Below are 60948 nucleotides of genomic sequence, written 5' to 3' on the forward strand. Positions count from 1 at the left end.
TTTATATCAATCTCCCACCCTACCCCTAGACTAGATAAAGACCTTCCAAGTTAGAGAGAAGAAAAAGTAGAGAAATGAGTATGAACAAGAGAACTACAGGCAGAGAAGAAATAAGAAAGGTCTTTCTCTGTGACTCTGACCTTGGGGTTAGCTCCAGGATGGGGAGAAATGCTGCAGACTCATGATAATGTCAAGGAATTTATCATATCTGGATTCCTGAGAGCAAATGTGTCCTAGGATATCATATTGTAACTTCTTCATGACAAATGTATTCTACTCTTGCTCACAACCTTGCATTCATCCCTAATGTCTCCCTCACCTCACTCCCTGTTTCCAATGATGAGCAAAAAAATTAAAATTACACATAAACATAGGCTGTGTACTCTGGACTAGGTCCCACACCATTTACTTTTCTATGTTATCTCATTTCAGCCTTCCAGAAACCTGAGGCACATGTATTGTGTCTGACCATTTGTACAGATGAGGAGGCTACAAGATGCCATGAATTACCTAAGAACTGCTGGTCAGCAGTGAGTGAGCAGGTTCTAACAACAGATCTGCCCATTGCTCACCACTGCTCACCATATGCCACTATCCAACCCTGCCCATTCTATCTCCCTGGCATCACTCAGAATGGCCACCTTCCTTCCCTTCCAAAGGAGGAGCTGTTCTAATTCAAGCCCTCATTAGCACAAGTGCAGACCTTAATGGAATAATGGAACCTGTCCCTTGCTCTGTTAATCCATCAGAACTTTCACTCTAGCCACAAGTCTCTTCGCAACCATTTTGTACTTTAAAACTTCAGTGTTTCCCTACAAAAAAAAGTCCAAATCCCCCATGTGACATGGCATCTACTGCCACCCTCTCCCAAAACTTTCTTGTCCCCTAATTCTTTGCGTTCTCTTACTAACTACACTGCTTGTGTGTGCCTTGTTCTTTCATATTTCTGCTGCCTCCTCTTGCTGTTCCCTCTGCCCACCATCACCTCCTTCCGTTTTCTCAACCAGTGAACTTCTATTCATCATCCAAGAGACTGCTGCAGTGTCACGCCTCCTTTAGAAAGCATCTTTAAGTCTCTCCAGATAAAAGCAATTGCCCCCTTTCTGAACTACCACTGCACTTTGTCCATCAGGCTAATACAGCAGTCATGACGTTGTAAATGTTGAGAGAGACATACGTGAGGAGCAAGAAATTTTCCCAGGCTATGGTGTATCTTGGTGTATTACTCTATTTTGTGCTGTCACGCAATATTAAATGCTGGATTTTTATAAAGAAAAGTTTATTTAGTTGATAGTTTGAAGACTGAAAGTCCAGGTTTGAGTGACCCCATCTTTTGGCCTCTAGTGAGCATCCTGGCTGGTTACAACATGGCAGGAAAGCAGAAAGGAAAATGGGCATGTGCAGAAGATGCCACATGCACAGGCGGCCTGACCTTATACCAACCTCTCCAATGAGACCAGCATTAGTTCTTTCTAAGGTGGTGCCCCATGACCTAATTACCTTCTGCTAGGTCCTGCCTCTTAAAGTTCCCACCACTTCTCAACATCACTAACTGGCGACCATGCTTTTAGCACACAAACCTTGAGGCACTCAAGCCATAGTCAAGCCATAGTGCCTGCTCCTCAATTCCCTTTTTAAGCTCTGTGGTCTAGAAATATCAACCTCCTCAATTCTTTTTCTAAGGTGAAAGTTCATTCACTTGGAATTATGTGCGTTTTTTTTTTGCTGTGAGTTTCTCATGGCCTGGAGCAGACTTCTGGGAGGAAATAATTCATCAGATGAATATTGGAAAGTGGTGAATAAGTTAGGTGAAGAAAAAGGAGGAATAGCATAAACTGTCTTGGCATGAAAGACAGAAAAAGAATGTTGGATGCTGGCCCAGGAACCATTAAAAAATAGGTAATTGAAAGCCTAGAGTTGGAGGTCACGTTAGGAGGTAAGGTTGGAGATCAGATAATGGAGGACTTTCATCATATATAAAAAAGGGCTTGATGATGGGAAGGCACAGATAGAGATTCAAGAGACTAAGATCATCTGATTTTCAGCATTGTGCATAATTCCTTTCAGGGTTTTATTCTGGCTATTTAGAGCTCCTAACAAAACAGTGACTTATTTTAATAAGTGACAACCTTCTAATGTATCTTACAATTTTTGAGTTGGGAATTTTGGCAGGGTTTAGCTAGATAATTCTGTTCTGTGTGCCATTGATCGAGGTCACTTAGTAGTATTCATGTCTTGGCTAATCTGGTCTGGAAGTTCAAAGATGGCTTTACGCACATGTCTGGTGCCATTCTCCCTCACCAGGGAGTCTCAGTCCTCTGCAGGTCATCTAACAAGTTAGTTGGACTTCTTACATGGTGGTTTAGAATTTCCAGAGATGAAGGTGAAAGCTCTTCTTAAAGGCTAGGTCTGAACTGGCACAGTTACTTTTTCTATACTCCTTTGATTAATGCCATACTCAAATGCCCAAATTCAAGAAGAAAGGAAATGGAGTTCACTTCTCCATACAGTGTTGAATTTGTGGTCATTTTTAATCTACCACAGGATGTGAGGGTATATGAATGGAGGTAGAGAGAAGCAACGGAGTCCTTATAATGCACAGTTCCTGGGGCTGGAGGAGTGGCTTAAGTGGTAGAGTGCCTACTTAGTAAGTATGGAGCCCTGAGTTCAAATTCCAGTACTGTCAAAAAATAAAATAATATAACCCACAGCTCCTCAAGTATTCATGCATGAGTATTCCCAGAATACTCTTAATACCTTCCCCATTACACAACAAATTACCACAAACAACACACACTGTGGGCCAGGAATCTAGGCCCAGCTAAGCTGGGTTCTCTGTTTCATGTCTCCCAAGGCTGCATTCAAGTTGTTGGCCAGGGATGTGGTCTCATCTGAGGCTCGACTGGGGAAGCATGTGAATGTAGTTCCTTGAAGCCAAAGGACTGAGAAATTCAGTTTCTTGCTAGTTGTTGGCAGACAGAGGCTGTTCTCAGTTTAATACAAAGTGCTTTCCATATAGAAGCTCACAATATAGCAGTTTGCTTTATCAAAATCAGCAAGGGAGATACAGTCTCCTCATAAAAGAGAAGCATCATAACCTTATGCCCACAGCATGATAGTTTGATTTTTCAAAGCAGTAAGATGAGCTTTGTTTTCACTTTCATTTGATTGTGACACTAAATTTATTATTTAGTGGCCATACCCTAAAATCCTAAGAAAAATCAGAGACGATTTTCAGTAGATCTGATCCTCTTGGAAACATATTCACTTAATTTTTCCCTTTTCAGTAGGCACTGCCATCTTCCCTTAAGGAGACCAACACACATTTGCCTAATCATTAATATAATCAGTAGTGTCTCTTTATCCAAATCTTACACAAGGGACTGGGAATTCTTAGCTACACAATCCCATGAAATAGCTTCTTTTTAAGTTAGTGTTTATATTTTTCACCTATTTGGTTTTAGCATAAGTGTGAGACTTGGAGCCAAGAAACCTAGAATATTCTTTCCAAGAAGAATGGTGAAATGAAAGTCAACAACGGAAAGCCCTTGCTTCTTAAACTCCTCAGGATAGTACTCTGAAGCAAGCCTGGGCTACTCCAAAGCTACAGCCCTACTTTCTGAATCCCTTATCCTATACATATGTCTAGGAATAGATCACACCTAACTGCTGCTTGTGCTTCTACACTGGCCTTTTCTTCTCTGAAGCCAGGTCTCTTTGTGAAATATAGTAACATTATATCATTGATCTGGACATTTAATGGGGTTTCCCAGAGAGACAGACTATGAGGAACTAGACCTTCCCCTTGAATCTGCATTTAACTTTGTACAGAGAGCAGTACTTAGTTTCCAACTCTCTTGGTCAAGTATAGTAGTGCATTAAAATGAGTGAAATAAACAAGTACTAATGATACTAAAAAGTTTCTGCTAACTTTTCAATATTAAAATGATAGCCATGAAGCTACGGTGTTGGAAGTCAGAATAGTGATCACCTGTGGCCTTCTAGGAACTGGAAGGGAGGAGAAGGGGCATTTTGAATCACTAGTCACGCTCTTGTTCCTTGACATACATACTAGTTATGTGGGTGTGCTGGTTTGTGAGAATTTTTCAAATTGTACTTACATTATTTTCATTTTCTTTTTTGTATGTTTTTGTTTGCTTGTTTCTGAGGCAAGGTCTTACTATATACCCCAGGCTACCCCTGAACTTGAGATCCTCCTGCCTTAGCCCTCCTGGTACCAGGATTATAGGAGTGCTGTACTTCCATTCCCAGCTCATTTTCTTATTACAAGTTACTCTTCAGGTAAATGTTTGAAATGATAGTCAGAATTTTTCTTAGTTGCTATAAAATGGATTTTGCCTGTTTTGGTTTTTGTGGTAGGGGAGGGGGTTGAAACAAGGCCTAACTATGGAGCCTAGGTTGGTTTCAAACTCAAGATCCTCCTGCTTTACACTGCTGCACTAGCCTTAAGGGCCAGTCACCATCCCCAGCTCAATATTGCCTGTTTTCTAGTTTGGAAATTTAGTTGCAACTTGATTTAAATTCACAGTTCATTCCAAAATCATTTTATCAAATGATTACAATGTATTTAACATGCTTCATTCTGAGATTTATATTTAACTACTTTTAATTTCGTGTGGTGAGTTAGTTGCCATTAGCTTATAAAGGTTTTGAGACTACAAAGAACTGTCTCTAACTCACCATTGAGTAAATATTTAATTTAAAAAAAATCTCTAAGGTATTTAATGCCAATAATGAAAAATACCAAACTAGGAGACTGAACTTAGTCAGAGCAGGAACAAGAACACAGAAGGAAGATAACCTTTTTAAAAATGGAGGCTTTGCTCCTCTGCAGCAGAAGGAAAAAAAGAAGGATAAATATATACAGTAGTTGAATCCTAACTTGGAGAGAAGTCAAGGATGCTCACAAATGATAGTCTCGATTTTTCCAGGGAACAATGAAAACGTTTCTGTACTAAGAATAAATGTTGGGTTAGAGCTAATATTTCAAGGAAAGGGGAAAATGTTAGGAAACAGATTGATAAGGTAAACATGGCTGAAGTTCAAGGGAACTGATGGTACTAGTAAGAGTATAGTTAAAATGGCTGATAAAAGGCTCCTCATTGCTTAGAAAGATAAGGTTGGAAACAACTGATAAACTATGAGAACAACAACTGGAGGTTATGCTAAAGACAAATTGCATAGTCAATGGAAGTGAGCACAAAGGGGAAGTAAAGGGGGAGTGACGGTACAGAAAAGGAAACACAAACCCAGATTTTGGAGGTGGAGTAATTTCATTCAATGACTAGGTTGAAGGTGTGGCTTCATCTATGTGTTGTTTCTATAGAGTGAACTTGATGATCACTAGAAAAGGAAAGGATGAGGCGTCATGAGGTCAGGGTGCTGAGTCATCAATATAGATGCTGAAATCATTACATTGATGCTGGACATGTGGTTAGTTCAGGACTAATCGTAGGCAAGGAAGAAATAGATATCCTGGTCAGGGCCAGATTTAGGTAAATAGAAAGGCCAAGTTTGCCTTTGACATTTATCAGCTTTTCTCTATAGCATTTTTCCTTAACTGTGTTCACCTGCTCCCAAGTCACAGAAGTGTCTTTGTGTTGCACTGTCACTGAACAGGTTCCCACTCTCTGCTCTTAACATAGCTAAAGTTCCAAAATAGTTCCAGGACAAAAATAGAGAAAATTCACTTTATGCCATTTTCTCTACTTATCTCCATATTTTGACAGTTCCTTCCTTCCTTTCTTCTTTTCTTCCTTCCTTCCTTTCTTCCTTCCTTCTTTCCCTCCTTCTTCTCTCCTTCCCTCCCTCCTTCCCATTCCTGCTTTCTTCCCAGGACTGGGAAATATTATCATTGATCATATTTGGAGTCAACAAGATGCCACAACTACAAAAACCAAAACAAAAACCATACGTATCACAATCTTTGACAGGACTTACTAATGACAATTTCTTAACCAGAAAGTGGTCATCCCACTGCAAGTCAAGTAATTTCAGCACAGCAGATATTTCTTGTTGTCTTGATGTTCTGATAACTCTGTCAAAATTGATCTAATATTGATTTATCAGTTTAGCCTAGGATTTAACCAAACCCACAAAATGTGAGTTTTTTAGGGGCAGGGACTAAGCTGAGCCAATACAAAGACACTCACAAATAGGCTGATAAACTAAACCTGGCTGACGGTGAGGGAATTGAAGATACTAGTGGAGGATTAACTTAGACTTTTGCTTTCCTGACCAGTGTGCCAAGGCAGGCTAGTGTGTTGTAAGAAATTGATCTCCTTTTGCCTATCTCCAGCCCCTGAGAAATATCATTTTAAATGTACGATATGAAGCAAAAAAGCTTGAGAAACATTGACATAGGAGACATTCAATACTGATATTCAATATTGAGGAGCTGATATTTATTGGGCTCTTCTTATGTGCCAAACCTGTCCTGTATTTCAAATCATTTAATCCTTACAACGGTCCTATTAGGTAGGTGTCATTGTTTTCATTTTGCAGATGAAGAAACTGAGAAAACTTTCCCAGGGTCACAAAGATGGGAAGTAGAAGTACCAGGATCCAAATTTAAGCAATATGAAAAAAGAAGGTACACTATATATTGCCCCTCAACATGTGTTTGCTGGATCTATATAAAATTTTCATAGAAGTTTGTTTTAGTCTTTTTTTTTTTTTTGGTGTTACTGGGGTTTGAACTCAGGACCGGCGTACAAGGATTGAGCCACTCCACCAGCTCTTAAAAGTTTGTTTTAAAGTAAACACCTGATACAATCTGGTCACACCCTGCATGTCAGATACTGGATGACAGGGAGCAACAAGAGGTGAACACTTATCTGTAGCACACAAGTTTGTCTTAGACTCCTTCAATAGGTCCGCTTTGCTGTGTCTTTTCAAAATCATGTGATCAACAACTAAAGGAGCATAATTTACGGCTGGGGGTGTAGCTCAGTAGAAGGTTTGCCTAGCATGTATGGGGTCTGGGTTCCATCCCAGCACTGAGAGAAAAGCAAAGAACAAAACCACACCAGCTGTTAGGGGGGCGAGGCGGGAAGTAGGGGGGAGAAAAGGATAGAATGTGATCAGTTTTATTCCATCTGAACCTTCAATAGTACAAATAACTTTATAATTGTCTCAATTTATGGGCATAATTTGTTCATGAAATCATTATTGGCCTCCTACAGCGTGCCATTCTTCCAAAAGTCCCTGGCCTTGAGTGTATTTCTCTTACAGTCACACACCCCTTACATTTTGAGCGTCTCATCTTGCTTTGGAAAAAATACATGGGTATCAACATTAGATTCATTTTCCAGGCGAGGGAGGGGGAGTGGGGGTGAATTACAATGAAATTGGTTTCTACTAGGTATTTGCATCACAGATTGGGAGGTACAAACCGCAAGAAACACTAGTTTCTTGGCAGATCACCAGTTTCTGGGATTCACCGATCACAAACTCATTTACTAATTAAAAAAAAAAAAATCGCACCGCGGCAAGGTTCTTTTACATAAGACTTGGACCGAAGCCGCCACCACAACCTGCGGCAATCTGGTGTGCAGCCACAGCCACTGAGCCCTTCACTGTCCCCTTGGGAGATCCCACGCCTCCCGTGTCCCCAAGGGAGCCCGGCCGTCGCTGGAGGCTCCGGATCCCTTGGGGAAGGCTGCGAAGGATTCGGCCTCTCTGGCGAGAAGGGCAGGCGGGCGGGAGGGGCGGGCAGCACCCGGGCTTCAGTTCACGACCCCGTTATTCCACGGAAAAATGGAACATTCCGCTCCTTCCGCCCGCAGAGGGGAGGTGGGGGGAACCCTTCGATCTCGACTGGGAGAGGCGACGCGATCTCAGCCACCGGAATCCGGGATGCCGGGAACCGCGTTACGGGAATCGCAGTCTCCTGGAGTCCCGCCCCCTCGTTATCGGCGTCCGCTGGGCCAATGACCGGGTGTGCTGGGGCTCCCCGAAGCCAATCAGCGCAAGGGTCCCCAGTCGGGGGGCGGGGTCCCGCGGGGCGCCGCGGGGCGGGGCTAAGAAGTGCAGCGCCCAGCCCGCAGCAGTGCCGCGCGCAGTGTCCGTGGGGAAGGCGCAGCTAGTCCGGCGAGCAGCGAGGCCATACGCGGAGCTGTGAGGGGGCCACCCGGGAGCAACTGAGCTGAGGGCCGCGCCCGCCTCGCCGACGGGTCCCGCCTGTCGTCGAGGGGGACGTACGCGTGGCGCCGCGGGGGATCGGGCGCCGCGGCCTGAGGTGAGGAGGCCCGGGGACGGGTGAAGGAAGGGCAGCGTAGCGGGAGGGTGTGGGTGCCGTCGGCGCGGACCGGCCACCTGGCACTTGAAGGCCTCTCTGCCCGAGAGAGCAGTCCCGGCCGCGCGCACGCCCCGAGCTTGGCAGTCCCGGTCTGGAAATCCCTACATTCCTTCTTGTCCCTGCTCCCACATCCGAGTTCGACTTTGCCAAGTTTGTCACCTTGGTTTCTCGACTCTAGGTATGGGTCTTGCGGACCCCGCACGCACGCACGCGCGGCCACGCACCCTTAAGCAGCCCCCGCCCCTGGCTCGCTGCGCGATGGTCCGTGTCGGGTTACCGATCCCACTTTTCCAGGTCCCTGCCATCTACCCTTAAATGCCATTGGCCTCGTACTTGACTGGCTATCTCTTCCCCAGAGCCACCTTTTCCAGCGTTTCAGCGTTGTTGAAAGTTCACAGTGCTAATACGTGCTATTAACGTGTCTTCTTTTGGTCTCTTCTACGTACCGTTCCTAATAAATCCCACACATCACTGGATCCTAAGGAGAACCAGTCGTCTGTCTGTTTACAATTTCACCTCCTCCCCCAAGCTTAAAGATTTCCCAAGTAGGGTTCTTATTCATAACCCCAAACAAAACAATATCACAGATTAAAAGATAAGACTTGCCACTTTCATCATTTTTTTTAAGCCTTCAAAAGGAAGCTCCCAATTTTGGCTTAATTTGTTTACTATTGGACACTTCGGTAATTATACTGTTTTAAGATAATTATTATTGGAATGCCAGGACGGATCTGCTAAAAGATTGGGGTATTTGGTTTAGTCAGTGAAGTAAACAAACCCTTTAGACTGTGTGTGACTGCCAGTTTGAAGTTGGAACAAGTCTTAATTTGAAATTACTGAGTCAGAATGTCATATGAGCTGTTCACCATTATCTTAATTTTTAAAATTTATGTTAATAGGTATTTGGAAGTATTTTTGAACTGTGAACTGCATTTAGTAGGACCAATCTGGAATTAAAGTGTGCTTTCCAAATTTTTCTTTTTGGAATAATTTTGAGCATTTTTTAAAATAACAAGAAAAGAAAAAGATTGCAAACAGGAAGTGTCAAAAGAAAAAGATAAATTTTGTAGTAAAATTTTTTCCTCTTCTCATGTCTGTATTATTGACATTACACTTTTCTAAGTTTCTCATAGGTAATTTGCAGTATTATAAATAGCACTGTCATTATTTAGTACAATATATTATGTATTTAAGCATGTTGGTCTCATTTTTATTTATGACTTGCAGTGTTTTGGGTTTATTTAAATTTTTTTCCTAAAGGAATTTGCCATTTCAGTTAAATACTAGGGTGCATGTTGATTATTATGTACCTATGAAGTAAATATTAAGATACCCACTTTGTAAAGAAGGAAACAGACTGAGGGTTCCCTGTACCCTAGATCTGGTGACTTCAAATCCTGTACTCCACATTGGATATGTATCTTATAGAGCTATCCAGTGCTGCAGTTTGGTTGGGAAAGTTAAAACACTGCCCACAGCTCCTGTGCAGTGGCAGAAAGGGGGTTTTCCCCTAAACCTTCTCTCTCTCTTTTTTTTTTTTTTTTTGGTTAAGCAGACACTCTGCCACTTGAGCCACTCCACCAGCCCTGTTGTTTTGTGTTGGATTGTGTCGAGATAGTCTCCCGAACTATTTGCCCGAGGCTGGCTTGGAACTGCAATCCTCCTGATTTCTGCCTCTGGAGTAGCCAGGATTACAGACGTGAGCCACCAGCACCTGTCCCATTTTAATGGGTGTCAGAATTCCTTGGCCCTAATATTTGCAGCTTGACTCCTGTAGGAGCATGGAGTGTTCTCACAGCTTTCCCTTATCTTTCCCTGCAAAGGCAGTGTGATCAGTGTTGAAGTTTCTATTTAGATTATGCAACAAAACACTAAGCACTTCCTACTCTAGGACCTCACAGAGATGCCTGAGATATCATTAAGACCTTCAACGTGTTTACAAAAATTGAGTTGAGAAACTTATGTGTAAAAAATTACTAGATACAAAGCAGTTTTAATTAAATAGATTGATACAGAAAATGCTAACAATATTTAAGTTAGTGATCATTTGAGGATTGAAATGATGAAAGGAATTACCAGAAATAAACTTGAAACTTGGGTAAGCTTTGGATAAAGGGGAAAATGGAGAGACCCCATTCATAATATAGGAGGGCAAAATGAGGTCTATTGAACATAAAAGGACTAGCATGTGGAAAGAGGAATAATCAAGGTATATTAATTATATTAGCCAATACATATTTAATGGGCTTTTTTTTTTTTTGCCTGTCAATTTTGAGTGTTTTGCTTATAAAGCATTTAATCCATAACGTTATGATGTAGGTCCTATTATACTCTTTTTTTTTTTTAAACTGGGACTGTGGTTTGATATCAAGGTGAACTATTTGCCCAGGCTGGCCTGGAACTATGTATGATTCCCTCAGTCTCAGCCTCCCCAAGTAGCTAGGCTATTACCCTCTTTTACACAAAGGGAAACCCAAGATAACTTGCCCAGCTAATAAATATTAGATCCCAAATTTGTGCTAAGCCTGACTTCAGAGTCTGAGCTCTTAACCATAATAATACTGCTTTGTCATACAGTTTACTTAAGTGACAATGAGTAGAATAATAAGGTTTTGCCATTAGGTCTTGTCAAACCCACTCTTGGGCTGGGGATGCAGCCAGTGGTAGATTGTTTGCCTAGCATGCTGCCAGTCCCTGGGTTCAGTTGCCAGCCCCACAAGTAAATAAAATAAAACCCACTCTTTGTGTGTGTATATGGGGAGACTGAAGTTTGAACTCAGGACTTCACATTTGCAAAACAAGCACTTTACCACTTGAGCCATACCTCCAGTCCATTTTGCCCTGGTTATTTTGGAGATGGGGGTCTTACAAACTATTTGCCTAGGTTGACCTTGAACCATAATTCCCTAAGCCACTCTTGTTTATGTTGGTGTTTTTGTTTTGTTTGTTTGTTTGATGGTACTGGAGTTTGAACTCAGGTCTTCATGCCTGCTAGGCAGGAACTTTATCACTTAAGCCACTCCACCAGTCCTTTTTTGTGTTGGGTGTTTTCAATATAGGGTCTTGTGAGCCATTTACTCAGGCTGGCTTTATACTGTGATCCTCCTGATCTCTGCTTCCCAAGTAGCTAGGATTGCATATGTGAGCCACCAGCTCAAACTTTACTCCTAATTGTCCACTAGGTGCCTTAAAGTGTATTAGTTTCTGAGCATATCAAGACATGTAAAGTAATTACTATGCAATGTTATGAATTCTTTTAGGGAACTATATACAAGTGCACTGGGAACAAAGAAGTTTGTAAAGGTGGGGGGAAATTCCACACATGTTTCATCTGGGCTATAAACAGTAGAGCCAGTCAGGAAGGCATTGTGGAAACAGGTTATAGCATTTTGTAAAAGCACAAACTCTGAAAGAGCAAGGTGTGTTAGAGGAAGTCTAGTAGTTTGCTGTGCTTGAGTTCTAGTGATGGCTAGGAGGGAAACGATGAATGGTAAGACCAAATCGTGAATGGCATGCTGAGGTCAAGCAAAATGAGGAGCTTAAATATTTGCTTTGTAGTTGGAAAAGAACAAAAATAATTTCAGCATGATTGGAGTAAAGCCAGATTGCTTGTGATTCTCTCTGGAACCATAGTGGTAGGATTAACTTGAGAGAAGTATAAGGAAAGGAATTTTATTTATTTATTTTGTGATTCTGGGGAGTGAACCCAGAATGTACTGGGTAGTAAGCAAGTACTCAACTATTGAGCTATTCCTCCCCTCACTCCCCCCCCCCTTTTTTAAAGAATAAAGAGGCTTGAATATTGGAAAAGATCAGTTGAATGGGGATGGCACACTAAAGCCAAATTTTTAGATTCTTTAATTGCTAAAATATTTGGCATTATTCACCATTTAAAAATTGGGGGGGGGGTAGTGATGGCTTTAAAATAGTGTTTTAGGAAGATTCATCTACCAGTAATGTTCAGAATGCTTAGGAGGGAGGAAGGAGACTTAAGCAGGCAGGCTGCTACAAGTATTGTGATCAGTGCCCAAATTATATTGGTCATTGTAGAGGATAAAAGATACAGGTGGAGAAGGCATTGTTAAAGAAGTCTAGATAGGATTTGTAAATAAGAAAAGCAAAATGATGAGTAGGTAAGACAACAATGCACTCTCTTACTTAAGCAATTGAAGAGGGTAAGGAGTTTGTAGTTAAGGAAAAAAGTCCCGGTGATTTAAAAAAAAACCAAGTAATGTGCATTTATGCATATGGGGGCAAGAGCATGTACATATGTAGATACTGCTTTTAGAACTCTTAAGTTGATTTGAGTCAGAGGCAGAATATCTTATGATCTAAACTAGAATTAAAGATCCAAGCCAGAATTCTTGAAATTATTTTGTTTGAAGGTGAAAGTTGAAGTCATATATCTTCAAAGAAGTATTTTAAAAGAAAAGTAGATAGCAAATGCTTTATCTTTGAGTACATTTATAGGCAATAGCCAAAAGCTAGTAGAGAATTCAGTAAAGAATCCAGGAAAGTGGATAAAGGAAAGAACCAGCTACATTATCTGGTTACATAGAAACCTGGAGATGTGAGAAATTTAAGGAAGGATGGCTTCAGAAACACTGGTGATTGTTGTCACAAGGCTGCACTACAGACTTGACTTCATTTTTTTTATTCTGTGACCATTTAGTATATTTTAGAGAAATTTTATGAGAAGTAAGTTAGCTGCTCATGAATCAGAGAGCTATATCTTTTAATACATGATTATAGTTTATTGTTTACAGCTGCGTGTATACATATCCAGAGCAGGGACTTCATTCCTTTCAGACAATAAATGTGTTGCCCTGTTAAAATTTGAATGTTCTGCCTCCAAATTTTCATACTTTCTTCAGTAATCAGTTTCATCCTTTGCTAGAAAGGAGATTGGTTTAATCATTACTTTTGAATAGTGTGCATTTTAACTGGTGTCTTCTATACAATCTTTTTGCTGGATGTTCTGTTTTATATATAATTCTACCTGCTTGTACAAAGAAAACTCATCAGAAATGTATTTCAGATAGCCCAGCTCTGGTTGGTAGACTACCATGCTGGGACTTTGCCTTTGGTAATTTTTAGTTACAATTATCTTCACTTGACAGAGTCAAAGATGATTCGCAGCTCATATACTGTTCTCTCTGTTTGGCAACCCAGTACCCATATTTGATGCTGTGTACTTTAAGGTTCTGTTTGAATTGGATATGCTGGGTTCTTGTAGCACTTTATACATATTTTACCTCTATAAACTTTGAACTTTTTAAGGGCAAGAACTGTTTATTTGGTTTGAATTATATCTGTAATGTTTTGTTTCTGAAGTGATAGTGAGAACATTGATGTTTATGAAAGTACTCTTGAAACCTTTCCATTTGACTAAAATAGTCAAAGATAGTTTATAAAAGTTTTCTACTCTAGGGTCATAAATACATTACATATTTTCTTCCAGTATGCTTATCATTGTACTTTTGCACTGAGTTCCATAATAAATCTGCAGTGTTTATGTGTGTAATGAAAAGGGGCTCTTTATTTTTATGCTCATGGAACCAGTTGTCCTGATAGTATATTTAATAGTTCTTTATTTCTGCGATACTGAGGTTTAAACTCAGGGCCTCACGCTTACTAGGCAGATGCTCAACTGCTTAAGCCATACTCCAGCCTCAGATGATTTTTTTTTTTAATTTTTAACATACCACATATTCTTTTTGTTGTGTTTGTTTGGTTGTTTGTTTTGAAATGTAGGCTGCTTCCTAGGCTGGCCTCCCAACTCCTGGCTCCAGCAATCTTCATTTCTCAGTTCTCACGTAGTTTGGGACTACAGGTGTGTACCACCTTCCCAGCTTATAAATTTTCTCTTTCTCTGTGTCTCTGTCTCCCCTCCCCCCATACACACATTTACACTTTTACTAGCATATATTAGTTGTATAGAGGGGGTTCATTGTGACATTTACATATGTGCTTGCAACATATCTTAATTAGATTCACCCCCTCCATTATTCTCTGATCCCCCTCCACCCACTCTTGGTGACCCGGCAAGTACTCTGCCACTCAGCTACACCCCAACCCTATAAATTCTAGTATACACTCAAGTCTGTTTATTTTGTACCACTGACTTCCTTAATTGTCTGTTCTTCTGGACCAATGCCTTTCTTTAATTACCTTTGTAGTGTATCTTAATGGTACAGTAAATATTCTATTTATGTTTTTTGAAAGTTGCCTCTGGGTATTCTTTAATTTCTTATATGAAGTTTTGAGTTGTTTATAAAGTTCTATAATAAATGTTTTTGCTGTCCAGATTAAAATGGTATTGCATTTTTATATAATTTTATGAAGAATCGATTTTCTTCTCATATATATATATATATATACATACACATATGTATAAATATTTTCCAGAGCTGGTACTTTATGCATGCTAGGGAAGCGCTCCCACTGAGCTACATGCCCAGCGTCCTCCCCAACTTTATTCTTAGGTCTTAGTAATGCACCTTTTACTAAGGTTTTATTATTTTCTCCATAGAGTTCCTACATAGTTCTGATTAGGGTTTTGCCTAAGTATAGTATATTTTTGGTGCTATTATGAATAGGATTTTTTTCTTTTATATTTTCTTTGGTTTTTACTGATGATTAGGACAGCTGTTATTTTTTATAATCTTTTCAACTGCTATGATGTTATGCTTTTAATAATCATAGTAGTTTGTCATTTGGTTCTCACTTTTGGTAGATGATCATATCTACAAAATTTTTTGCTTCCATTTTTATCTTATTTTACCCTTTCTAGAACAGTGTTGAATAAATGATGGCTTCCAGCATTTTATCTGAATCCTGACTGTAATAGGGATGCTTCTGATTTTACCTTTAGCCCTGTAAATGCCTTGTGCCAGCAGCAGCAAAAGCTGCACTAGTACAACAGCTGTTACATTTTATCAAGTAGCTATTAAGAACCAAATAGATTCTGAGCTCTTTATGTGTGTTGATGTATTTAGTCTTCATAGCATTCTTAGGTGGTAGGTAGGTATGGTTTTATGCCAGTTTTTACAGATAAGGGAAATAAAAGTGAGGGAATCTAAATTAATTTTCCTTAAAATAAAGACCTGGGATTTGGATACAGGCAGTCTGATTCCAGAGAACCAGACTCTTATCTTATTATTTTTCATCGTAATAGGAACAGTTTCTTTTAGTCTCTGTGTTCAGACACTTTGTTATTACTTTTAAGTGAACATACTGCCATATGCTTTTTAATGCGTCTATTGAAATGATCATGTTTTTCTGCTTTAATTTATTAATATAGTGAGTAATACTAATATCTTTTCTCATTTTGAACTACAGTAATCTACCTTTATCTGCATGGGCTACCTTCCAAGGTGTTTGAAGGATGTATAAAACTGGGTAGTACTGAGCCGTATATACACTAAGTTTCTTTTTCCTATATATTCATATGTATAAATTTTAATTTATAAATTAGGCACAGTAAGACATAAACAACTAATGATAAATTATATCATTTATAATATACTGTACTAAAAGTAATTTCAAACTTATGAATTTCTATTTCTGGAATTTTCCATTTAATGTTTTTAAACCTTGGTTAACTGTAGTTAACTGAAACCATGAAAAGCAAAACCATGTTTAAAGGTATCTGTATCCTTGCATTTTTAGGCTAACCAGTTGATTTATTATTCACATTTTAGTTTTGTTTTTAAATCTGTTTAGGCTTTATCAGACAAATAATCATAATAGTTTGACAATAGTTTCGTTTGACAGTAGTTTTGTTATGTAAGCGAGAAGGAAGGAAAGGGGAAGGAGAAGGGAAAGGAAAAAGTTGAGAGCCAAGGAAAGAACCTCCTGAAAGGAAAATTAGAGGTAACAGAGCCTGGCATTCCCACAGAGTGAGGAATGGTATTTATTCTTAGCAGCATCCTGATTCATGGGATAGAAGGAGGAGTATACAGAAGGGTCTTACTTCAGTAGAGGGGACTATAACACAGTCTTTTTAAGGCAAAAACTATAAACCAACAGTTCTAAGAAGCTATGCAGACTCCACAAGAAACATAATACAAACTAAGGGGCATTATAATAAAATTTCTCAGTTGCTCAGACAAATTGATAAAAAGGCATCTAATATTCATGGGGGAGGGGAAGAGATCTTTCATACAAAAGAATAGAGAAAAGGATGATAGCCAGTTTTTTAAAGTGCACACAAAACATTGATCTCAAGACTTTAAAAGCTCCAGTCATCAAGATGGTGTAGTGGTTGCATAAAGTTAAGCAAATAGATCAATGGAACAAACAGAACAGGAGTTGGCAAACTGCAGCCCACCTTCTGTTTTACTAAAGTATGATTAGAACATACTAATACTAATGGCTAAGTATGTTTATGTGTTATCTATCTGTGACTGTTTTGTGCTTCAACTGTAGATTGGTAGTTCCAACAGAGACCTTAAGGCCCACAAAACTAAAAATACTTGCATTCTAGCCCTTTACATAAGAAATCACACAGCCCTGGAATTGAGAATTCACAAATAAACTCACTACATGTGAACAACTGATCTTTGACAAAGTACAAAGGCATTTCACTCACTTTGGAATAGTGTTGCCGACAAATGATTCTGAAACAATTGGCTACTCATATGTACAAAATGATTTAATTCCTGCTTTATACCATATATAAACACTAACTTGAAATGATTCAGAGAGCTAAATATTAAACCCAAAACTATAAAACTTATAGGGGAAAACCTTTGTGACTTTAGGCAAAGATTTCTTGGATATAACACCAGAAGCACAATGTTAGACTTCATTAAAATTAAAATTACAGGTCCACAAAATACAATTTTAAGAAAGTGAAAGACAAGCCACAGATTGGGAGAAAATGATGTACAAATCAATTTTCTAATAAAGGCCTAGTTTCTACATTATAGTAATACAGCAAAGAACAAAATTTCTGCTTCATTTGCGTATATTCTGGTTGTTTTTTTTTTTTTTAACCTCCATCCAGAATGGAACTTATATTCTCCTTTGGCAATATAGTCAGTGTATTCATTTCCTAGGGCTCTTGTAGCAAACTACCACAAACTGGGTGGTTTAAAATGAGAAATTTATTCTGTTAAGGTTCTAGGACCAAGAAGTCCTTCTAAAACAATAAAGAATACTTCCTTGCCTCTTCCTAGCTTCTGGTAGTAGCCAGCAGTCTTTGGCATTCTTTAGCTTGTAGCTATATCACTCCAATCTCTGCCTCGTTTGCCACATGACATCCTTCTGTGTCTCTTTTTCTTACAAATACACCAGTCATGATGTACTAAGAGCCCATCCTATTCCACTATGACATCTTTGCTAATTATATCAGCAATGGTCTTATTTCCAAAAAAGGTCATATTTTGAGGTGCTGGGAGCAAAGACATCAATGTATCTTTGGGCATCGTGTGGGGGGCGGGACACACAAGTCAAGCCATGGCAAACAGTAAGCAACATAAGTAAATTATGTAATATTTTAGAATAAGTGTTAGCAGACTGTGACCTGCAGACCAAATCCAGGTTGCAATTGCAACAGTAAAGTTGTATTGGAACACAGTCATCATGATTTGTTTGTATGTTGTCAGTGGTTGCTTTTGCACTCCAGTAGCACATTTGACTAGTTGGTGGGATATAGGGACTTTCAAATGGTATTTTTTTCTTCTTTTCATTTGAAAATTTAAAAATATTTAACTCTTTGCCTAAGTTTTAAGTTATTATAGTTCAGAAAAAGAGCCACCATTACTCATGCTAGAATTTAACCTAGTACTGAGCAAGTTTTTTTTATCATTCCTTCTTTTGAATATGGACTTTTTTTTATTTTACTGGGATTTCAACTCAGGGCTTCATGCTTGCTAGGCAGACTCTGTACCACTGAGCCATACCTCCAACCCCTGAGCAAATCTTAAAATGAATTTTTATTTCTATGGCTAGAATAGTCAGACAATTGAGGAGTCAACAGTGTTAGCTTGGTGCTAATAGAAGACAAAGATATGATTCTGTTAAAGAATTGTTACAAATGCTTTTGTCAACTAAATAACCCTCTCATGGTTCTGTAAACTATGTAGATAACAAGGAAGTTCTAATTCGGTGTGGGTGACCTTAATATTGCAAGTCTATCAAAATACAGCACTAGTCCATTGTGATCCCAGCTACTCAAGAAGATGTGGCAGGAGGATTGGTTGAGCCCAGTAGTTTGTAGCCAAACCTAGGTGACATAGCAAGACCCTGACTCAGAAAACAAAATAAAAAACCTAATAGTAGTCTATTTAAATACTCTCACACAAATATTTATGGGATTTTTAAATTCTGAATTTTAGAAAATCTCTAAAATGTGATACTTTGTGCACACTTAAAAGCCTAATCTCAATCAGGGATTTTAAAAGTATAAGTATAATAAATACTATCAATGTCAGCTTTCTGAACAAGATTCTTCTGTCTTCACAGTGAGACCCAATGGAAAGAACATGACATTTGGAGGCAGAAGACTTGTTTCAGATCCCTGCTTTTTTACTTGCTAATTTTGTGAGTTGGGTAAGTAGTTTGCCTTGGCTGAATTTTTTTTTTCTTTTGTAAAAGTCCAGTATATAATCACTCCCCTACCCACTTGCTTCCCTTGGAAAATTAAGTGAAATACTTTATGTAGAAATATTTTATGTGATGTAAAAGAGTATCCAAGTTAAACACGTGTACAGATGACCCTTTCCTCTAGCCCCGACAACTCTCCAGAGACCCTCCTCCTCTGAGCTATTATCTTCCTGCACTTGAATTTGTTTGCTGGCTCCTTTGAAAATAAGCCAGCCTAATCCTTCCCCAATCTGTTGACACCACTGACAAAGTGGACTGGATACTCCTTAAGGATCTCCCTGATCAAACAAAACTTTTCAATCTGCATGGAGAGGCCCTTTTCAAGCTTGTCTTGCCATTCCTTCTGCAACCAGACTTCTAGGTTTTCCTGCCTAGATCTATCTCTACAGATTCAAACCTATCAATCCACCTCTTGGTGACATTTTGCATGACAGATCTTGCAGCTCACTTCTTAATTACTGGGGTGATCAGGCTCAAACTCACCATTCTTTGGGTAAGAGATGCCTTTGCCCCACCAATCAAAGATAATTTTGCTTTTCCTCACTTCTGCTTCGTAATCTGAGCTCTGCCCCCACCTTGGGTTATTGTCCACTACAGCTGCAGCCCAGTACCATGGAGATGTCTTTCTTAGAGTGGCAAAAACTGATAATCCACTTCTCCCTCGTATTCATTTCCTCTTCCTACTCCCTAACTCACCTCTATTTCCTACGGTAAAGCAGGCCATTTTGCTTTTAAACCTGTCTTTAAAACATCCTAATTATACCAGCTGCTGGATATGTGCTTCCATTCAGCCCAATAAAGGACCCCTGACTGTCCAGGCTAATAATAGGGACTGGTGACAACTAGAGACCACCCTCGATAATCAATATTTCAATGAACTAGATTTGGTTATCAGTAACACGATAGATTCAGAAATACGAACCTTCATCCTTTTGACCTTGGGCACCTGCAGCCTTTTAATATCAGGCCCCCTCTTTTATAATGTTTCCTCATCTCCCAGGCTCCAATTCATTTCTCTTGCAACTCTGCCCACCCTAAAGCTACTCCTTTGGGACACATGTATAATTGCAATTCCACCATCCTCGTTATACCCTTTCACAACCCCCAAAGGTTTTCTCAAAATGGACCTTCTAGCTCTCCCGACTACAATGGATATTATAGAAACCCAACAACTTTTCCCAACCCACAAGCTGGCAACAAGACGGCTATATGGAAACCACTGCTTGCCCAAAGCCATCTTTCTCTTGCCTTTTCAATATCTCCAGTTTCTTTCACCAACCCCATAATCAACAAACAAATAACTAAAATGTATTCAACCTAGGGGCCAAATTCCAGGTTTCTTTCTCACTCAGCTATTTCATTCCTCTTGCAGGACTTCCCATAGTTGGGACCCACCTGATCTAATAGGCCTCAAACTATACTTCCAACCAAAAGGGAAAAGATTATGGCACTGTCTATATCTGTACCTGTTTAAATCCAACTAATAACACCAGTTTTCTGTGTGGGGACCAAATCTTCCTCTGCCTGCCTACCATATGGAAGGGTACATGTACCCTAGTCTATCTGATGCCTGAACTCATATTTTCTACCTTATCTGTACCAATTCCCATATATTTCCCCTTGCCAGGTTCAGCCACTGTAAGATAAACCCAAAGTTCTCGTCCTGCTTGGGATACTTAGTGGCATGGGGGGTAGGAACATGCCACTCATCCACTCTATTCAGACCTATGAGCTGTCCCTTTATAAGTCCACAAATTATAGATCTGGCCATTCAGTGCAGTCAATCCAACATTGAATCAGTTTCCCAGTAAAAGTGACTCTCCAAAACCACCAAGGTTTTGATCTAATCAAGGAGGAACCTAGTATTGTCTGTGAGCCAAAAAATTTAAGCAGGCAGAATACACCCATATCATGTATGAAACATATCTCTAAAGATTGGCTGCCGTTGGGTGGGAGAAAGACTCACCATCATTCACTTTTTTATACCTTTCCATTGGTATACTGTTGTTTCAGCTCAAGAACAGAATGAAAAAGCATGAATAATAACGTCAGATTTACACTGCATATGAGCAAGAATATCAATATAAATTCTGTCACTATGCTTAGGTTATTGCTATGATTTTTCTTGCTTTACACCTTGTCTGTGAAGCTTTTGTTTGGTCATATATGAGATCTAATGTACAAACATTAAAATTCACCAGTGGTTAGTATACAGTTTGGTAGGAAACCCATAGGTGTCTTGCATTTCTGAAGGTCATATGAACAAAGTCCTGACTGCCTTTTTTTCTGAACTATATTTTCAAACATGGGCAGGTTTCCTTATAGCCTTGAAGGGAGAGATAATGTCTCCCTCCAGAATAAAGGGCAAGCATGCTTTCTGCTCATTTTTAAGACTTTGGGTTTCTAAGCTCAATCTTTCTCTCTCATAACCTATTGCCTGTGTAGTTGTCACCTGATTCTTCACAACACCCTGGGGGAATTGGGGCGTAGGCACCTGGCAAAAGAAATTGCTGACACTGTGACTACTGCTCTTAAGAGTAATAAAAGTCTCTTGTCTCTCACTCAGAAGTCTCATGTCTTTTGCTAGTACCCTTGAAACTGTGGCAGTCTACCTTATTAGCTTGAAAGTAAAGTTGAAATCTTAGATTACAAACTTTGCAATTCTTGACACAATTCAATGAATTTTGAATAATGTATAGAGTTATAGTCACCAACACAACGGGTCATAGAATATTTCCATTGCCCCCCAAAGTTTCTTTGTGCCCTCTTCTACCTCAGCCCCAGAGAACCCCTGATCTGCCTTCTGACACCTTAGTTTTGCCATTTCTAGAGTTTCCTATAAATAAAACTATACAGTATGTAGCCTGTTGTGTCTGGCTTCTTTTTCAACATAATGCTCTTGAGATTCAGCCATGCTGTGGCATGTATTACTAATTAATTCCCATTTATTGTTGAATACTGTTCTATTATGTGGATATGTCATGGTTTCAATATTTATCTGTTCACCAGTTGATGGATGTTTGGGTTGTTCCCAGTTTGGAACTATTATGAATAAGGTTGCTGTGAACATTTGAGTTTATCTTCCTGTAAACATATATTTTTATTTTTATCGGATACAATCTTAGGAGTGGAAACGTCCAGTCTTGTGGTGTGCTTTTAACTTGGTAAGCAGATGCCAAACTGTTTTCCAGAGTACCTGTATCAATTTTTCATTCCTGTCTTGGTGTTTTTAGTTTGCATCTCTCATTTTGAGTTTGAAGTATCTTTTTTTTTTTAATCAGTGTTTGTTTTTTTTTTTAATTGTATGGGGTACATTGTGACATGAAAGTTCTTTTTATATACTTTAGATACTTGTATTTCCTTTTCTATAAACTATTCAAATCTCTTCTTTGTGGTGAATTTTACTTGAAGAAATTTGTGTCTCTGAAGGTTTCAGTCTCACAGAATTATTCACTAACGTATAAGACTTCACAAAAATAAATAGGATTGGTCTTTTAATTAAGTTTAAAGTAGAAATGATGTACTTTGGCAGTTTTACATAGCCATTAACTTTAGTAAAAATAGAGAAAAATACTCTGAACATTGAATTTTCTACATTGTAAGAATTCTACCATGTTTCAAAAAACAACTACCCAATGAAAACAAAAAGATTGTGTCTTAGATTATATGCATATAGAGAAAATATTAAAATACTCCATGTGTCTGTTACAGAAATAACTGTGCAAGATGTCGATGTTGCAGATTTGGCTAGTGCAAGCTTTGGTTATTTTCCTCACCTCTGAATCTATAGGTAAGGTTCATGAAATATCCTACCTTCTACTCCACAAATTAGGCTTAAATATTTTATGTTTCTATCATTAAGTTTATGTTTAGTAATTATACAATTATGCTTCATATTTATTCTTTCTGGAGTCATTATGGAGAATAATGTCTTAATTTTAGGCAGTAAAAAACTGATAATTTTTTTTCTTTCTTTTTGGCGGGATTGGGGTTTGAACTCAGGGCCTCTCGCTTCCTAGGCAGGCATTCATAATAGTTCAAATTCATGGTCATTCAGATGCTGATTAACATTTAGTATTAAGGTGGGGAGGGCAAAAAGTGTGTCATTTTTTAAGAAAGGAATAGGAAAAATGTATTAACTCTTAGCACTTCACTCCTTAATTGCCCAGTGTGTCACTGAGCAGTGTGGTTATATTACCAGAATGAAATTGATTTCTGGAACAGTACTGTTCCAACTGTAATGTGTAGATTGAGACCCATCTGAGAGCTGGTTGTTACTGGTCCACACTGAAATACATACAGAAATTAAGGATACATGTTTAGTATCCTTAATTAAGACATGTTATGTCTTAACAGTTTGACATAGCCTGACACCCAAGCATATGATCAGTGGAGTTAGCAGTCAAAGTTTGTCTATGACAGATTGAGAGAAAAAACTTGATCTTTCATCACAGAGAGTTTGAGAAGCACTGCTTTAAAACAACCCCTTTCCAAATCTAGGAATTAAATTTCATTTTGAACATTTCAAGTATCAGAAAGTTGAAAATCTTTACTTAGGAAGACCTCCATCATCACCATTATCATTTGTGGTGACAGGAATAAAATCCAGAGCCTCATGCATGCTAGGCAAGCACTCTACCACTGAGATATGTCCCTAGTCCACTTTTCTTATTCATTCATTCATTCATTTGTTTATTTATTTATTGATGGCAATACTGGGGTTTCACCAGCCCTTTTTTTGTGCTGGGTGTTTTTGAGATAGGGCCTCATGAACTACTTGCTTTGAGCTGGCTTCCACCCATGATCCTCCTGATGTCTGTCTCCTAAGTACCTAGGATTACAGGTGTGAGCCAGTGGTGCCTAGCTCACATTTCTTATTTTTGAACTCCATTTCCTTCTTGTAATTTTCTCCCATTATTTCTAGTTCTAGAGTATGCCTAATTTTTTTTTCTCGATGCTTAGCTCTTCAAGTATTAGGTGACTGCTTTCCTGTGTCCCGAGACTCACTGCCCCAATCTAAATTTACCCAGTTATCTTAATGATTCTTTATAGGATGGGGCTTCCAACCCTATGCATGCTGATTGCCCTTCTTCTCTTGGTTGCCTGTATCCATTTAAAATACCATCCCAGCTGTCCCTCTAACCAGGTGTAAGACTTTAGCTAATCATTTAATCCATGTCTCAGTTATCTTATCTATAATGTGAGGATAATAATGATCCTTACCTCTTGGTGTTATTGTAAAGATTAAGTGAGCATTCGGCTCACAATAAGCATTATAAAAAGGATAGTTATTACATGTTACTACTAAGATTATTGCATAAATGCACTTTATGGAAACAGTAAATGTATGAGAACTAGACATAGAGTATAGTGGCTCTGTTATTTAATTCAATCTGAAGAATCACCTATTCAAAGTAACATAGCTTTCTGGCAGCTAAGACATAGCATAGTTTCGTGTTAAGCAAGTGGTCAATGAAAATTCTCAGATTTTTTTCACATGAATTGCTTTCAAACCAATTCTGTCTCAATATGTACATATTTTCCTCAACCTAAATAGATACATTTCCTCTATTCCAAATTTCATTTAATGGGTTTTAGACTACTCCAGTCTTCCAACAGAATTTTGAATCTTAGCATTGCTTTCATCCAAAATGTTGACAATCCTTCATGGTCTCTTTTTTTACTAATTCAAAGAGTGTCTGTCTCTGTCTTCTCCCCAGTTGTTGATTGTGATGTTGAAAATAACTGAATTACTAATTATCTATTACTTTTTCACAAATACTCTAAAATTTAATGGGTTAAAATGACAATATCTCTTGGTTTGTATGGGTAGAAGAGGCAAACAGCAAGACACAATGAAACCGATTCAGCTTTGCTCTACAATGTCTGGGCTTCTGCTAGAATATTCAGAGTGCTGGGGCTCATTTTGTATGTCTAATGTTGACTGGTTGTAGGCTGAGGTCATTGCTGGGACCATTGACCAGAGCACCATACATGGCCTCTTCATAAGGTCTTGTCTTCCCTGCAACATGTGGCTGGCTTCCAAAAGCAAATACCCAAGAGAAATGGAGAGCTAGTCAGAAGCTATATTCTTAATAATCAAGTTTTGGAAGCTACATAGCATATTCCATTGACTTTAAGGTACCCACACAGATCTGAGATGAGTGAAGGGAGTATAGATCTCACTTCTTTGTGAAAGGAGTATCAGTGACATTGTAAAAAGAACATGTGACATAGGAGGAGATCATCTTTAAAAAACACAACCCAAGCCAGATGTGGTGGTGCATGACTATAATCCCATCTACTCAGGAGGTAGAGGCAGGAGGATCACAAGTTCAAGACCAACCCAGCCCAGGCAAAGGTAGCAGAAAGATCCTGTCTCCAAAACAAAGGGTTAGTGGCATAGTTCAAGTGGTAGACCACTTGCTTAACAAGCACAAGGCACTGGGTTCAATCCCCAGCACCCCAACAACAACAACAAAAAGATCTGCCCCAAGAATGGAAGGTTGCTAGTCACCTCTAATGGACCTGTCAGCGTGACTACATTTTTTGTAGGCCTATCAATTATTTGCTTTACGTAAGTAATTTTTAATCTCAAAAACTAAAATAGCCATTATTAACTTTATTTTCCAAGTGAAAACTGAAACCCAAATAGAATGGGTAACGGCACAGGAACCTGTTGGTAAATGAGATTGATTGGAGAAAAGTGCATTAAATTTGTGGATATCGATGCTGGAGAAAGAGAATAGAGTCATGCCAAATAGTTGGGATTTTATTTGATGGTTATAGGTAGCCACTACATAAAATAGGTAAGTGACTGAATCACTTTAGAACAGTAACTGTGGTAACAGGCAGGATAAACTGAAAGGAGCTCAATGATGGCTTGAGCTTTAGCAGTCCAAGTATTGGTGACAATGACCAACAAAACTTAATGCCGCATTGTTAAGTTAGAGGTTAGAGGAAGGTAACTAGAGAGAGATGTTGAGGGTAACTACAGGGTGTCTGGTCTAGATGACTAGATAGGAGTGGTGCTGTTTGCAGAGGTAGAGAAATAAGAGTAAGAAATACTAAGTTTGAGCCAGGTTTGGTGGTACACCCTTGTAGTCCAAGCATTTAGGAAACTGAGGCAAGAGGATCACAAGTTCAAGGCTAGTCTGGGCTACATAACAAGACTGAATTTTTAAAAAAGTAATGTTTGAAAGAGACTGGCATGCTTATTTTAAAACACCTACGGTGCCAACATTACCGTGATATCAAACCAAAGAAGATAACACACAAAAGCTATAGACCAATATCCCTGATAAATGTAGATGTAGAAATTCTTATCAAAATTCTAGAAAACTGAATCCAACAGTACATTAAGAAGATTTTTCACCTTTATCAAGTGGATACATTCCAGGAGTTTACAGATGGTTCAGCATATACAGTCAATAAATGTGATACAGTACTAAAAGATTGAAGGACAAAAACTATATGATCATCAGTAGATACAGAAAAAAGCATTTGATAAAACTCCATATTCCTTCATGATTAAAAAAAACCCTCAAATTAGGTATAGGAAGGACATACTTCAGCATAACAAAGACTGTACATAACAAGTCCATGGCAAATGTACCGAATAGAGTAAAGCTGAAAGCTTTCTAAAATCTGGTAAAAGACAAGGATGCCCACTTTCACCACCTTTATTTCAGCATGGTACTAGAAGTCCTAGACAGACCAATTAGACAAGAGAAAGGAGTAAAAGACATCCAGATTTGAAAGCAGGAAGTCAAATTGTCACTTTTTTTAGATGACATAGTCTTACACATGGAAAATCCCAGAGTCTGTACCAAGAAGCAATTAGAATAAATTAATTTAGCAGGCCGGTGGAATGGCTCAAGCCAGTAGAGCACCTGCCTAGCAAGTGTGAGGCCCTTAGTTCAAACCCCAGTGCTACCAAAAAAAAAGCGAATTTAGTAAAGTTTGCAGGATACAAAATTAACATACAAAAGTCAGATAGTGTTTCCATATGCTAATAGAAAATTATCTGAAAAAGAAATCAAGAAAGCAATCCTATTCATAATAACTTTAAAAAATACAAATAAATTTAACCAGAACCAAAATATCTTTAAAATGGAAAACATTAATAAAAGAATTTAAAGAGGACATGAAAATACGGAAGGACACCCATGTTCACAGATTGGAAGGATCAGTATTGTTTACTGATTTTGGGTATTGTACACTACCCAAAGCAGTATACAAATTCAATGCAAAATACCAACGGCATTCTTCACAGAACTATGGGGAAAAAAAACCCCTAAAATTTGTATGAAATCACAGAAGACCCCCCCAGATAGCCAAAACAGTCTTAAGCAAAATGAACAAAACAGGAGGCGTTATGAGTGACTTCAAAATATATTACAAAGCTATAATAATTAAATGGCATACTGTTGGCATTAAAAACAGACAAACAGACCAGATGAACAGAACAGAGAGCCTATAAGTAAACGCATACATCTACAACCAACTGATCTTCAACAGAGATGCTAAGAACACACATTAAAGAAAGGACAGTGTCTTCAGTACAAGATGTGGGAAAATTGAATATCCACATGGAAAAGAAAAAAAAACTAGACTCCTATCTCTCACCAGTTATACAGATCAACTCAAAGCAGATTAAAGACTTAAATATAAGACCTGAAACTACTAGAAGAAAATGTAGAAGAAATGCATCAGGACATTGGAGTGGGCAATCATTTTTTTTTTTAATATGACCCCAAAGGCACAGGAAACAAAGCCAAAAATAGACAAATAGGATTACATTAATCCTTTTAGTTTCTCTACAGCAAAGGAAATAATCAACACTGAAGAGACCACATATAGAATAGGAGAAAATGTTTGCAAATTATATATCTAATAAAGAATTAATACCCGGATTGTATAAGGAACCCAAGCAACTCAGGGGCAAATAAAACCCAAGGACTACGGTTTTAAAATTGGCAATAGACCTAATTAGACATTTCCCAAAGGAAGATACAAATGGCCACTAGGCAGATGTACTAATGGAAAAACAGTATATGGAAGTTCTTCAGAAAGTAAAGAAATTGAACTGCCATGTGTTCTAGCAATCCACTAGTGGGTATACATCCAAAGGAAATGAATTCAGTATGTTGAAGAGACATCTGTACCTCAGTGTTCATTGCAGCACTGTTCACAGTAGCCAAGAAATGGGATCAACCAATATCCATGAACTGATGAGTGGATAAATAAAAAGTTTATGTATTCACAATGGAATGTTATTCAGCTACAAAAAGATGAAATTCTGTCATCCTGGAAGACATTAAGTGAAAAAGGCAAGACACACAGAGATATCACATGATCTCACTCATATGTGGGATCTAAATAAGTTGATCTCATAGGAAGAAGTTGAGAATAGAATGGAAGTTACCAGAAGCTGGAGAAAGTAGGGGGAGGGAGGGATGGGGAAAGGTTGTTCAACAGGTACTAAGTTTCACTTAGATAGGAGAAATTAGTTCTGGTGTTCTGTTGCACAGTGAAGTTCTATAAAGTAATGATAATGTGGTATATATTTCAAAATTTAAAAAAATACCGGCTGTGTCCCATGAATATCTAATAGGCTGTTGAAAGTTAGAGCTAAAGATAGGGATTCCCTTGTCACTAGCATTGGCGTTCATAACAGGTGAAGCATGTACGTGTGTTTCATTTTTTGACCTGATCTGATTCTTCTTTCTTCCTGTGTATTTATTACTAAAACTACTCTGATTCTTGTTTTTAATAGAAAATCATTTCCCCTCCTTTTATTATTAAAACTAATATATTTAAATGGCCATCTTCTGTCTCCCTTGAGGTTTCTTTTATTGTTTACTATTTGGTTGATGTATTGTGTCTGTTTCCCCATCTGTACCTCTCATCATCATTCATGCCAGGAGAGAGAAGGGAGACTACCACTGCTTGATTTCTGAGTTTAGATTATACTCTGTCTGAATAAAGGGGCTGAATAGGTAGTGGGCAGATGGAGTCATGCTATAGGCAGTCTGTTTCCTAAGAAAAAATTAGAATATTATACCACACACAGCATAGGTTTTTCTTAATCCAGCTCAGTATTTTTTTGTGTTTTGTATATTATAATTTGTATATTTGGGCTATATTAATTTTCATTTGGGTGTTTTGTTCTATTTCTTGAGGAAATATTTTAGTAAAGGTTGAGGGACTCTACATTGAGTGCCATTTGTACCAGAAAAATTCAGTCTTTTTTTTTAAATATAGTGGTGGAGATTAAACCCAGAGTCTGGAGCACGCTAAGCAAAGCAGTGCCATGAGCCACAATGCCCCCAGCCATTTTATATTTTCAAAATTGTTCTGCTTTCCAGGTGAACTTCTGGATCCATGTGGATATATCAGCCCTGAATCTCCAGTTATAGAACGTGGTTCTAATTTTACCGCAGTTTGTGTGCTAAAGGAAAAATGTATGGATTATTTTCATGTAAATGCTAGTTATATCATCTGGAAAACAAACCATCTTGCTGTTCCTAAGGAACAATATACCATCATAAACAGAACAGCCTCCAGTGTCACCTTTACAAACATAGCTTCGCTGCATGTTCAGCTCACTTGCAACATTCTCACGTTCGGACAGATTGAGCAGAATGTTTATGGAATCACAGTACTTTCCGGCTGTAAGTTTTTTATCTTATTTCAGACTTTGTCAAGACCCTTGAAGTATAATATTCTCTGTTTACTTTTATGAAATCCAGTAACTTGTGGGCTCCATGACTTTTGGACATACTTATTTCTAAAACAGTAAGTTTAGAAGCAGGGTCTAGGTTTGCATTATCAATATACAAAGAACAACACAGGTTTCTTTTCTAAAATCAAGCATTTGTCAGTCTTCTTGAAAAACGTTTTGACATGAGACCTCAAAAAAGTATTGTTGATTTGAAATCAGTGAATGCTTCACAGTAACTTTCAATATCCTTTAATTGCTGAGAAAATGCACACATAAAGCAGCTACCTGAAAAAAAATGAGTAAATACCAGAAAAACCCCTTAAAAGTCAAAGTAAAGAATGTAAACTATGATTCAAATTTATGGATCACCCAAATTTTACAATTTCAGCATTTGCTTTTCTTCCAAAAGAGTTTAGGAGAACAGTATGAACAAAAATAGAAATAAATCACTTTTGTTCCTACTTAGTTCCCTCTTACTACCAGATGCAAATATTAGTTTTAAAAATACAAGTAAGGGAGAAATTGTTGATATTTTTATCCAGTTACAAATGAAAGATGATTTTTAAGTTGAAACTAATTATAGTTATGATAGGATATATATATTACTACTAAAAAGAAGGTTAAGAGTTTGATGAGAAACAAATTGCTTTTTTAGTCACTAGTCTTTCATTATGTGTATTCTTTTGTCTTGGTGTGTTTATTTTATTTTCAAATTGGGTTTGATTATATTTAGGTGGTATGCAAATTGGACAATATTTGTGTATATATATATAGCTTTTTGAAAACTACCTATTATTTCCTTTTAGTTCCTCCAGAAAAACCTGAAAATTTGAATTGCGTTGTGAACGAGGGTCGAAAAATGATGTGTCAGTGGGATCCTGGAAGGGAAACTTTCTTGGAAACAAACTTCACTTTAAAATCCGAATGGTAAATTATCTTAGGTTTTGTCTATGTTGTTTTTTAAGTCAAGCTGTAATATTGAATACAAATTTTTAAATAGTTAAGGTTTTTGTTTTAGAACATCACAAATACATATGAATGTAAAAAAGAATTGTATAATAAATCTCTGTGTATAACCATCTCCCAGCTTCACCAGTGATCAGCTTATGACTAGTCTTAATTTATATGTACTCACCACCTCATGTTGTCTTGAAGACGTATCTCTAAGAGAAAAGGACTTTTCTTTTTGGAAGTTCCTGTGCTGTGAATGCAAGGCTTCAGTCTTGTGCTTCCTAGGCAGCTCTCTCCCTCTTGACCCATGCTTCCAAACCCAAGATAAGTACTTAAAAAAAAATAATCTCATACCATTGTTACACACACATAATTTTAATACTTTAAGATCATCAGAGATAATTTCCTCACTTGTCTCACGGAATACATGTTTTTTTACATTTGTTCAAATTGAGATCCAAATAGACTCCACATATTGAAAACTGATAATTCTTGTAAGTCTCTCTTGCTCCATCTTTTTTTTTTTTTTTAACATTTTTAATTAATTGTTTCAAAGTAGGAAGAGTTTCACCTCACCTCCATGGAACTTTTTTTCCTTCTTTGTCCTCTTATTTTTTTAACTTTTTGTCATTTTTATTAGTATATATTCATTGTACCAGAGGAATTTCCTTGTGCCAATTCCCAGTGCCTTATATTGTACATTAGTTTGTCCCCACCATTCCTCCCCCAACTCCTTCCCCACTCCACTTAAAGCAATTGCAAGAGGTTTCACTGTTCTTTTTCATGTTGTATATGAAGCCCATCAACTATATTCCCTCACCTTCGTCTCCTCCATTCACCATTCCTCCCTTAAGTCTCTGATAGGTTCTACCTGCTTCTTGCTTGTTTTCTTTTTCCTTGCAGTTCACTAATCATTGTACATTGTTTAATATATTCTATTGTTCCTTCATTTCCTGAAAATTGCTGGTAGGTCTATAGATTTGGTTAAATTTGAGTTTGATTTTTTTTTTCCCCAAGAAAGATTTCAGAGGAGTAATGTGTACTTCCACTAGGACCCACTGAATTATTTTCTTTTTGTAATATTAACATTGAGCAATGATTTAAGACGTTATCAGTCTTACTCAGTCTTTATAAAATTTCCCATTCAATTTCTTCAAACATAAAATGTTCAAAGAATTTTACAGTGAATATCTGTATTCACCTATATTCTACAAATAACATTTTACTGTATTTGCTTTATCACATACCTATTTATATATCTCAACAAATTTCAGAGGGAGTTGTAGGCATGAATATATTTTGTCCTTAAACACTTCAGTATTTACATCATTAGCTAGAATTCTGTATTTGTTTGCAAGTGTGCTTTTGTTCTTAGCTAAAATTTACATATAGAGAAAACACAGATCTTAAGTATTTTATCTGCCATTCCGTGATTTTTGACAACTGCATACACCTCTATAACTCAAACCTAAGATATGGAACATTCCCAGAAAGTTCTGTCTTGCATCTCCTCAGTCAATCCCAGCCACCATCCCAACCCATAAGGCAACTACAGAAGTACTTGCTGATTTTTGCCTGTTAGAGAATGCCAAGTAAATGTAATGATACAGTGTATAAACTTGTCAAAGGTTTTTATGTGTCATCACAATGTTTCTAAGAATGAAACATGTTGCTTCCCATTAGCTTTTCTCCTGAAGGTTTGAGCAGTCATCTGTTATCATTATTTATATGTTACAAAATAATGGGGGATTTTTTTTGTGTGTGTGGTATTGTGGGGGGGCTTTTTTTAGCTGAAATGCTTAAAGATAAACTTGCCTTCATCAACAGTAGGTTATCCTATGGGCCAGTTCATATAGGTGAAGCAAAATTGTGTTAATAGTTTCTTTATTACCAGTTTTATGATGATTGCTTAGCATCCTCAAAAAGTAGATAATGAGGGATTTTTCTCCCTCATTAAAAATTCCTATTTAAGCATATTTGATGTGTTTCGATACATTTTAATTGTTATTCTTACTGATGCTTTTATACTGACCTATCCTTGGTCAATGAGAGTTTATTTAGATTGACACATCCTGTTGACACAACCTCATTAGTCTTTGATGGCTTCTTGGATTTCTACTATGATATAATTTTCCAGGTTCATCTGATTTCCCTATCATATGTTTCTTACCCAGACCTGGACTCAACCATTTGTCAAGAATAGTTGGTTCCATTTAGTGTGAAATACTATTTAGAGACTACAATGTAAGTGTGAGGGGAACTCATTGCTACTGGGTTGTTGTTTCTAGGCTTTTTCAGTGGAAAGAGCGGGGAAACATTTGTGGTTTAAGATAAAATACATCACAAAAGATAAAATATATCATGAACTCACTGATATTTTTGATTTAAAAAAGGACTACAGGTTTTTACATAATTTCCTCCATCTAACATCTACCTTTCCTTTCTTTTGTCCTGAAAACTCTGGTTCCCAATAACACTAACATAATTTTTCATATACTATATCCCACAAAAAACACAATTGCAGAATAACAATTACAGTATATATATCAGCAATATAATTACTAAAAATGATTCTAAGATTATTTTTCTCTACAAAAGATGTATAGTCTAATTACTGTGTTTTTAAGTTCCTTAAAATAGTTCCTTTCTATGTGGTTGTACCACAAACTCAATACACAAGTTTATGTTTCATTTTTCTTTTCAAAATTTTTCTTAATAATTATGTAGAGTAGTAAATTGTTCCAAAAAGTCATATCTTTAAAATAAAGTATATTCAGAGAAGTCTAGGTTCTACCCTTATCTTCTTTATTTCCTTTCTTCTCCTAGAGCTTATCCGTTTTTTGTTTTTGCTTTGCTTTATCCTTTTATTTTAAAAAGTAATGTTTGTATGTAAATTTTTCAGTTGAGGCATAATTTATATACACACGAATAGTATTTTACATAAAACTTTCTATGATGATCAAAGTCAGAAAGCAGTTACCTGGGTTTGACTAGAAAAAGGCAGGATAATTTCTAGCTTGACAGGAAATCCTTATTCACAGTCTTGCCACCTTCTAGTGTTTTGTGCTTAGAAAAAACATATTGTACTTTTAGAAAGGCATTGCTGGTTTAGTAAGAGTTCTGTTTCAGGAAGGGGAAAAAAAACAGTGCAGTAGTTCCCCCTTATCTACAGTTTCAACCTAAAAATAGTAAATGGACATTCCAGAAATAAATAGTTCTTCAGTTTTAGATTGCACATTTTTATTCTGAGTAGCTTGATGAAATCTGGCACCATTTCCTTCAGTCCTGCCCAGGCTTGAGTCATCCCTTTGTCCAGCATGTCCATGCTGTTGCATGCTTCCTGCCTATTAAGTAGCCATCTCAGTTATCAGGTTGATTCTGGGTAATATCACAATGCTTGTGTTAAGAAACACCACAAAGGTAGTGATGCTGGCAGTTTGCATATATAATGTTTGCTGTACAATGTTCTCTTCAAGTGAAAAAGTGACAATTCTTGAATTAATAAGGAAGGAAAAAAGCACATGCTATGGTTGGTAAAGTCTACAGTAAGAACAAATCTGTCTGAAATTGCAAAGAAGGAAAGAGAAATTTCTGCTAGGTTTGCTCTTGTACTTTTAAACTGCAAAAGTTACAGCTGTAGTGTGTTAATGATTAATCTTAAGTGTTTAGTTAAGTTTTTTTTTAAAGGCATTAAATTTGTAGCTGGAGGACATAAGCAGAAAACATTCTGACTGATGGCAGCATGTTATACCAGAACATGTTTCTTATAGGCCCAGAAGGCATTGGCCCTATAAGAAGACTTCAGGCAAGTGACACTAAGCCACTCACTGCAAGTAAGGGGTGGTTGTCCAGATTCAGGAATAGGCTCAGACTGAAAAAACAGAAAAAATATTGCAAGGGCTGTGTCTGCCAAAAAAAAGAAGCTGCTGCCATATTTCCAGCAGAGTTAAAGCTGATTAAGGAGAAGAAATACCATCTGGAAGAAGATGCCCAACAGAACCTGTGTTCATTAAGGTGCAGAGGAGGCACTAAGGCAAGAACATAGGGCAGATGAACTCTGGTACAGTTCAGGACCTATGATTAAGCCTCATGTAGCAGAGTGAAGTAACCACATACTCTCAACAACAACAGAAATTGCCTGTGTTCTGACAGCATCATCAGAAAGCATGGCTGACAGCCATTTTGTTTATGGGGTGGCTCTATCATTGCTTCATTCCAGATGTGGCAAAATCTTTGGAAAAAGAGGGTTGAAATTTATAGTCCTATTGATAAAAGGACCATTTTGAATGTGTTTGGTATGAAAATGAAACTGTCAAGCAGTATTTTTACCTTCAAATACAACCTCATTGCTTCAGTTCCTTGCATTTTGTATGTAGGCCACAATATGCCCACCTAGTATTTTATTGTGCTCGGTTAGCAGTTGCTGCAGACTCTAATTTGCACATAATGTGATGCTGGAAATGGTGCACTGTTGCTCGCACAGTGGTGTTCATCAAAGCTGCAATGGATGAGTTAAAACCAGATATTATAAATGTCTACTGGAAGACATTAGAGTTATGTTGTGAGTGATTTTAAGGGATTCTCAGAGAAGTTAGGAAAATCATTCACACAGCAAGACAAGTCAACAGAGAAGGATTTGCCGACATGTTTGGTGAAAAAGTGGAAAACTTATTGGAGGCAGTTGGAAGAACTAACAAATGAGGATGGTAGAATTTGTTGTCTTCCTCTGTAGAGGAACAAGAAACTCAAACAGAACCAGAAATGTGAACAGTACAGAAATTTGTAATTCTGTACCTCAAACTGTAAAAGTTTGAGAATTTCTTGAATCTCTGAAGTCTTTTTAATTGCACAAACATTAAAGAACAAAATTATGGAATACAATGCTCAGATGGAATGCAGCATTAAAGGTCATTATGGATTCCAAAGGATTGCAATCCTTTATAGCAACACTTTGATGCGTTAAACAGACAGTATTTTCTGGTTACAGTGTTCTTCTGGGTGGTTTTAGCAAAAAACTTAACTATCGAGGACCACCTACCATTGACATCATCTGCTCCAGACATTATCATGCCTTAGTGATACAGTATCACCTGAAATATACGATTTGTCTTCTGACTTACTGTCAGAAGCTTCATAGTATCTTAACGCTAGTTCAACAATGCCTAGTCATTTACCTCACTGATCTTCTCCATGTAGGCATTATAGTATCTCACATTATTTCAAGAAGAATGAGTACAGTGCAGTAAGATTTTGAGAGAAACCGCATTCACTTAACTTTTATTGTAGTATATTATAATTGCTCTGTTTTATTATTTTTGATCTCTTTCTGTGCCTACTTTAAACTTTACCATAGGAATATATGTGTGTATGGGGGGAAACATAGTGTATGTAGAGTTTGGTGTTAATTTGAGGTTTCGGGCATCCACTGGGGGGGTCTTAGAATGTATTCCTTATTGGTAAGGCAAGACTACTATACTGGGATCACAGGAAATACATAATTTTTAGAGAAGGGTTAGTCAAGTTAGGACATAAAACTCTAAAATGCAGTGCTCTCAGATTAAAAATTTGAAAATCATTTTGTCTTAATACATCAAACCCAATTCTAAAGAAGGGCAGGTTAGTTTTTAAGAAATGCTGTTTACCTTTAGTGAAGAACAATTTATTGCAAACTTTACTATAACAATCTGTGTCTCATCAAATCTTTTCAAATAACATTTTTCCCTCTAGTTTTTTTAAATCTACTTTTAATGACTGATTCTTCCACTTTTATATTTAGGGCAACAGAGAAGTTTGCTGATTGTAAAGCAAAACGTGACACCCCCACGTCATGCCTTGTTGACTATTCACCTGTGTATTTTGTCAACATTGAAGTCTGGGTAGAAGCAGAGAATGCCCTTGGAAATGTTTCATCAGAGCATATCAATTTCGATCCTGTAGATAAAGGTAGCTATGAGCTTGAATTTGAGAACTTACTAGACTATCCAGTGGTTTATAAATTATTTTTTCAGATTTTAATGACTGTAGAAACAAGCATTTATGTAATTAGCATAGCAGGTTTTACAAAGCCATTTTATCAGCAGTATTAAATATGATTTAGAAAAAGAAAATGGCAATAATCCAACCACACTCACAGCTATTTTCACTTTGAATGTTATCTTTTGGTATTTGTCCAGTTTGCAAGCATTTTATACCATTGTAATCACAGTATGCTTATTTCTTTTTATTTTCTTCTCAAATGTTTGCTTTATCTTATCTTGATATCTAAATCTGAAAAAATTTAACAAATATACTAAACAGACAAGGACACTTTATTCTTTTTTATTATATAGTATAGTATAGCATCATTTTCAGAAATAGTTGTTTGGTAAGAATAAAAAAGTATAATAAAGTTATAGTGGATATATTTGACTTTGTACATAAATTGGTAAAAGAAAACCATGATCAACATTATGATTTATTTTACTCTTCAGTGAAGCCCAGCCCACCACATAATTTATCAGTGAGCAACTCTGAGGAACTGTCCAGTATCTTAAAATTAACTTGGATCAATCCAAGTATTAAGAATGTTATAAGACTAAAATACAACATTCAATATAGGAGCAAAGATGCCTCAACTTGGAGCCAGGTAAGTTGAACATTACTGTTTATTCAAATAGTCTTCCTTGAACCCTCAGTCATTTCTGCATGTCTTTTCTGCTTTTGAAAATATTTGCTTGACACCTACTCTGACTCTTCATTTCAAGCAAGGGCAAACAGGAAGCCATCCAGATGGAAAACACAGCTATGCTATATACAGTAATCTTTAAACAAAACATGGAAGTGACAAAAAGAACATTTTTGATATGTGAAAGAAATATAAGTAATTTGCAAATTAGGTAGAGGAGCAAAAATAGATTATAAGGATGAAGAACCAGCCTGACATGTTTTTATAAACAGTTTTATTGGAACACAACTACATTCATTTGTTTATGTATTACTGTCTCTATTTTGGAACTTTTATTTAAAAGCATTGAGCTGCTGACACTATTCTTTTTTGTGACTCCATTTGTCACTAATGGGATGCTTTTACTTTTACTTGTTCATTCATTTATTCATTTATTTTAGTGGTCTGGGTGTAACAATGGTCTTATAAGGAAATTGAATCCATGACTTCTGTTTCCATCCCACTTTTCTAAAGGGCTCTGAATACAATCAGAAAAAGCAAAATTGGATTCATGACTCATGTTGTATAAGGAAACTATATATGTGAAGGTCTTCAAAATGTTTTTAATACAGAATTGTAATTCAGTGGTACAAAAAATACTGCATCTATTTTTTACACAATATTGAAATCTCAGTAGTTAAAAGATCCAGAGTTACTGTTTTGTTTTGTTTTTTCCTAAAAGGCAAGTTTATCACTAGGCAAACTTGTTTTTCCTGATGGGACTGGGTATCTTCCTTTTGCCTCTTCAGATCTGAGCTCTACTTTTCTCCACATTACACTTTGTCCTGGTATGCTGACCTGTATGGATTTCATTTGTGGGTTCCCCTTCCATCTAATTTTCCATGTGTTAATAGGAGGAGGCTTGGCAGGAAGAGGAGGGATGGAAGAGAAGTGAGACCAGCATGTTTATTTTCTTGTTTTTTTTCTTCCTGGAGTAGGCTTTGTCTCTTCACTAAAGCTGTGCCTATCAGGGCAGCCCACTCTGACATTCTTTTCAGGTTCTGGTACTTGCCTCACCACCCTTTGGGTCTAAGGATGGTAACAGCTAGAAACCCCAGAGTTCTAACTGCACTATCTAAGAATTCCCTACACTCTTGCTCATAGACTTTTACTAAGCCCTCTTTAATTCTTTGGTTTGGGTTTTGTTTTTTGCTGTTTTATGTGTGGTTTTTTTGTTTGTTTTTTTGAGACCAGATATCACTGTGTAGCTCAGGCTGACCTCAAACTCAAGATCATCCTGCATCAGCCTCCCAAACACTGGGATTACAGACCTGTGCCATCTGTTTCATGCTGAGATCCTGAGTGGTACAGGTCCTGTGGAGAAGACAGAAATAGAAGAAAGATAATAGATATTTCCAAACTTCTCAAACCTAATAACTACTAATTTTAACTGCTTTTTGACTTGCATTTATTTCTCTCCAGTGGTTGAGTTTAATTCACTACTCTTATATTAAATTGATTTCTAAAATCATACACAATTTAGAAGACCTTACTAAATGTTTTTGTTGTTGTTGCTCACTTTGCTTTATTTTCAGATCCCTCCTGAAGATACAGTATCCACCCGATCTTCATTCACTGTGCAGGACCTTAAACCTTTTACAGAATATGTATTTAGGATTCGCTGTATGAAGGAAGATGGCAAGGGCTTCTGGAGTGACTGGAGTGAAGATGCAAGTGGAATCACATATGAAGACAGTAAGTAGATGAATATGCAAAGATATAAAGCTAGTGAGATACTGTCTGTAAATTGTGTCTGGTTTTAATTATATAGGTCTCACTGCTTCTTATTTTGTATTCTTTATGTTCAAATTATAGTGTTTTCCAGTTTCACTTTTAAGTACATCACAATATAAAATTTAATGTACATTATTGATAGTATAAATCCATTTGATGCCTGATTAAATTATCAGAAGTTTTTTTTTTTTTTTTTTTGTAGTACTAGGGTTTGAATTCAGGGCTCCTTACTTACTAGGCAGGTGCTGTACTACTTGAGTCATGCCTCCACCCCTGTAAGAGTATCTTAAATGCCATCAAAAAACCACTGACTTAACTGTTGATAAGTCTAGAAAATTTTATTTTGGGTGAGTGGGCCAGAGAAACACCTAGCTAGGAAATCCTATCCTGAATCATTAAAATCACACTGTCTAGCAAAATATGCCTTAAGCCCTCACTAGCAAAAAGATATTTATGTTATACCTTTTATTCATTGTTTTTCGGCAAGCATTTGATAAGCCCCTAGAAAAGGAGTGGTCGGGGATTTGGGCTGGTTTATTTTCATTTTCCTTTTTTCCACTGTAGATAATATAATGTTTAGTACAGAATAAAAAAAAACAAAAAAGGAAATACCACCTAGTGTAAGATTTCCTCCATGAAGCAGCTAACTTTACTAATCTCTTGTGCAGCCATCAAGAAATAACCCTGTAACATAGCTTTTAAACCTTTTTTTATTAGTCTCACCCATTAGATCTCAAATGGCAGTGGCTGTGGCTTAAAAACCTCTTTCCACCTGTATCCCTTCATTTCTAGCTCTGCTAGAAGTTGAGGTCATTGTGTGAATTAGGAATGTTAGAGGCAGAAAAATAGCATACTTCTTCAGAATTTTCTATCTCACTCTCAAATGCTAGGAATGGAAGCACTCCTGCTATGGCTGATTTGGAAGTCCTCAACTAGAACCCTTTGGCTTGATCAGAAAATTTTTAAATTTTTATTTATTATTTTTTATGTGTATGACAGGGTCTTGCTTTGTGGCCCAGGCTAGCCTGGAATTCACTGTGTATGCCAAACTGTGTGGCCTCAAACTCGCAGTCCTCCGATTTCTGCCTCCCAGGTACCGAGATTACAGGTGTGTGCCTCCACACCTGGATAATTTCATGTTCTTTATTTGTTTGGGGCTGCACTATACTCATGTGTATGCAAACCTCGTGTGCTGGCAGCCTAGCTATCCTCTCTTCTCTGTTTTGTCATTTATGATTGCTTATTTGTGCTTTATTCATTTGAATACTGTTTGCAATTATACTTAGGAAAATTAGTTGGCACTACAGGAATTTTTTTTTTTTCTAGGCAGAACTGGGGTTTGAACTCAGGGCTTTGTGCTTCCCAGTGATAGATGCTCTACCACTTGGGTTACTCTCCCAGCCCTTTTTTGTTTTTTGTTATTAAAGTAGGCTCTCACATTTTTGCTCAGGGCTAGTCTCAGGGCTACAGTCCTCCTATCTATGCTTTCCAAGTAGTTGGGGCCACAGGCATGTACCACCACAATCATCTTATTGATTGAGCTGGGGTCTTGCTAACTTTTTGCCCAGGCTTGTCTTGAACCATGATCATCCTGCTCTCTTCCTCCCAAGTACCTGGGATTACAGGCATGAGCCAGCACACTACTAGTTTTTAAAATCTGGTTACTGACCAGGCGCCAGTGGCTCATGCCTCTAATCCTAGCTACTTGGGAGGCTGAAATCAGGAGGATCATGGTTGGGACCAGCCCGGGAAAATATCCTGTCACTTTGAATTAACCTACCGTAAAGTAATAAACTTAAACAATATTCTGTACGTTTAGTTTAATTACTTTTTATATTGTACATATATGCTTTGGGGGTTTAGTCAGGTGCTTTAGTATGATATTTCAATTTGATTTTTTAGCCGTAAGTATCATCTGGTTTTTATTACTTAAAAATTTTATAAAATTTTCATTCTTTTTTTTTTTATAGTGCTGAGGATTGCTTTAAAAAAAAATAGTATTAATCCCAGCTACTTGGGAAGCTGAGTCTGAAGGATTCTGAGTTGAAGTCCAGTCTGACCAACATAGCAAGATCCTGTTCTTAAAGCAATATTTTTCTAGGTGTAATCACAGGGTATGATAGTCCATAGAATGAAAAAGGATTTGCATAAAGTCTCAGTAGTGATGTGTTGGTCATGAAGAAGCAATTATAAATGACAAAGCAGGGAGGAAAGGACAGGCAGATGAGGAAAGCTGTGGAGAAGGCTGCTGGCACAGATTCAAATGGATATATAATGTAGCATCCAAACAATAAAGAACATGAAATTATAAGAAATAAATTGTGATGCCTTTTTGGTTATTACTTAGAAAACATTTGTATCTTTATAATTTTAAGGGTACAAAAGAGTTCCATTATAATTTATAGCTAAGCACTGTGGTATAGACTGTAGTCCCACCTACTCCTGTTGAGGCAATATGATCTCTTGAGCCCAGGAGTTCAGGGCCAGCTGGGCAGCACAGCAAGACCCCATCTCTAAAAAAAGGCCCATAAAATTATAATCTATATCATAAAGCTATCACCTTGACTAAAGAAAGACTCAGGTGTATTTTGATGAGATGGGAAAATGCTGCTGTAAAGAGTTAGAGACACCATGTAATTGAAAAGCAAAAATATTAAGAACAAAGTAAGAGAATAATTTTCAGGATTTTATTGTATTTTTAAAATTTGTTTATTTTTTTGTGGTACTGGAGATTAAACCAGGCCTCATGCATGCTAGGTAAACACTAAACCACTGAGCTACATCCCCAGCTGTTTATTGTATTTTTAGTATTAAAAAATTAAGAAGTTTATGTGTTTTTCTTTAGGACCATCCAAAGCACCAAGCTTCTGGTACAAGATTAATCCATCCCATACTCAAGGCTATAGAACTGTACAGCTTATATGGAAGGTAAAAATAGAAGAAATCACAGATTGATATTCTTTTATAACATTTATTTATTTTAGTGGTATTGTAAGTGCAAGTTTTTAACACTTAAAATTTTATTCATCTTAATATCAGCAACACATTTGATAATTTTTTAATAAATAGAAATACAAAGTCTTATATAGCTTATAAAGAGGTTAACTTCATAAACTTCATAAACCTCATAGGTATTTCAGCACTATCCTATGAAAGTGTGTAAGTTCTGTAAGAAGAGGGTTCCTGGTCTTTATTTTGTTGACTTTAGGGAGGTGTCTCATGGAAAATAATTAATAAAAGTTTGGGGTAAACAGTGTGTGCTGATAAATTGATAATGTGTACATGACTAGATCATAAAAAAGTTAGGGAGAAAAATTACTTAACATTAATGTAAGGCAACATAGTGACAGTACAGAATTCTATGCACAACTAGAAGCTGCCTCCCTTCCTTCAGTTGAGGTCATACTTTTCATTCTGTGATCAATGAGCAATAGTATTGCTTTAGAACTCAGTTCATAATGAGTTTTCCATTCCTTTCCAGTGTTTAGAGGTTTGACATAATGACAGAATTTGTGAACATGAAAAACTAGTGATTCAAATTTATGAACTAATTTTTTGAACAAACTATTTTATTATAGACATTACCTCCTTTTGAAGCTAATGGGAAAATCTTGGATTATGAAGTGATTCTTACAAGATGGAAATCATATTTACAAAATTATATAGTTAATGACACAAAATTGACAGTAAATCTCACAAATGATCGCTACATAGCAACTCTGGCAGCAAGAAATCTGGTTGGCAAGTCAGATGCATCTGTTTTAACTATCCCTGCCTATGATTTTCAAGGTTTGTGTCGGTGAGAATGAGCCTGGCTCCAAAAAAGAAGATGAAAGATGGGGAGGGGTGGACAGGGACACTGAAGAGACACAAATAGTGTAAGATTACCACCTAGAATCTGGGATGGTCATATTTTTAGGTCAGCAGGCAGATTTCATCAGGGTGTATGGAAATACTTCTATCCCTACGTGACTTTCTTAAACTCTGCAGTAAGCTACTCAGTTAATTTAAGCACTTTCTGATTACTTAACTGGTTTTTGAAATATTATTTCAAGGTTTGGGAACTTTATATGTGTATTACTTGTTAATCTGTAACTTTCAAAAGAAAAATAAGATTACAAATTTATATACAGCAAAAGTATTTAAAGAATTTGGGGAAATAAGAACTTAACTTTAAAAATAAATTGACTACCTTAGGTGTAACTTATAAAACAGTGCTTTTATTTATGGAAAACTTGATAAGTCACATGTTTTAGAAGTGACTGTCAAATACTGAAATTTCAATTCTGTGAATGTTCACTTATTATTTTGGCATCAAACTTTGTTTTAAAGCTACTCACCCTGTAATGGACCTTAAAGCATTCCCCAAAGATAACATGCTTTGGGTAGAATGGACTACTCCAAGTAGATCTGTAAAGAAATACATACTTGAATGGTGTGTGTTGTCGGATAAATCACCCTGTATCCCAGACTGGCAGCAAGAAGATGGGACGGTGCATCGCACCTATTTAAGAGGTACACCTGGCTAAAAACATTTAAGTTGGAAACCTTTTTCTAACTCCTTTGCACAGACTTCCCTTTGCAGATTCCTTTCTGTTTTATAGGCATTGTGGTTTATTGAAAGACTTCCTAATTACCATAACCTCAGTAGTTGCTAGATGCCTGACTCAAGTTACACTTAATGAACAGAGTAGGGTTAATGCTATTTTTTTTTAAGATTCCATACTGTTTTATTACCAAAGGAACACTTACAGAACTATAAAGTAATAGAGAACTAGAGTCCCAGCTTTCACTGCCAGCTAGTTGTTGTGTTCTCTGTACCTGCCTTAACTTCCTCATACAAGAAAGTAGTTCCCTAGATCATTGGAATGACTTGTTTAGCTTCTTACAGCCATAATTAGGGAGAACCAAGAATGCAGGTTTCCCTTTGCCTTTCAGTTAGAAGTACTAACAGGGCAGAAATTGCGTATTGTAGAGTTCCAAAATGCATTGTTCTGTGTAGGGTACTACAATACCATGACTGTGACATGATATAATAGCTTTGAACAAAATCACTCAGCATGTATGTGCTTTTTTAATAAACAAGGGTAAACATTAGGATTCAGGTATGAAAGTGATTGGAGAATGTTACTCATAAAATAGGCTGTTTGGCTCTTATTAATCCAGTGTTTAATGAGCAGTCTTAATAAGCTTTGACTGTCTAGTTTACCAGGCTTATCGAATAAAAAGTATGGTGGGGTTGGGGGAGACAGATTGTAATAACTAGACAATAGAAACCCAAGCTTAAAAAGCCTCGCATGTCCCTAGACACATTAAGGGTTCAGCTCAGCACTGAAAGCACCTCTGTAACAGCAGAACTTAAAATTGTTCATTTCTTAATAATATGATACTAAGAAAAGGTAAAATTACTCTGCTTAATACGTCCATGTAATAATTTTATGAATATTATTCAAAGAAATAGAAGTACTTTCGATTTTTTTTTTTTGAGATCAAAAAATCACTATGTATCACAGGCAGTCCTCAACCTCACTAAGTAGCCCAAGCTGGCCTTGAATTGTCCATGTTCCTGCCTCAGCCTCCCAAGTGCTGCGATTACAAGAGTGTCCCACCATGCTCAGCTCGAAATACGAGTTCTTATTGAAGGTACAAACCTTGGTGTGTAACGTATCTTACTTTCTGATATGTTAATAGATACCGTCTATAAAAAGAAAAGTTCTATAGCATGCTAAAAGAGTAGCTTTGATGATTTTGAGGTATTTTAAATAAAAGAAAAGCCACATTTAAGACACATTTTTCTTTTAAAAATGTGCGAAAGTTTAATGCAATTCCCATCAAAATTCCAATGACATTCATTAAAGAGATTGAAAAATCTACCATTAAATTTATATGGAAACACAAGAGGCCATGAATAGCCAAGGCAATACTCAGTCAAAAGAACAATGCAGGAGGTATCACAATACCCGATTTCAAACTATATTACAAAGCAATAACAATAAAAACAGCATGGTACTGGCACAAAAACAGACATGAAGACCAGTGGAACAGAATAGAGGACCCAGATATGAAGCCACACAACTGTAACCAACTTGTCTTTGACAAAGGAGCTAAAAATATACGATGGAGAAATAGCAGCCTCTTCAACACAAACTGCTGGGAAAACTGGTTAGCAGTCTGCAAAAAACTGAAACTAGATCCATGCATATCACCCTATACCAATATTAACTCAAAATGGATCAAGGATCTTAATATCAGACCACAAACTCTAAAGTTGGTACAGGAAAGAGTAGGAAATACTCTGGAATTAATAGGTATAGGCAAGAACTTTCTCAATGGAACCCCAGCAGCACAGCAACTAAGGGATAGCATAGATAAATAGGACTTCATAAAACTAAAAAGCTTCTGCTCAACAAAAGAAATGGTCTCTAAACTGAAGAGACCACCCACAGAGTGGGAAAAAATTTTTGCCAGCTACACATCAGACAAAGGACTGATAACCAGAATATATAGGGAACTTAAAAAACTAAATTCTCCCAAAATTAATGAACCAATAAAGAACTGGACAAGTGAACTAAACAGAACTTTCTCAAAAGAAGAAATTCAAATGGCCAAAAAACACATGAAAAAATGCTCACCATCTCTAGCAATAAAGGAAATGCAAATTAAAACCACACTAATTCCACCTCACCCTTGTTAGAATACCCACTAACAACAGGTGTTGGCGAGGATGTGGGGAAAAAGGAACCCTCTTACACTGCTGGTGGGAATGTAAACTAGTACAACCACTCTGGAAAAAATTTGGAGGCTACTTAAAAATCTAAACATAGATCTACCATATGATCCAGCAATACCACTCTTGGGGATATACCCAAAAGAATGTGACACAGGTTACTCCAGAGGCATCTGCACACCCATGTTTATTGCAGCACTATTCACAATAGTCAAGTTATGGAAACAGCCAAGGTGCCCCACTACTGATGAATGGATTAAGAAACTATGGTATTATACACAATGGAATTTTAGGCAGCCACAGAAGAACAAAATGTTATCATTCGCTGGTAAATGGATGGAATTGGACAATATCATTCTGAGTGAGGTTAGCCTGGCCCAGAAGACCAAAATCGTATGTTCTCCCTCATATGCAAACATTAGATCAAGGGCAAACACAGCAAGGGGATTGGACTTTGATCACATGATAAAGCGAGAACACAAGGGAGATATGAGGATAGGTAAGATACCCAAAAAACTAGATAGCATTTGTTGCCCTCAATGCAGAGAAACTCATGCAGATACTTTAAAGCAACCGAGGCCAATAGGAGAAGGGGACCAGGAACTAGAGAAAAGGTTAATTCAAGAAGAATTAACCTAGAAGGAAACACACATGCACAGGAAATCAATGCGAGTCAACTCCCTGTATAGCTGTCCTTACCTCAACTAGCAAAAACCCTTAGTCCTTCCTATTATTGCTTATACTATCTCTTCAACAGAATTAGAGTAAAGGGCAAAATAGTTTCTGCCAGGTATTGAGGGGGTGGGGGGGAGAGGGAGGGGCAGGGGGGAGAAATGACCCTAACATTTTATGCACATATGAGTAAAATAAAAATTAAAAAATAAATAAAATAAAAATGTGGGAAAAATAAATTTTTTTTTCCAACTCACCTGACAAGCCAGGGCCTTTAGCTGCTTTCCCCTAGATCTTAATAGTGGCATCGTGCAGTTCTCAGAGAATGAGATGAGATATGTAAGAGTTGTCAGACTCTTAAGTAAGACCCAAGATAATTTGAGGCCTGTGTTTTATAAATCTTGAATACAATTGCAATCACTACTTTTACTCACAATGTGGTTTTTTTTTTTTGTCAACTTATTGGCAATAAAAGTAATCTTTACTTTTTATTTAGTTTTGGTCTTTGATTTTTTTTGTTTTGTTTTTCCTTCTTGAGAAAGGGCCTCAAAGTCATGATCCTCCTTCCTCAGGCTCCTTAGTGCTAGGATTACATTGTGCACCACCATGTCTGACCAGTCGTTGCTTTTCATAAGTAGTAGTTTTACTCTGTTAGCTTGAGTCCAGCCCACAACAGTGTGCTTACTTATAAAACTGTTTTTAAAGAAAGAAAAATTAAGTGGTCATGAAATAATGTAAAAGTAAATAATGGAATGAACTTGAATTTTTCATTCATTTTGGGAAAATTCTTAATCTAACTATTTTACTTTAGGGAGCCTAGAGGAGAGCAAATGTTACTTGATAACAGTTACTCCGGTGTACACCAATGGACCTGGGAGCCCTGAATCTACAAAGGCATACCTTAAACAGGCTCGTAAGTCCAAACGCACTTTCTTTGAAAAATGTTGAGTTTTACATATTAACAAAGACATTTTATCACTTATAAGTAAGGACGCTCATCATGTTCAAATAATTGTTTGATAAGGAAATTTTACTAATTTGTGGTCATTTTCTAAATTCTAGTGTTTTCCATCTGGCAAATGCATTTATTCTCTTACAGCACCTTCCAAAGGACCTACTGTTCGGACAAAAAAAGTGGGGAAAAACGAAGCTGTCTTGGAATGGGACCAACTTCCTGTTGATGTTCAGAATGGATTTATTAGAAATTATACTATATTTTACAGAACCATCATTGGAAACGAAACTGGTAATAAAACTATATTAGTTACTAATTATATCTTTCTAAGTTCTTAAGTAGTAACTTTTCACAGTATCTCTTGTAGTATCGAGCAGCCTTAGTGCACCCCTGTGAATGTTTTCTGGTTACATTCATGGCTCTATTTTTTAAAAAGTGCTACGTTGTGCTTATAGAATGTTCTGTCAGTGTTATGAAGGTTGTTTTCTGGGAAGATAGCTTTATTTTATGATACTTTCATAATTCCAAATATAGGACTGATAAAGCAAAAGCATTAAATAATTGAATAAATGCAGTTGAGGTTTTTTCTTCTTCCAGCTGTGAATGTGGATTCTTCCCACACAGAATACACATTGTCCTCTTTGACTAGTGACACATTGTACATGGTACGAATGGCAGCATACACAGATGAAGGTGGAAAGGATGGTCCAGAATTTACCTTTACCACACCAAAGTTTGGTAAGAAATAAAAGAAGTTTTATCTTTGTTTTGTTTTTCTTTTTTCAAATTTAATCAAGCTAGAAATGGACTTACTGTGCTAAAATTTTGATTTAAAGTATACTTTTAGGGGATGGGAATGTAAGTCAGTAGTAAAACACTTACTTCACATGTATGAGGCCCTGGGTTTGATCCCCAGAACCACTTTTGCTTTGTATTGGGTTGAGTTGGGTTGGTGATGATACTAGGGTTTTGAACTCAGGGCTTCAAGCTTGCTAGGCAGGCACTATACTGTTTGGGCCATGCCTCCAGCCCTCCCAGAACTACCTTCGGATTCATAGAAATGAAGTATTCATAATTATGGTTTTTATATTGTTTATCTGGTTTTAAACTATGGAAAATATTATTCCTCACCTTTTTGGTGTTTTATTAACTATTTCTGACTGAATTCACTTATACTCTAAATCCCAAAAGGATTTGCATCTCTTTCTAAATATGCTTGTTTTCTTCACTGGGTTGGGTATGATAGCTTTCCATCCTCTCTACTCTTGTTCCTTCCTTTTATAGATAGATTACTTGAAAAACTAGTCTACCTTAGAATCTCTGCTTTGCACCACCAGCTCATTCATTTTTGGGGAAGGGCATTTCTGGGGTTTAAACTCAGGGCCTCATGCTTGCTAGGCAGGTGCTCTCCCACTTGAACTATACCTCCAGCCCTTTTTGCTTAAGTTATTTTTTGAGTAGGATCTCAAGTTTTTGCCCACGCTGGCCTGGATCATGACCTGCCTAATTATGCCTTCCATGTAGTTGGGATGACAGGTGTATGCCACCATGCCAAGTTTTTTGGTTGGCCTGGCCTGACCTTGAACTGTGATCCTGCCAGTCTTTGCCCCCTGAGTAGCTAGGATTATAGGGGTGAGCCACCACACCAGCATAGGGTTTGTTTTGTTTGTTTGTTTTTGTTTTGCAGTACTTGAACTTGGGGCCTTGTGCTTGCTAGGTGGGTGCTTTTTAATTGAACCACATCCCAGCCCAGCTCATTCTTTAACCTACTGACATCAGGTTCCCAACCCCACTGCTTTTCTGAAACCTCTGATCAAAGACCTAATCATCATAACCAGTGTGTAGTTTTTAGACTTCACTTTTTTTCTCTCTTTTCAGCATACTTTTCTTTGTTTTCCTACTATCATTCTCCTGACTCTCCTCCCTTTCTGGCACTCCTTCTTGGTTCTCCTTTTCTGCTCAGCTTTTACTTTGTCTATTCACTGAGGTCTGTTCTTGGCCTGATTCCCTATGTGGCTATTCAAACTCCCTACCCATGAATTTAGCCATCCACTCTTTCCTTCCCAAATATATTCCTCTCCCTATGTTCCATGCCACAACTATCTGTTTGCCCAAACTGAAAATTTAGGTAAGATTACATTTCTTCACATTTTTCCCTCACATAAACCAGGTATGCAGTAAGTCTTTCCATTTATGCCTAATTACTGCTTGCACCTCTTTATTTTCTCCATGCAGTTCCCTACCTTAGGTCCTTACCTTCTCTTGTTTTGACTGTTTGCGTGTAGCCTCCCTAGAGTAGACTTGAATTTCATTCTTTTTCCCACTACATTATGAAGCATTGCAGAAAGTCTATTATTTTATTGAAACTGTATGTAATTCTCATCCCCAAATGCCAACAAGGGGAATAGCAAATAGTAATCCCCATGTTCCTTGTTGGTTGAATGATTGCTAAATGAGAGAATAAATGGATGAGTGATTTCATGAAATAGATAATAAAATACCCTGAGCTTTCCTTATAGGGCCAGTAATGAATACAATTTCTGAGATAAGGTTCGTCCCATGGGGTGACATGTTAATAGATACATAGCAGATAACACTTGAAATAAAACATTGAAAGAAAATAAAACTTTTTAAATATTTGCCTAATTATAAAAGTAATGTTCACTGTAGGAAATTAATACAGTAAAATACAAAAAGAAAGATAAGTCAGTCCTAATCCTGCACCTAAGTGTTCATCTTTTCTAAGTACACATTTTCCCCAAAATTGGATCATACTAGTATTACTTTATAATGTGCTTTTTTTTTCAGTTACCTTTCTGTGACTCCCATTATGGCTTCTTCACATGGCCTGGGTTTTGCCCCAAAGAACCTTATAGCTTAGTTGAAGAAACATGGCAAAAATAAATAAAACAAATGGAGAGCCAATTGCAGAGGAGGAATTTAAAGATACCAGCAGGGGCGAAGGGGCATTTTGCCTTTAAAAAAGGTTTCCTAAAGAGACAATGCTGGAGCCTTAAAGTTAGGATGTGGACAAATAGGACAGAGGGGTGTCTGAGAGAGTGATCTAAGCAAAGCCTTGGTATGAAGCATAGAAGCAGTAAAGGAAGGCTTCTGCCTAAATTAGATTTGGCATTCTAGCTGTGATCCTTAGCATTCAAGAGTTAGTATTTGCTAACCAAGCATTAGTTCCAAGCATTCTTCTGCTGTCTTGATATCTACTGGGCTTAAGTGTAGTAGAAAGATAAAACTTAGCAAACAGTGTATGCCTGCGGTGTTACTTTCATACATTTTTCCTATAAAACACTAATCAAAAAGGAGCTAAAGGGGCAGGGAGTACAGCTCAGTGATAGAATACAAGCTTAGTGTATATCAGGCCCTGATGAGGAGGTGGGGAGGCTTAATAAACTGGGCGAGGTGGCTTATGCCTCTAATCCTAACTGCTTGGGAGGCGGAGGTCAGGAGGCTTGTAGTTCGAGGCCAGCCCAGGCAAAAAGTTTGTGAGATTCCATCTTAACTAATAAAAGTGGGCATGGTGACATGCTCCTGTCATCCCAGCTAGGCACTAAACATAAATATGATTGTGGTCAGGCCAGCCCAGGCATAAACACGAGACCCTATGTATAAACATACATAAATAAAAGGGCTAGAGGCATAGCTCAAGTAGTAAGGCTCCTGCCTAGAAAGTGCAAGGCCCTGAGTTCAAACCCCAGTACTGCCAAAGACAAAAATCTCAATTAGTGATTCATTTGATTAATAGGTTCTCTTTGAAACGCAGATGAGGATTTGTGTGGTCTTTAGGAAACTCAGGCTTGTTTGATTTTTAGATTAAGTATTCCTACATGTGCCATTATGCATGTCTAGTGAGCATCTCTTCTAAAATTCTTAGCCCTGTATCATATTATCTTCTTTAAAATGGTAAATAATTCTTAACAGTTTTGTCTAAGATTGCATTTTTATTCCTTGTAGAAAGGTAAACTTGTAGTTCAGTTAAGATTATAGCTTTTCCACTTCTACAATGTTCATTTTTGTTCTGATACAATTTTTTTTTATATAATGATTAGATCTCAAAGATAAGCCTTTGCTTAGATTTTTCTGACTACAGGTCATAACTGTAATGAATCTTAGGTTTCAAAGCTCTAACTTTGTCTATCCAGTAAATTTCCTATCCAGTAAATTGAACTAGTCATTTTATTCCCCCAGCCATTGGATATTTTATGCTTACTACATAGCCAGGTTATAGTGTAAGGACAGATGGTTAGGATATGACTTAAAAAGCAACCTTAAAATCTGAAAAGACTGGGGAGGAAGGGACTAGGATGGGTTACTTCATCTTCTCAGTAGTATTCCGGTTAGGAAATTGTATTATTCCATTTTGTATGTGTCGACAACTGTTTCTTATTACATCCTTTCTCTTTTTTTAGCTCAAGGAGAAATAGAAGCCATTGTTGTGCCTGTTTGCTTAGCATTCCTACTGATAACTCTTCTGGGAGTATTATTCTGCTTTAATAAGCGAGACCTGTAAGTACCTGTATTCATATTTTCGCATTTTCCCCAGCTTTTTTTTTTTTTTTTCTTTTGCTAGTAATGGGGTTTGAACTCAGGGCTTCACACTTACCACTTGAGCCATCCCACCAACCAGTTTTGCTCTGATTAGTTTGGGAATAGGGTCTTGGTTTTTACAGTCCTCCTATTTTACGCTACATTCTGTAACTAGGATGACAGGTGCTCACCACCATACCCAGCCATTGATTGAGATGGGGGGTCTCATAAACTTTTTTCCAGACTGGCCTCAAACCCCAATCTCAGCCTTCTGAGTAGCTAGGATTACAGCTGTGAGCCACCACACCCAGCTACAGCCCATCTTTATTGAGCTATAATTTATATACTATAAAGTTTATACATTTTAAGTTTATAGTTTGATGAATTTTTGTAATTGTGTACAGCTGTATAACCACCACCACAATCAAGATACAGAACATTTCCATCACCCTAAAGTATCTTCATTGTTTTGTAATCTATTCTGTCTGTCAACTTCTGACCCCAGGCATTCCCTAATGTGTTTTCTGTAACCGTAGTTTTGCCTTATCCAGAACTTCATATATGCGGAATTAAACAGCATGTAGATTCTTAGGTATGGCGTCTTTCATTTAATACAGTATTTTTTAAATTGGTCCATGTTGTTGCATATACTAATATTTTTTCCTTTATATTGCTGAATCATACTCTATAGTATGGATATGTCAAAATAATTGATGCTATCCATCACTTAAAGAAGTTTAGGTTTTTCTGATTCTTACCCATTATGTATAGTGTTGTGGGCATGTTTTCATTTAACTTGAATAAATAATTAGGATTAGAGTGCTGGATTATGTAGTTAAGTATGTTAACTTTGTAAGAAACTGACAGGGCTATGGATGTAGCTCAGTGGTAGAGCATTTGCCTAGCATTATCCTGGATTTGATCCCTAAGCATTGCAAAAAAAAAAAAAAAGAAAAGAAACTGTCAATCTTTTCAGGGTGGTTAGGCCATCCTGTATTCCCACCAGCATTACTCCATATCATCACCAACACTTGGTACTGTCGTAAGTTTTTTGGGTTTTTTTAGTAATTTATTTGAGTAGGTGTGTAGTACTATATCATTGTGGTTTTAATTTCCATTTCCCTGATGACTACTAATGGATCTTTTCATGTGGCACATTCTTTCTTTTGTGTCTATTGAAATCTTTTTCCCAATTTCAAATTGGATAGTTTTTATTAGTATTGAGCAGTAGGAGTTCTTCATTATGTTTGGTTACAAAGCTTTTTTCAAATACAAGTTTTAATACATTTTTGTCCCAGTTTGTGCATTACCATTTCGCTTTCTTAACTATGAAGTTAAGAAATTTTTCATTTTGAAGTCCATTTTATCTGTTTTTCCCCACACTGTGGTTCCTGCATTTTGTATCATGTTTAAGAAATCTATCTAAGCTAGTGTTCAAAAACATTTTTTCTTCTAGAAGTTCAGTAGTTTTAGTTCTTATGCCTATGATTCATTTACAACTTAACTAATTTTTGTGCATGGTATGAGATCAGGGTCAAGGCTGTTATGCCCCCCAGTCCCTGCCCAGATACCTACTTTTAACATTATTTTGAAAAAGACTATCCTGTTACCTTGTGAATTGCCTTGGCACCTATGCCAAAAATCAGTTGTCTATATAAATTTGTATTGGTTTCTGAACTCTCAGTTCTGTTCCATTGAACTGTTTGCCTCTTCTTCCTTATTAAAAAAAAATCACATCTATTATATTTTATTTGATATAGTGTAACATTTTTATTTGATTTATTATCTGGACACTTTTTTTTGTTTTGTTTTATAAGAGCTTTATTGAGGTTCAATTTACGTGTAATTAAGTTCAGCCATTTACTGCGTACTTTGTAAAGCTGTGACAATGTGTAAGACATGGAGTCACCCCCACATCCAGTATTAGAACACTTCTTTCACTCCAGTGCTCATCCTCACACCCTTTACAGTTACTCAGTGTCCTGGACCCTGCTTCCTAGCAAACACCCAGTTGCTTTCTGTATCTGGACACTTTTAATTGGGAATTAAACATCTTTGCTTTCCTTTTTGTTGGGAGGGGTTGAGCTACAACCTGTTGTAGCCTGGATGAAGCTTTTAATTGATTTTATTACAGGATTCGATTTATCTATAAATTGCTTGCTTAGCAAGCATGAGGCCCTAAGTTCAAATCCCACTACTGCACCCCAAAAAAGGATTTGAGAGACTTTTCAGTTGAATTCCAATGATTAGCTTCAGTCTTGTTACCTGTTTTTCATTTTGAATACCTTACCATTCATAGGCATTTTTAACAGTATTTTTCTGTGACTCAAAAAAATAATTTGTTTGGTTTTGGGGTAGGGTAGGTATTTTGTTGTTGTTGTTCATTTGCTTCTTTGAGATGACAAGTGGAAATAGGGACTGGTCATTGTTACATGTGGTTTTACACTTGCCATGTTTCTTTTCTCTTTAGAATTAAAAAACACATCTGGCCTAATGTTCCAGATCCTTCAAAGAGTCATATTGCCCAGTGGTCACCTCACACACCTCCAAGGGTAAGATCAAGTCCTCCTGAGTTGTTTGTAATGTACAAGTTCAAAATATATTTGAGCTGAGTCAAAAAAGTAAATGAAAATAACTGTACATAAATTAAAAATTATTGTCAAATTTTAAAGTAATACCTATAAATCATAATACATTCTGATATTCCTGATTCTGCTTAGTATAGATTATGAAATATGAACTGGCAAACTGAATACATAAAGTGCTAAAACTACCATTTAGTGGTAACTTTGTTATACAAGCATTTTGGATTGAATACCAAAACCAGCTTAGCCATTTTAACACTGAATTTTAATATTGAGGAAATGATTTTTGAGAACCTACACTAACTCTTAAAACTTAAAATATATCCCCAAATGGAAAGTATTTGTATTTATTATCCTCTAATAATCTTTAAATTTAATTTTAACAAATTAAAGATGTATATTTTTATATTCTACAGTAAAACTTAAGTAATTTAAATTTGATTTTTCTTAATGCCCCTAGTTTTTCTATCCATTCAATTCTAGGCTGTCTAATCTAGGCATGAAATATTAAATACTATTTGTAAACTACTACCTTATCAAAATGTAATTACAACAATAGTGATTTGGAAATTCTAAGTAGGAAATAATTCAGACTTCTTAATTCATTTTGCTTTATGTGCAGTTCAGCCAACTGACTGATTTTTGACATTATTTCTATACCATTGAAAGTTACTGAGAAGTTTCAAAAACACATTAGCTCTAAAAGTTTCTAAGCAAATATATGCCATAAGTAATAATCCATTTTCTCTCTTTTCTAGCACAATTTTAATTCAAAAGATCAGATGTATTCTGATGGCAATTTCACTGATGTAAGTGTTGTGGAAATAGAAGCAAATGACAAGAAGCCTTTTCCTGAGGATCTGAAATCACTGGACCTATTCAAGAAGGAAAAAACTAGTACTGAAGGACACAGCAGTGGTATTGGGGGGTCTTCCTGCATGTCGTCTTCTCGGCCAAGCATTTCTAGCAGTGATGAAAATGAATCTTCACAGAATACTTCGAGCACTGTCCAGTACTCCACTGTGGTGCATAGTGGCTATAGACACCAGGTTCCATCTGTCCAAGTCTTCTCAAGGTCTGAGTCCACCCAGCCCCTGCTGGATTCAGAGGAGCGGCCAGAAGATCTACAGTTGGTAGAAAACGCAGACAGCGGTGATGGCATTTTGCCCATGCAACAGTATTTCAAACAGAACTGCAGTCAACCTGAGACCAGTCCAGACATTTCACATTTTGAAAGATCAAAACAGGTTTCATCGGGCAATGAGGAAGATTTTGTTAGACTTAAACAGCAGCAAATTTCAGGTCCTATTTCACAGTCCTGTGGATCTGGGCAAATGAGTATGTTTCAGGAGGTTTCTATGGTGGATGCTTTTGGCCCAGGGACTGAGGGACACGTAGAGAGATTCGAAACAGCTGGGCTGGAAGCTGCAATTGATGAAGGAATGCCTAAAAGTTACTTACCACAGACTGTAAGACAAGGTGGCTACATGCCTCAGTGACAGACTAGCTCTGTTACAACTCAACAGTACCTATAAAGTAAAGCTAACATACTTTATCTGTGATTTCAGATAGAAAATAATCTTCACTCCCTGAAGATGATCATCTGCCCTTAAGGACAAAAATCTCACCTGGGCCATTTCCATTCCAGAATATCTGGGATTCTACTTTAAGCACTACATAAACTGACTTTATCCTCTGAATAGCTGAATGACTATGCTGTTTCAGGATGTTTGCACTGAAGAAAAACAGAAAGCTTGTCTGAAATTTATAAAGTAAAACTTTTTGTTTTGCTACATAAAAACACAGAAGGTATTTAAATAATGAGCAGTGATATAATGAGTGAACACAGCTGGTTTTGATGAGAATAGTCATCAAAAAAAGTGGCTTAGGGATGGTCAATATAAAAAATAGAGGGGCAAGGTGTAAATCCTCTGCTTCAGCTGCCATTACTTAAAAAGAGGTCTGTGGGCATAACTGTCTGAGCCCACATTTTGAGGTCTGACAGAGAAATGGTGGGGTGGCTTCATTTACAGTTAGACCATTGTGCCCTTCTGTTGATAGTGATGCCTGCAGCTGTTATTGAAGCAAAGGAATTCCAGAGCTTTAACTTGGCCGATTAAAAATACTTTGTTTAAAATATTATCTAATCAAAAATCTCACTAAAGTTTTAAAAATTTGCTTTTCCTTATTGACAGCCTCTTTGCAGGTCCATTTCACAAACAGCAGAGTGCCCTGGTGGGAAGTAGGAATGAACACCAAGCTATCTCGATCATTTTAACTTGTTTACGATTTTTAAAGACTCAAATTGTTGTCTATGTATGTATTTTTGTATGCATACATAGACATCACTGACCCTTGTGGTTAAGACTTCAGAGAATTTGGTTGACAAAGTACTTTATATATCTTCAGCTTAAAATTTACTTTAATTGAATATACCTTGTTTTGATTTTTAAGTATGCCAAGGTTTAATTTTTTTCTTTTTCTAGCAGGTGGTTGAAGCAAATTAAGTTAGAGGTCAGTGCTCACCACAACAAAACCGGGATCCCAATAAAATACATATTAATCTTAGTAAATATCACAGTTAGCAAATATCCTCATTGTGGAGACACCTAATAAAGAGATAGGTTTGTTTGTATAGGGGGACTGGAGGGCTTTTTGTTTGTTTTGTAGTACTGGGGATTGAACTAGGGCCTTGTGCATGCTAGGCAAGTGCTCTACCACTGAGATATACCTACAGCCCTGATTTTTTTAAGCTGAATTCCCGCTGTGTTGCCCAGGTTGACTCTAGCATGGGCTCAAGAGATCCTCCTGTCCCAGCTTCCTGAGTACCTACAGCTGTGTGCCACCATACCCAACAAGAAATAGTATTTTATTATCTGCCCATTCATTCTCACATCGTGAAACTTAATTCTACATTGTGATTTAGGAATATTTTAAACCTCTTCCTTCCAATTCTGTTCTTTGAAGAGAAGTGAGCCAGGCTTCCAGGGTTTCAAGCTAAAGCCACTAATGCATTTATGCCATTCCCTAACCACCATGTGTGACTTGCAGGTCTGAGTAAATTAGAAGAAATACTCGTGCTTCATGGTTGACTAGCACCACCAAGTGCATTCGGAGGAAATGGGTTTGTTTTTCTGGTATATTTAACTTTCAGAAAACAGACACACTTAAAATAGTTTGTAGAGGTTATTAAAGAATAAAAGATCAAGAAAACTGGTATACATTTACAGTTGAAATGTAATTCTACTTTTTACTCAGAATATTCTTCATGTTAGACTTCCTGATATGTTTTATCATTTGTATTCTTGCATTTATATCATATCTAATACTTTTCTGAGTTCTTTCACATATATGATCTTTGTGAGGCACAGTAGATGCTTTATTATGATACGTTCAACTTCCTACTTTAAGTAAAACCAACATGAGATTGGTGAAGTGACAGAATTAGAAGTAGATGAGAAAAATAAGGCAGAGAGAGGTCATCAAGGAACAGAGACTCAGACTCACACTACAAATGATGGTGTCACCACCACTGACATTGGTCATCAAAGGCTGGTCCAGATCAGGACTGGATTTGCCCTATTGTGGCTATACCTATGCAGACATATATATCTTATACTTTTCATTTCCTCAAAAACAAGAAATCATGTTATCATAACAAGTAGCAGTGTTGTGAAGAACATTGTAGTGTGAAGTTTGTACATTGGCGGGGGCGGGGATAGTTAGAAGGTATGAACTCATGATCTAAGGAAATGAAAATGAGGGGTCATTGAAGAAAGGACCTCAGGTAAGCAAATTTGCATGGTAAAACATGTATAAAATGTGGTATGGTGAGTGAATGCCTCCACTCAAAGAGTACATCAGATATATTAGATGGTTGTTATGTTTACTGTGCAAGAACTCATTCAGGAAATAAAGATTTGAGCACTAATATTTAATGTGCATTAGTGCCCTGAAGATAAAAAATCATAAAACTTATCTTAAATACAAAATTACTTTCCTAGAGCATGTTTTAGAATAATATATATTTTGATGCATGTGCATTGTATTTTTAGGTAGACAGGGCAATAAATCTGGTTTATTTATATAAAAAGTAATAAAGTTAGTGGATTTACTACTCTTTAAGTCTGTAGTGTCTAAAAATGTGGTTTAAATTAATGCACATCAGGAAATAGCTTCTTGTACAAAATAATTCACTGCTTCCTTTAAAATCTGATCTAATATATGTTACCCATGATGCTCTTGTAACTTGATTGTCAGCTACTGGTGTATTTGGCTTCCTGCCCTCATCTCCCATAAAGTTAAAATTATGAATAACTTAGTAAACTATAAGACTTTAGACTTTCTACCTGTTAACATCTAAAAATTTGATCCTTTACTAGCATGAATAAATCAGTAGTCAGCAACATACCCAACATTGGAGTAGAAGAAGGGAGGAAAACACAAATTCCTTCATATGCATTTGTGTCTTCTCTGGGTAATTAATTTAATTTCAGCCTCATTCCTTGATACAGGACTCCACCACATGGAGTCATCCAATGACCCTTGCTCATTGTGAAATTAAAGGTTAATGAAATTGAAGTATACTTATAAGACAGGTTTTTTATTATTATTATTATTAAAGCCCATAACAGCTCAGGTGCTTTTAGAAATAGAAATCAGACAATTTTTTCTTTTTTTTCTTTCTTTCAGTACTGGGGCTTGAACTTAGGGCCTCATCTTGAGCCACTTCACCAGTTCTATTTTTGTGAATGGTTTTTCGAGATAGGGTCTCACAAACTATTTTCCCGTGCTGGCTTCAAACCCTGAATCCTCCTGATCTCTGCCTTCTGAGTAGCTAGGATTTCAGGCATGAGCCACCAGTGCCTGGCGAAATCAGACACATTTTTCAAGATGTCTTTTTTCTACCCATATAATTAACTAGTTAAAATCATGACATAAATGTGAAAGTACATAATCATACAGAATTCTCCACAGTAGCTGTTTACTGGTGCATGTGTGAAATAAAACAAGCAGGAGAAAGCTGCGTTCTGTTACATTCCACATCATTCTCCTGTTTGGTTTGGTCAGCTGGTTAGGAAAATGTTCCCAAACCATACACTTCTGTTTCAATAAAGTTTTATTTCAGTGAGATGAGTAAAATCTCAATAAGCTACATAAAACTTACAGGTCAACTGTTCACAAATATTCTTAGGATAGTTTTTTCTGTTGTAGGTATTACAGTTAGATTGTATTGCCCAAGTAAGATTACTTTTCTAAAAAAATTATAGCTTGTAAATTAGAAAATATGCAGCCATAAATTGGCAGGGTATGTAGGGTTAGCATAAAATTTGGCATTAGCAGAGATTTCAGTAAAAATACAAAGTAGCAAACCTGCCTATGTGTCCTTGGGATGAGTCTTTGGCAGCATTTCCTTTTCAGGACATTAAACAATTCAAATGTAAGTCAAAAAATTTTCTTAAGCCAAGAATTAATCTGTTTTTCCACCCTATATGCTGTAGTGCATGCAGTGGCATGTGACTCTAGTGTATACTGCCTTAAAGATAAAAAGGTGGCAGCTCAAGGTGAGTTCTGCTGTTAACCCACTTGTTCCTAGATCCTTAAGGGCTTTTGGCAGTCAGTAACTCCCACAAACTGGCCAGTTTCATTTCATTCCCCAGTTGTTTGCAGATCTTGATGAAATAAATGCACATAGAGCCAGTGCTTGGTGATGAATATTCCAGTCTTTTATCCCTTGAACATAAGCTTTGATTACTATAGGTTGCAAATGCTGTTACATGAATACCAAGTGTGATGTGTCTGAAACAAAGGGATGTTATACAGTGAGTTTTAAAAACTGTTTAGTCTTAATGTATAGATTGAATAATGTATTCTAAAAATAAATGTGCAGGTTGCTAGCATGACAGTGAAGTGGTTATCATTAGGCATGCCTACCGTTAAGTCCTAGCTAGGCCTCGGTTCCCTGTAAGTAGTCCTTTCACATTCACTTACTGCCTTACCACACCTCATCTAACTTCATTTGGAAGGCTGGTGTAGTGCTATATAGATTTTTACCCTTGCAGTGAATTGCATGTGCCAATTGTAACCACAGCTATAGTTTTTTATGTTGACATAACTCTAAATGTTATCATAAATGTTTCACTATATATCACCTCTAATCCTTTAAGTAAATTTAAGGAATAAATTCTTGTACTTTTTTTGTGTGTGTGGTCACCGCCATCTGACTTGTTAGGCATTTTGTTTGAGGTAATGGTATTTATCCTTACTGTAAACAAGATGTTTTGTGAGGTATCTGTGCTCATCTGACGTCATGGGTAGGATTTAGAAGGAAAGTGATACACTATTGTGGCCTTAGTAATCAGCTTCCCAGATTTAGCCACGAGTTCTGCAATCCCAGCTTCTTACCTCCCAGCCAGGTTTTGCCA

General features: G+C 37.0%; 1 protein-coding gene across 1 annotated transcript; it reads left to right on the plus strand.

The window, feature by feature from the left end:
• The first annotated feature begins 8063 nt into the window (after positions 1–8063).
• Il6st (interleukin 6 cytokine family signal transducer) lies at positions 8064–60720 on the plus strand. The gene is made up of 17 exons (XM_020185873.2): positions 8064–8260; positions 18791–18877; positions 22643–22721; positions 29302–29607; positions 30464–30584; positions 36385–36551; positions 37079–37233; positions 38847–39006; positions 41891–41973; positions 42624–42834; positions 43378–43560; positions 47256–47357; positions 47544–47690; positions 47997–48137; positions 51821–51917; positions 54409–54490; positions 55282–60720. The coding sequence occupies exons 3-17, from the start codon at positions 22658–22660 to the stop codon at positions 56020–56022; spliced, it is 2760 nt and encodes a 919-aa protein (XP_020041462.1). The 5' UTR covers positions 8064–8260; positions 18791–18877; positions 22643–22657; the 3' UTR covers positions 56023–60720.
• The last annotated feature ends 228 nt before the right edge of the window (positions 60721–60948 follow it).

Source organism: Castor canadensis, chromosome 6 (genome assembly GCF_047511655.1).
Source record: "Castor canadensis chromosome 6, mCasCan1.hap1v2, whole genome shotgun sequence".
In the NCBI taxonomy this organism is placed as follows: Eukaryota; Metazoa; Chordata; class Mammalia; order Rodentia; family Castoridae; genus Castor; species Castor canadensis.

What these genes read in the sequence shown, in the direction of transcription:
- Il6st (XM_020185873.2), top strand. Translation starts at nt 22,658, where the DNA reads ATGTCGATGTTGCAGATTTGGCTAGTGCAAGCTTTGGTTATTTTCCTC. An exon ending in ATGCCTCAACTTGGAGCCAG is followed by an intron (nt 37,234 to 38,846) that starts GTAAGTTGAACA and finishes CTTTATTTTCAG; the next exon opens with ATCCCTCCTGAAGATACAGT. An exon ending in CTTTACCACACCAAAGTTTG is followed by an intron (nt 48,138 to 51,820) that starts GTAAGAAATAAA and finishes CTCTTTTTTTAG; the next exon opens with CTCAAGGAGAAATAGAAGCC.